Source organism: Eurytemora carolleeae, unplaced genomic scaffold, assembly GCF_000591075.1.
Source record: "Eurytemora carolleeae unplaced genomic scaffold, Eaff_2.0 scaffold181, whole genome shotgun sequence".
Taxonomy (NCBI): domain Eukaryota; kingdom Metazoa; phylum Arthropoda; class Copepoda; order Calanoida; family Temoridae; genus Eurytemora; species Eurytemora carolleeae.
The window spans coordinates 196,669-268,757 of NW_019396084.1; the positions used below are offsets into that span (position 1 = coordinate 196,669).

A 72,089-nucleotide genomic window follows, 5' to 3' on the forward strand; every position below is an offset into this window, starting at 1 on the left:
GTATGAATATTCCCACAGTTGAAGAGAACCCCGCTCAAAAACAATAATTTGTTGATTTAAACTGTTCCCAGCATCCCCCCCTTCTTCTTGTATATAATACCCCCCCCCGCACTAGTCTTCCCCAAATCCCTCACTCCCCTTTACCCCCCCTCCCTCCATACAGGTTTGGGTTCAACACATTGTTCAAAAATCAAAATCTGAATGAAGGACAGAAAATATTTTGGGGAAAATGGCGCGCTTGATATTGGATCTGTTTTCATTACAAAACTATTCTTCTTTAATATCTCAACAAGGTTACAGGAAATAGAAGAAAGGGAGAAATGGAGGTTACAGGAAACAGAAGAAAGGGAGAAATGGAGGTTACAGGAAACAGAAGAAAGGGAGAAATGGAGGTTGCAGGAAACAGAAGAAAGGGAGAAATGGAGGTTACAGGAAACAGAAGAAAAGGAGAAATGAAAATACACGAGGAAGAGTAGAGAAAAGAGAACCAAATAAAAATGAACCAAAAAAGCCCCAAAACTGAAAAAAGATCAGATACAGTGTTAACCAGAAAACTCTGAAATAGGAAGACGACTATATAGCAATACTCACGTGAAGTTGTTGCATAGCAAATAGTGTTACTATAGACACATGTTAAATCACTAATTAAGTGAAATGGGTCTGTGAACACTGCACAATTGCTGTGTCCCTTGCTTATTTGACTATTTAAAGTCATAACATAAAGTCTAAAAGTAGTATTCCTATTTCAGAGTTTTGTGATTATCACTGATTGTAGAATATTTATATATAAAGTTGTAATCTCTGTTCGTCTGTCTGTCTGTCTGTTTGTTTGTCCGATCATAACTCAGGAAACTCGCACCGATTTGTCTCAAATTTTTATTGGGGAGCTTAGGAAACCTACGGGAATGTTCTGAACTCGGTTTTGAGATTCTAAGTTGAGTGGGTCTACTTTAAAAGCGAAAATTTAGTTTCCAGGTAAAATCGTTCAAGTGCGGGTAAACGGCGGGAGTAACATTTAGTAGCCTTGGCTAGTATTTTATAAAGTTTTAAAGAGCTAAATGTTGTTTTATTAAAAAAAGAAAGGATTATAATAAGATCGTGAGAGAAAGATAAAATCTAACCAAAGAAAAAAGAGCAAGAGATAAATGACTAAGGACAAATATTCACACATATGTTAAATGTTCTTGATAAATATTACATTGTGGATATAAACAGTTGGACACATAAAACTGCGTGGTAGGAAGACAACTTTTAGTCTCTAGTTGTAATTTTAAATAGTGCAATGAACATGAAACGGAGCAATTATGCAGTGTGAATGAAGCTTGATTTTCAAGCTATACTGGTAAAAGCTAATTTTTTTTAACAACATCTAATGTACAAATAAGATTGTAAGAGTAATCTTTGATAAAACGGAACGCCCGAATTTCTAAACGTAAAAGAAAGAACTGAAAAACACTATCGAAAAAAATTTAGTTGAGAAGTAGTGAAAAATACGAAGGATCTAGCTAGCTTTGATTAGAGAATGGGAGGGTTTTAGAATTCTACATCAGTACATGAGCACCTGGAGAGAGGTTGCGTGATTATTCGCTGCACATTTACACTCTCAATCCTATTCCTTACAATTCTTCATAACTTTCTTGTTCATTAATATGATTTGATTATCAAAAGTCCTAAAAACTCAAAACCTCTCTCGAAAGCTCTCCAAGAAGATCTACTGTTCCTGAAAATGTCCTCTAAAGCTATCCATTAAACCCATAAAACATTCTCAGCGAATTGATTCTAAAACGGACCTTAAAACTGCACCTCTAAGGATCTTAAACTATCCTCTCCAGACCTTAAAACTGTACTTTGAGATTCTAAAACTTTCCTCTAAAGACCCTAAAACAGCCCTCTGAAGACACTAAAGCTGTTGTCTTAGATACTATAGTTAAATTCTTTGACATCAAATAATTTTCCTATAAAAAGTGAGACCCTAAAACAGTTCTAAAGATCCTAAAACTATCCTCTAAGATCCTAAAACTGTCCTCTAAGATCCTAAAACTGTCCTCTAAGATCCTAAAACTGTCCTCCAAGATCCTGAAACTGTCATCTAAGATCCTGAAAATGTCCTCCAAAGATCCTTTGAGTGCCTTCTAATGACCTCAAAAGGCACTGAAGCGTTCCTGTAATGACCCTAAAATTGTCCTCTAAGATTCTAAAACTGCCCTTTATTGACCCTAAAACTGTCCTCTAAAGATCGTAAAACTTTCATTCTCTAAGTTCCTAAAATTGCCCTCTATAGAACCCTCTTCTAAACCCCAAAAATGCTCCTCTAAAGACCCTAACATTCTCCTCTAAAACCTCTAAAACTCTCCTCTAAAGACCCTAAAACTAAAAGCTTAACCTGTTGACTGTTGATTAAAGAAGCGTGGTGTGCGCCTAAAACTGCTTCCTCAACCTGAACCCTAAACAGTTTTTACTCTACGGTATTGATTCACATAATTGTATCGTTTCGACCAGTTTTATTAAAAAACTGACACATTTCACCTTTTTAACGGACAGACACAGGAAACTGGAACTTCTCAAAATTATAAAACTTAGAAAATTAGGGATTTTTTAGGACAAAATTTAACTTTAAGGGGAGGCTCAGCAAATACAAAAGATAATTATTTTATTCTTCTAAATCTCTAAAATTAACGCTTTTTTCAATCCTCTTACCTTTAGACCCAAAATACACACTTTTATATTTTTTTCTAACGAAAATAAAAAAGAGACATAAATCAAAATTGAAATATTATTTCAAACAAACAAAGCTACAGCAGTTCTTTTACAATTTCTGTATATATTCCTATTCCTGTATGTTTCCTTATTAACTGAGACATGAAGAAAGTAAGGTGTTGAAATAAAAGTAATGGAGTTGAGTGTAGAAAGAAGGTGAGGCACTGTGACTGTCAACTAAAAGACTCCTTCTCTTCCTACAAGACAATGATGTTCTTATTTGGTGAGGTAGAGAGAAGAAAGAATGGAAAGATAAAATGTAATGCATTAAAGAGACAGGAGAGGAAAGTAGACAAGACAGGAAAGTAGACAAAACAGGAAAGTAGACAAGACAGGAAAGTAGACAAGAAAGGAAAGACAAGACAGGAAAGTAGACAAGATAGGAAAGTAGACAAGACAGGAAAATAGACAAGACAGGAAAGTAGACAAGACAGGAAAGTAAACAAGACAGGAAAGTAAACAAGACAGGAAAGTAAAATAAATTGTGTTGAATAAAGAAGAGAGGAGAAGGGAGGAAAAAAGAAGAAAAAGGTGTTGGATAAAGAAGAGAGGAGAAGGGAGGACAGAAGAAGAAAAAGGTATGAAATAAAGTGGAGAGTAGAAGGAAGGAAAGAAGAATAAAAGGTGTTGGATAAAAAGAAGAGAGAAGAAGGGAAAAAAGAAGAAAAAGATGGATGATAAAGTAGAGAGTAGAAGGAAGGAACGAAGAACAAAAGATGTTGGATAAAGAAGAGAGGAGAAGGGAGGAAAGAAGAATAAAAGGTGTTGGATAAAGTAGAGAGGAGAAGGAAGGAGAAGAATAAAAGGTATTAGATAAAGTAGAGAGTAGAAAGAAGGAAAGAAGAAAAAAAGGTGTTGGATAAAGAAGAGAGGAGAAGGAAGGAAAGAAGAATAAAAGGTGTTGGATAAAGTAGAGAGGAGAAGGAAGGAGAAGAATAAAAGGTATTAGATAAAGTAGAGAGTAGAAGGAAGGAAAGAAGAAGAAAAGGTGTTGGGTAAAGTAGAGAGTAGAAGGAAGGAAAGAAGAATAAAAGGTGTTGGATAAAGTTGAAAGGAGAAGGAAGGAAAGAAGAATAAAAGGTATTAGATAAAGTAGAGAGGAGAAGGAAGGAAAGAAGAATAAAAGGTGTTGGATAAAGTAGAGAGGAGAAGGGAGGAGAAGAATAAAAGGTGTTGGATAAAGTAGAGAGTAGAAGGAAGGAAAGAAGAAGAAAAGGTGTTGGATAAAGTAGAGAGGAGAAGGAAGGAGAAGAATAAAAGGTGTTGGATAAAGTAGAGAGGAGAAGGAAGGAAAGAAGAATAAAAGGTGTTGGATAAAGTAGAAAGGAGAAGGAAGGAAAAAAGAATAAAAGGTATTAGATAAAGTAAAGAGTAGAAGAAAGGAAAGAAGAATAAAAAGTGTTGGATAAAGAAGAGAGGAGAAAGTAGAAAAAAAGAATAAAATGTTTTGGATAAAGTAGAAGGGATAAGGACGGAAGGAAAGAAGAATAATAAAGAGTTTGAATAAAGTAGGGAATAGAAGGTGTTGGACAAAATAGAACGGTTTGAAATATTTCTATTGTGAATAGTTTGATTGAAGGAGAACCCGTGCCCCCATGGTGCTCCAGGCTATTGAGAACCAGCAGGACTGTTGAGAGGACACGCCCCCTCCATCCTTTTCCACACGCCTACTTTGCCCTCTTTACCACACCGATATTAGTATTGTTCCGCGCCCCGATAGTCTGAAGTGTGGGCCCACACTCCTGGCTCTCCCAAACTCTTTGCACCACCACACTCATTGCACCCCACACTCTTTGCACCCCCACATTCCTTCCCCCACCAAAATTCTTGCACCACCATACTCCTTGCACCACAACACGCCTTGTCCCACCACACTCCTTGCACCATAAAACTTCTTGCCACACCACAATCCTTGCTCCACCTTGCCACACTCCTTGCCCGACCACAATCCTGGCTCCACCAGACTCCTTGCCCCTCCACACTCCTTGCCCCCCACACCAAACTCTAATCTTTCAGCTTGCTTCATGCTACATTCCTTCGTCATTTTTTCACTTATTCATCCGTGCAGCCTGCCCAGTAGGCTAGTAGTGAGTTAGTACTCATTTCTTTATTAATTTTTTATCATTTTGTGTCATCAAGGGTTATCTAGAGATGAAAGTAAACGCTGATATACCTGAAATTTCTTTTAATTCTCTTTAAAACTTGGACTGAGAACTGAGATATTTGAAATTAGATGAGAGTTCTGTCTTTTCCTCTCCTTTGATCCTATTATGTCCCTCCTGGTTCGAACTAGAACACAAACTAACTCCTGGTGTATTTTGTTTTCCTGTCCAGTTCAGAATTGGACATTGAGCTGAAGGTTTTACAGATGTTAAGTATGGAAGAACATCTACGTTCTTAAAACATGTAAAGTATCAAAGGCCAGGGACCTGATTTAATGAATTTAAGCTTGGTCTACAGACAGTTCAACCACGTCTCTTGAATCGCTGATTTAGGATTAGTCTATGCTAACTCAACAGCTACAGTAGGTAGTTTAGCGACCTAGCTCAAATTCATTAACTTCGCTTCCAGATATCCGACTGAACTCGATACAAAATATTCTTATTTGTTGGATAATTTGTAATTAAAATTCTAGGACGGAGAGACAAAGACGAATTGATCCATGAGACAGGTGTTGAACCTCTCGTGCATGAAGGAGGGTCAGACCACGCACTTGATACAGTTTAACCTGGATTGTTAAGGGAAGGAGGGGCAGGAGAGGGAAAGTGGGAGAAAGGGTATGGGGAGAAGGGGAAAGGGGATAAGGGGGAAAGGAGAGAATGGGAAGGGGGACCTTCTCCATCCCAACCCGGAGTAATCTAATTATGAAACTCGATAGTTTCAAGGTCTAGGTTGACAAAAAGACATTCCAACTCCAGGTTTTTCTGCTCAGCTTAATTGAGTTTAGACTGTTGGGTGGTGCTAATCTCTGAACCTGGATAAGGTTTAAAATCATCCATTACTGACTCTCAGTCTCTTACAGCGAGTCTCTCTATAAAAGAGGAAAGTTTCTCAATATTTCATTTTATTTGTTTCTTTATTCTAGAAAAATTTGTCGATTGATAACAAATTAAGAAATGCAAAGTTGGCAGTGGTTGTAGCAACCGTTTTATGAGAGTATTAAACTGAAATTTATTTCTAGAATGACATACAGGGTGTCCTAATATAAACGGGAATTAAGTGACGACTTCGAAATCGTCTTTTAAGAATTAGCATTGTAATAAATAATTCTAAAAAATCATAATAAAGTAATACAGTATATTTCGTGTATATGGTCAAGAACTGTTTTCTCAATTGCAAACAATCAAAGGATTACAGATTTCCGAGCTAGTAGTCATTAACATACTAAATCAAAAATAGTTTACTAGGACGATCTCGAAATCGACAATCAATTTCTATGTTTATTGGGCCACACTGTATCTGCTACTTTAGATTGAATGATAGTGATACTCCTACCTAAAACATATTTCAGCTAAATAAAGGCAAAGCAACTAGGTACTAGTTACTAGTTATTCTCTTAATGTTACCAGTTTTAACTTTTGTAATTGCTTGCAATCTCTTTCAGCCTGTACTTGTTACTGCTCCCCATACACTCAAATAACTCACTACTGATCTACAGCTATTATTTACATACTAGCTGCTCCCTACACTCATTTACTGCTTTCTACATTTATCTACTGTTCCTACACCCATCCAATGCTCCCTACACCCATTTACTGCTTCCTACACTTATCTTCTGATCCCTACTCCCATATACTGCTCACTACACCCATCTACTGCTCCCTACACCCTTTTACTGCTCCCTACACCCATATACTGCTTCCCACACTCATCTACTGCTCCCTACACCCATTTACTGCTTCCTACACTTATCTACTGTTCCCTACACCCATCTACTGCTCACTACACCCATCTACTGCTCCCTACACCCTTTTACTGCTCCCTACACCCATCTACTGCTTCCCACACTCATCTACTGTTCCCATAAACCCATTTACTGCTTCTTACACTTATCTACTGCTTCCTACACGCATCTTCTTCTCCCTACACCCATCTACTACTCCCTACACTCATCTACGGCTCCCTACACATTTTACTGCTTCCTACACCCTTTATTCTCCCTACACTAATCTACTGCTCCCTATACATTTTACTGCTTCCTACACCCTTTTTTGCTCTCTACACTAATCTACTGCTCCCTACACGAATTTACTTCTCCTTACACTGCTCTTCTGCTCCCTACACCCATCTACTGCTTCCTACGCTAATCTATTGCTTCTCCCAATACTAATCTACTTCTCCCTACGCCCATCTAATGCTCCCTACCTAATTTACTGCTCCTTACACTCCTCTACTGCTCTCTACACTCATCTACTGCTCCCTATATCCATCTACTGCTCCCTACACTAAGGTACTGTTGTTCTCTTCTACGTACCTAAATACTACTCCTGAACTAATGAAACTGCTCCCCCTCTAATATCCTGCCCCCCCTCCCCCTGCTACTAGCTGGGCTAGTTGGGTAGGTCAGCTCGCCTGGGTCAGGATACAGGGGAATACAGGACATCAAGAGGAAAGCTCAGTTTCACGGCTTCAGGCCCTGGAGCAGCACTGAGAAATCCACAAAAAGCCATTTTTAGAAAATTTAAAAAATAAAATTCCAAGAGGAAATATTTTTTGGACAAACCAGTTTTGATCAAACATTGCAGTAAAGATGGAAATTGATATCAATCAAAAATATTTGTTTAATTTGAAATGAAAAACCTTTGTTTTACTTTTCACTAAGAGAAATGTTTCTATTTTTTCTAAAACATGAAAGTGATGCAACCTAACCTTGCATACAAAATATACAATTAACGGATATAAAGAATTTAAAAGGAGCCTAACGAGCATTATTAGAATTTTTAGTATCTTTTTAGTGTAGTGAAGTTTAATCAATCGTTATTTTATATTGTAAGTATTTTCGAGGTTTCGTGAGATACTGTTTAAATATTTTCACACAGTTTTAGACTGAAAGTGACAGACAGACAACTGACAAGGCAAATTTATTAAAAAGATTTGATTCTTTCTTAATCTTTTTATATGCATATTCTATTCTATTCTATTCTATTCTATTCTATTCTATTCTATTCTATTCTATTTTATTCTATTCTATTCTATTCTATTCCATTCTATTCTATTCTATTCTATTCTATTTTATTCTACTCTATTCTATTCTATTCTATTCTATTCTATTCTATTCTATTCTATTCTATTCTATTCTATTTTATTCTATTCTATTCTATTCCATTCTATTCTATTCTATTCTATTCTATTTTATTCTACTCTATTCTATTCCATTCTATTCTATTCTATTCTATTCTATTCTATTCTATTCTATTCTATTCTATTCTATGCTATTCTATTCTATTATTCTATTCTATTCTATTCTATTCTATTCTATTCTATTCTATTCTATTCTATTCTATTCTATTCTATTCTATTCTATTCTATTCTATTCTATGAGTATATAATTACTATTGTCTGTATGTGGATTATAACCTGTTTTGTTATTGTTTCTTCATCTCTCTAGTCTGTTTAGAAAAACAACAAAGCTCTACATGAACTCAACAACATAAAAGGCCAATAGGCCGCAGGGGGAAAACATTTAACAGTGATATATCCCCCAAGGTGTGAAGTGGATGGGGGGGGATAAAGAAAATAGTCTAAATGAGGGAATATTTTGATTGATTGATTTATTGCTCTGATAAGGATGTTTGAAGTTAAAACAGATCCAAAAAAATGAAAACAGATTCTCTGCAGAGTTAGATAAAATATACTTTTTTGTTTTTTTTCCAGAGACAAATTAAAAATCATAAACATAAATTATCATTTTTCAGATTTGAAATATTGAAATAGTGAAAATATAACGAATAATTCACAGAAATGTGACAAAAAGTGAAAGATCGAAAGAAAAGACAAAATGACAGTAAACCAGAAGTTTCCTAGTTTTTTACAAATTGCATTTTTAATCTTACTCTCATCTAAATTGACAAGTTCTGCTCTACCTCCTGTCATAAAAATAGGTGATTCTTTATTCAAACCCTGCAGATATAATTGCTAGAAACATGATAACTACAAAAGCAGGGACTAAAAACAAAAGATGTATGAGGAGGGAAATCGTATTGTTTAGATCCATTCCACATTTTGTTAAGTGATTTCTTTTCTAATATTATTGTTTCGTGCAAAAATATGAGAAGTATTAAACCGATTTACAATACCGCTTTTTTACCATTTATCTGAGAAACAATTGCTTGAAAATAATATCTTGTTATGGAAACCCATCTCCTAGTTGCCTCTTTTCTTTTCTAATTTTTATACTAACAAAGAGTAAATCAAATAGATCACAAGTACAATAGGTGGCAACAGAGAAATTTACCTATTATACACGACGTCACAAGTGTCAAATATAACAAGGAAATTTTCTCAAATTAGTTGACATATTTTCCAAGATTAAATAAAAAAGTGTAAAAACAGAAACTAAAGAACACATAAAATTGCACTTATTTTACTGTAAGAAAAGCACTTTATTCTAAAATTATCAGTATTATTGATGATTTTGTCGGACACAAAAACTGAATTGACACTTGTGACGTCAGAATACAGCTGTACTGAGAGTGTACAAATTCTACGTTGCCATCTATTGTACTAGAATCTATTTGGAGTAAATTTATGTAAGAATTTAAAACAATGAAATCTCTTTCAAATTTTCTTTGATTCATTTTTAAGAACTTATTTTTTCTGTAGAGAATTCAGCAGCTAAAGGAACTGAGTTCTTGCCATAAACTCAAATCTACTAATCCCTACACTTTGCAACCTGATGGTGTGAACCTTTCATAGTACAGAATTCTATAGTTTGAAATATCAAAGGTCTACGACATCAGGTTGCATAGGGATTAAAAAATCAGAGTTTGTGTTAATAACTTATCAGGTCTCTTATTGATCTAACCCACTCCAAACTAAACAGAACGCTTTGTGACCTCGTAGCTCTATAGTTTTGAGTTTACGTGCATGTATGAGAAAGACAGATTTATCCTGTTCCATGTTAAAAAATTAAAAATTATTATTTTTTTCTTCAATAGCTCTTCAATGATAGGAATTATGATTGAAAACATAAAAGATTTCAGCCTTCTTACGTGAAATTTCCTCCAGCTAGTTTGACACATGTATCGCATAACCTAATCATTCTTTCATTTTTTCTACATTTAGCTGCACTGTTTGATGAGACTCATGGTAAATCTCAAGAGCTGGCGTTCCATCGAGCGGTCAAAATGGTCAACGACGACCGAACAATCCTCACCAGGTATACACCATTCACGTTTACGTTGAAAAATATTCAATGGTGAATGCTACTAATCCTACTTCTATCTGTTGTTGTTAAAAATGACTCGTACCGAATACAAATTCAGAAAGTTGCAATATTCAACTCGGATCGTAAAAATCAATTTAATTTCAAACAAATCATTTAGATATTACAACCTATAATCATCGATAAACGGTTCACTTTTAACTTTTGACTATTATCCACGTCAAAGAACCACGTATTGTTATCCCTAAAATTGTTTTAAAATGCCAAAAAATTGAAGTGTACACCAATGTGTAATGTGAAATCAACGCATCTGACTTTACCTTTATCTTTCGAAAACCCCAAATATTTAATTTTCAACGCGGTTTTCGTAAGTTTAAATGAAAATATTTCTGCTACTTCTGGAAAGTAAATATTAAAACAGCTTGCAAACTAAGTCATCAAAATTACAAGCGTTTCTTTAGTATGATTAAGGATAAGTCCGTAATCCTTGATGAGTCACAGATTTCAAGGGTACTGTTGTGAATCGGACATGCTACTCTACACATGTAGGGTCACTTGAAACTTTACAGTCCCTCCCCTTTAAATATTCAAATATAACTAAATCTTTTAGCTTAATTTTAACAATTCGGTTTAAAGATTATGAAAGGAATTGAGTCTCTGCCACAAACTCTGATTTTCTAATCCCTGTATCTTTGCGACCTGATGTCGTAGACCTTCGATATTTCAAACTATGAATTCTGTTACGAAATCAAATAATCAAAGTTTGAAATATTAAAGGTTTACACAATCAAGTTGTAAATATATAGAGATTATAAATTTTGAGTTTGTGGCAAAGACTAAATTCCTTTATAGAGCTCTGAATAAATCCGGTTTTCTATACTTTAAACGTCACAGATTTTTTACTTTGAACATGCATTAAACATTTATTAATGCGTATTTCTGAATATAAACTCTCCGTCTCTTCTTGAATTAGAAACGAAGAATTTCATATTTGCTGATTTACTCTGCTAGCTTTGCAGCAAAAACTGTAAATTGGCTTCAACGTCAACAGCTTACTAAACATTGAGGGGGGGATGGGGTCTAGGAAGGGGGGGGTGTCCTGAAAACAAGGGTAATATCCTACAGGTAAAACATGAGAAAGTCCGAAGTGAGAAGACAAGTTTAAAATATGTCTCGTTCAACTTTCTTCTCTGAAATAGTATTATCTTTCTTCGTAATATTTGAAGAGAATTCACTTAAAGGGATCGTTCAGAAAATTATAATTTACTCTTTAATACACAAACAAACGAGAGTCAATATAAACGACGCACACAACCTTTTCTTTATAAATCTACAAATATACACTTTTGATAAAACATATAATCAGGACTACCTGAAAACTAAATTTCTTATCTAAGAAAGTTAGTTAACAGTTGAAAACTTGAATATTCCACATATTATTCCCCTAGAAATGTTTTCAATCTCCATCTTGAAGATGATTCCTGGAAATATGTCTGATGTAAATGCTAGATGAGTCAACTCACAGAAATACGCAAATTCAAACCCTTAAAAAATATTTTAGAATTCAAATAATTTCTTCAAATTTTTATGAATTAAAATTTTTTGGGGGGTGGGGGATGGGGGAGGAAGGATCAAAACGCCTTTCAAATTATTAAAAAAGGTTAGTTTTATGCTCCGACTGAATTTAAATTTTACATTTTCATCTTGTGCCATGATTTTATGCATTTTTTTATAAAGTTGAGGACGGAGAGATTTTAAAATTTGAAATAATTTGAATGAACTTAATCAAATACTTGTAGATCCCTGGTATCCCCGGATATAGGTAACTATCCCTGGGATGATAGTTTTAAAGCCAGCAAGAAGCTGTGTGAGCTAATTATGCCAGGAGTAGCAGCAATATTTGGTCCTACTTCTCCCACAGCATCTAATCATGTTCAGGTACACTTTAAAGTCATGTTGAGGTATACTTTCTTGTCATGTCCGGGTACACTTTCTAATCATGTACAGGTACACTTTCTAGTTATATTTACGTACACTTTTTATTCATGTTCAGATACAATTTCTAGTCGTGCTTATGTACACTTTCTAGTCATGTTCAGTTACACTTTCTAGTTATGTTCAGGTACAGTTTCTAGTCTTGTTCAGGTACACTTTCTAGTCATGTTCAGGTACACTTTCTAGTCATGTTCGGGTACGCTTTCTAGTCAGGTTTAGGTAAACTTTCTAGCCATATACAGAGCTGAAAACTTTAGAATGGTGGATATCGGGATTAGGGCTTAATCCACTCTTTTTCTTAATATCCAGATTAAATATTGCTTGTTCTCCTCTCATTCTTAATCTCCAGATTAGTTATCCGATCAGGATTAAGGATATCCCATTCTAAAGTTTTTAGCTCAGGTACACTTTCTAGTTATGCTCAGGAATAGTTTCTAATTATGTTCAGGTATAGTTTCTAGTTATGTTCAGGTACAGTTTCTAGTTATGTTCAGGTACATTTTCTAGTTATGTTCAGGTTTATTTACTAATTATGTTCAGGCCGGTTACTTTTCTTGTCTTGTTATTTACTAAGTAAATTAAGTTGTCTATTTAAGGTTTGGTACAGTTTTTTTTTTCATGTAGGCCATTGGATAATGTTTTGATTATTTATTTCTATATTTGTTTTCAATATATTTTAGTCTGTATCTGATGCTTTACACCTACCCTTCCTGGAGACAAGATGGGATTATGATTTTCAAAGATCTCCTTTTAGGAACATTACTTTATTTATTTTTATTTTTAATAATCTGTTGCGTTTTTAAGAAAATGTAAATATCAACATTCTCACTATAGGACAGTGACAAAGTAATAACCATTTAGTTAGATTTATATGAAAATATTCAAGTGAAATTCGATGTTTTAAGAAACTGTCTTCACAGTTTTAAGCGACCCTCCAATTAAATGTCCGATTTACAACGGTACCGTTGGAACCTTCATGTGATCAATATTGTGGAAGATAATATCGTTTTTTCTGAAAAGTGTTTAGTTCTGTTAATTTTTCAATCCTTTCTAAATCAAGAAATCACGCATGTTCAGAAACCACAAATGAGTAAAAAAAAACAGTTTTCAAAACCAAAACCTCAGATATACATAATTCAAAGTTGCTCAGACACAGCTTTTAATGGTACCATTGTAAATCTAACTTGCTTCTCTGACAATGGAGGACACTTGTAATTAATTTGACAGTCCCTTCTACAAGGTCGAAATATATCTTTTGTCCATTTTCGATATTTCGAATATACAATCATAACAATTTGCTACTGAGAAGAAAAAACCCAGAAACAAACAATGTTTTTTTCATATGAAATAAACCTGGACGAGACAGAGGTTGTAAAGTCAGACTGTTAACTCCATTTGGAAATAAATAAATGAATGAATGAAACCTACATCTCCAAAAATTTTGTATTGAAATGACGATTAAATAAATAATGTTCAGCATAAATGTGCATCCTCATCCTTCTATGCTGGGAAAAGCATACGCTGATTTTGTACACATTGTAAGTTATCATTATTATTATAATGTTATCCTCATTGTTATTATAATTATTATTATTGTAAATATTTCAATTATTAGGTTGATTGGAAATCATTTGTAATCCTATATGAATCTGAGGAAGGACTGGTTCGGCTCCAGGAGCTGATTAAACTACCCAAAACCTTCTCCGATATCAGGGTTAGTAAGTTCTTCGTCAAATTGAATATCTATATGAAAAAATTGAATTCAATCAAAATTTTGCTCTAAAAAACAAACTTAAGAACATTCTTTGTAAAATTGTTTTCAACACTTCCTTGATGAGCAAAAAAAAATATAATTTAATATTTTGTCCAGGTTACTCTCCGACAGCTTCCCCATGGAACTACGGACTACAGACCCCTGCTCAAGGAGATAAAGAAGTCCGAGGAAACTAAAATAGTTCTAGACTGTTCCTTTGACAATCTAGAGAGAATACTTAGGAATGTCGTCTTCTCATTAATAAGAAAAAATGTTTAGCTTTTTATTGATCCGCAAAATTATAATTAAACATTACCTCTTGTCTTGCAACAGGAATACCTATTGTTTTCAGTTTCTTTGATAATTCTTTTAGATAAAACTATGATTTTCTAATTCCTATACATTTTCAACCCAACGTCGATCGTAGACCTTCGATATTTTAAACTATAAAGTCTTTTAGATAAATTAATCTATGCTTGCAACATTAAATCTTTACACCATCAGGTTGCAAAGATACAGGGATTAAAAAGTTTGGGTTTGTGTCACAGATTCAATTCCTGTATTATATATATAATGAGGAATGTTCGGAGTGCAGTCAAGCTAACGAGCTCCACCTGTTGACAGATTACCACAGCTACCTTGTCACCAGTCTTGACGTAGACAAGATAAACCTCTCTCCATATACAAACCAGAACGTTAATATTTCAGGTCAGGACTCATTCCCTTTGGATATCCAATGGTCGCATTCAATGGCAATAGGTAGGGTTAGCTAAAATTGAGAGATCAAACACGTAATTCTGAAACTTAATAGCTGACACAGTGTATGTATATATCAACCATTGTAGATTAGCGGTTTGACCTCAGGTTACATAGAATGTGTGTACCGGATTTCGATCAGGCTTAAGTCGGGTCCAAATATTAGTCATGTACGGAACGGTAAAACCTGGGCAGGTGGTTGTACAATGTCCATGCAAGAATAGGTTCGATATGTATTTATCAACATCAAATAACGATATTCTGTGCACCGCATGCGTGCTTTTGCGTAACGTAAGCTATAAAAAAATCAATAAAATCCATAGCTTTCCAGCCTATTAACACATCCTTTTATACAAATGCTCAACCTTCAGCCTCAAAGTTGCCAGACCTTTTCTTGTATCTGCAATCTACATATTTCTTTCTCAAATTTTACATTTTCTTGATCTTACACCTTTAATTTAATCAAAACTGAAGAAGACAAAAATGCATTCTATTTACATTAAGTTACATAAGTATTTAATGAAGATTGTATTTCAATTATTTTGTTCAAACCGAACTAACAGATGTCTTTGGTAGCTTCACTTCTTAGATTTTTTTGAAATATGGTCTCAAATGCATGAACATTCTCTTTAATTATTTTTTTTTGCGAATAAGAAAATTACTTTACTTTTTTTTGTTATTTTTTATAAAACTGCATTATTTTTAAAACGTCTTGAATAGGTTGTAAAAAATCTGTCTTTTAGATAATATTTAAATACTAGCTTTAGAGGGCGCTTCGTGCTCATCTTCTAAATTATAATTGTGAACATGTTCTCTTTGTGTACATCGTAAAACAAAACAAAAATAATTCGCGGATTTTCACAAAAAATTTCGTGGATTTTCAAAATTTTCAAAAATTTAATGAAGATTGAATTTTAATGGAGACAAATATTTGAAATTTTGATCATTCATAAACCTCCCCTGGGGTCCCTAGATGTCACACAAAAAATTTGGGCCCGATCGGTTCAGCCGTTTTGACGTTTATTGGATACAAACAAACAGACAAACAAACACCCAGACAATTTATATATATATATAGAAGAAGCTTTTAAAATTTATGTTCAGGGTTTAGTTTGACTGCGTCTGGAACGCGCGCAATAGAGAGTTACCTGAAGGAGTTCCCCAACACAGGACGCGGCAAAGAACACATGCTCTTCTCGGAGAACGCGCTTGTTTACGACGCCGTGTGGACCTTCGCTAAGGCGCTGAACGACCTAGACTCCCTGCAGTCTATCCAGCTGGAGCCCTTGTCCTGCGAGCAGCCTGGTCCCTGGGCAGACGGAGAGAAGGTTCTCAGCTATCTGAAGGAGGTGGATCATCTCGGACTAACAGGGGAAATCAAGTTTGACGCGGACGGATACAGAACTGATTTTCAGCTGGAACTTATGGAGAAAATGAGGTAAGGTTCTTATACATAATAACATTGTAAAAATCAAATTTAATTTCCAAATGGAGTTTAGTGATAAACCAGAAATACAAATTGACCGGAACTGTTTTCATTTCTATTATTTTGCAACGACGAAAATCTGATAATCTGATACTGATCCCAAAATGCAGTAGAAAATCTGATAATCTGATACTGCCCCCAGAATGCAGTAGAAAATCTGATACTGACCCCAGAATGCAGTAGAAAATCTGATAATCTGATACTGCCCCCAGAATGCAGTAGAAAATCTGATACTGACCCCAGAATGCAGTAGAAAATCTGATAATCTGATACTGCCCCCAGAATGCAATAGAAAATCAGTGTCAACTTTAGAATAAAATAGTACCAACTACCAACGGGTACATAATTTAATAAAATTTCCTAATATGTCAAACCATTTTGTTTTTGTAAACAATCCCGGCCTTTAGACATCATAAAGGAGGGATTCTTCGGTCGTTGTTCCAGTTGCTCAGTTGTTAGCGCCCTGTTAAATGTTAATTTAATCTAAATAAATCAACAGAAGTTCAAAGAATTTAAAAAACTTTTTTCTAAAATAATTGGTATTTTAATTATTGTTTCATCTGAATATTTTAAGATCTCGGACAAAGAAGACCGGTATCTGGACTGCTCAGGGTGGTGTAAACTACACGCTGACCGCTACAGAGATAGAAGGACAAATGGTTGAAAAGCTTCAGAACAAAACCCTTAAGATCACAACTGCACTGGTGAGTAAATATTTGGCAAATATACAAACATCTTGAAATCAAAAATAGAAAAAGTGTTGATTTTTTTCTCATACCCCATTTAATAAACGCTGGCATATACACTCGAGTTTACCGAGACTCAATTTTCAGCTTTAAAAAATCGGATATCCCCGTCATTCTTTAGAGGACAAGTGTTTGTTGGGTACCGTTGTGACCCACTACATTGTAGGAACCCTTGAAACAATGTATACTGATCCTATTAGCTTTGTTCATTTATCACAATTTATATTTAAGACCGAGCCATTTGTAATCGAGCGAATATTCGACTACCCAGTCTCTCCGGAGGCCAAGGAGAGAATGTCCTTCGAGGAGAGGTTCGAGGGATTCTGTGTAGACCTCATAAAGGTACAAACACATAATGGTGGCCTTGGAGAGGCTTTTTGACAAACTTTGAATAGTAAAGAGACAAAACTGTAAAATAGATTCTTTAGAAAAATAGAACTTGTTTAATGAGATTGTTTGAGCCACAGTATAGTAACTGATTACGTACACAGTCTCTATTTTTTTTTTATTTGCAACCTGATGTTGTAAACCTCTTATATTTCAAACAATTAATTCTGTTAGATCAACTTATTAAAGTTTTAAATATCATGGGTAAACACCATCAGGATGCAGATAAATACGGATTAGAAAATAAAGATCTCAATTCCTTGAAGTACACAAATGTAGATATTAAGGATATTTTTGCAGTTAAATTTTCAACGGGATTTCCAGTGTTTTCTTGTTTAGGAATTATCCAAAGAAGTGAAGTTTAAATATAAGTTTCAACTTGAACCCTCCGGATCCTACGGTTCATTCAAGAACGGTAAATGGACTGGTATGATTGCTGAGCTCAGGTCCCAGCAGGCCGATATGGCAGCTATAGATATGTCAATTACATCAATACGACAGAGAGCTGTAGACTTTACCATGCCCTTCATGAATACAGGTTAATAATTTTAGCCTTTAAAAATACAGTAAGCGTAATTTCAAGTGACCCCCCATGCAAAGATGACAATGCCCGATTAACAACTTTACACTGCTTTGTCTGATCAAGTATAAATTAAATATTTATGTTTTTTTTTCTTTAAATTGTTTATTTTTATTCACGTATTCTCTGCGAAAATTGCCTTGACATGAGCATTTCTTGCTTATAAGAAGCATTTGATAAATTATAAAAATGAAATACTTTTCGAGTAAAAAAACGACGATATCTTCCACATTTTTGATCAGATTTCGCCTTCAAGGGAATTGCCATCTTTGCATGGAGAATCACTTGAAATTACGCGTACAGTCCCTTTAAGGAAGATAATTTTCTGATAATTTTTGTTATTTTTTCAACAAGACCTCAACTATAAATTAGTAATGGTTCAGTATAATTTGATTAAATCTAAGTTTATTTTCCTAAATCTATTAAAAGTTTAATATATTTGATTTTATTATTTACAAAATAAATTGTTTTTATGCTAAGCTATTTGATTCTGTTTTTATGTACATTGTTCAATTGTAAATCTACATAATAAAAAAGACATTCGTATATATATATATATATATATCGGCCGGCCAAACGGCTGGACCGATTAGGCTGAAATTTTTGCGGACACTCATATTATAGGCTAAAAAAAATTTAAATATTTTTTCTTATTTTTTTCCACGGGCAATGCCGGGCCCTCCAGCTATAAATGTTCAGTTAGCAAGCTTTAATCATCACTAGTTTACAAACTTTATCCTCTACAGGCTGGGACAATATTGTTTTCACGGGTTTACAAACCCTGGTGCTTAAAACCTGACAGTTTTCTTCGACATTAGTTTTACATTGGTTCGGAACAAGTTGACAAACTTTCTTCTGTGTCTCTGAGCAGCTAAGTTGAGGAGCTGAGCAAACCTGAACCTCAACTGGAGAACAGGATAAATCTTCAACTTGGTGTGGAACCTTGATTTCAACCTTTTTACAGACCTTTCTCTGGGTACATTGTTTACATGGTGGACTTGTAATATTTTTACATTTTTCAATAGTCTTTTCCTTACACACCATCATGGATATATCATTTCTGCAAGTTTTGATTGGAACAATGTGACAAGTCTCAATTGGTTTAAGAGTAGCTCTAGGTATAGGTTTACATACTTGTTTTAGTTTACAACTATTCTCCTTTATGTCCCGACATTGAACTTCAGTATTTACTGGAGTAGGTAGTGTAGAAGGTTCCGTTGTTGATTGGGTAGTTTTTCTAGTTGTAGGTGATATAGTTGTTAGAGTAGTCGAAGAACTTGAGGTTGATGTAGTTGAAGATGTGCTGGAGGTGGACTGAGTAGTTGTAGTGCTTGGAGATGTTGGACCCTCACAAACCATCTCATTTTTGCACGATTTTACAGGTCTTGTTAAACAATAAACCTTTCGTTCAACACAATCCTGAGCTGGGACGGATCTACAGGATGAACCTCCTCCCCACCGTCCTCGTGGAGATGTACATACTGTTCTAGGAGCCTGGGCACAGGTTCGAACAATATCTGGAGTAGTCTTACAGCTCTTCGTCAGTTTAGTTCTGCAGATCAGTTCAGTTCTGCAGTTTGTATACGCGGATCTTTTTATTCTAAGACCTGGATCAGGTTCACAAACCGTCCTGAATACATCGGTACAAACCTTCTCCTTGTAGCAAGTTTCAGAGGGTTCTGGTTCATCCGTAACTTTTTCACTACAAACTTTTTTCAATTTAATTTGACAAATTGTAGTTTTTTCCTCGTCACAAACTTGCTCTGTTGAGTTATGACAAACCTTATCCATCTTGCAGTCTAGATTATCAATACACTCCGGTATTAGGTTGCACTCCTCTCTTGTTTCTGATTTTTCCTCTATTTTTGTTACAATTTGGCATTTATCCGTCATCTCCGTCCTGCAAACTGGTTTCAGTTCTCCAGGTTCACAGGTTTTAACAGGGATAAAAGAACACTGCTCCGTGTACCCCACTGTACAGTTCTCCAGGGATGTTTCTGCACACACCTCCTGGGGTACATTCTCGCAAACTTCTTCAATCTTCTCTCCGTAAGGTTGAGATTTCGTTACGAACTCACACTGCATACTCGGAACCTCAGGGCAGACATCAGGGACAGAGTAGGATAGAGCAGGAATCAAGATTAGAATCTGAATAGATTAATTTCGTATTTATTTGGCAAATCTCCATATACTAAACATCAAGACATTAAAAACAAGATATTAGACTGAGAAAAAATGATTCGTAAGAATATTTAAGAAAAGTGTTCCTCAAAGAAAATAAAAGTCTTACCAAGGATAAAAAAGAATGGCTCAGGAAAATTTTCATTACAATAGACTTAGAAACCTTACTTTGAACAGATTTATCCTCTCTATAATGTTTACAAAAAAGGCGATTAAAACAAACTTAGAATTTCTCAGATTTTAATGAAAAATAAAAACATTAAAATGTTAAAAATCAGATACTGAAGATTTAGAATAATTCAAACCTGATAGGTCATCCACGGGATGTAAGTTAGTCCCATGATTAGAAATAATATTAGATTGTCCCTTATGCCTTATGAGATCGTATTCGGGTTAAGCTAAACTGATTTGATCTTAACACCCGGTTGTAGGTGTTATACCGATCCTTCGTTATGTGCACTTACAGGTATTGTACCGACACGCCAAGTCTGTGGCGGTGCGGTGCTAGTCTAGCGGTCAAATCTCCAGTGAAAACGCAATATGTTGTAGAAAGATTACCCCCCCCACCCCCCTAGATTTATAACGAATCCATATATAATCTCTAGGTGTTGGTATCCTGTATATACAGTGGTAGACGATTATATGAATATAATGAAGACGATTTTTTTATTTCAGTTTTAATTGTTAATAAGCTTTTTTCGAATTACAAGTTTACAAGTAATTAAAGAGAACCTTTTTAAATTGACAGATTCTCTTTGTTTTAATGTTTCTGTGTATCCATGCTGCTTAAAGCTTAATGTAAATCAAAATTGAAATAGAAAGTCGTCTTCATTATAGTGATATAATTGCCTACCACCGCATAAAGTAGTAATCTCTGTTTGTTTGGATGTCCGATCATGACTCTGGAACCCCTGGACCGATTTGCCTAAAATTTCGATAGGGAAACTCGGGTGAATCACGGGAATGTGCTTAGCTTGGTTTTCAGATTCTATATTGAGTGTGTCTGTAGCAAAAATTGTAATGTAAGACCAAGTGTGGGTAAACGGTGGGAGTAACAATTTAGTCCTATATTATCTCTAGGTGTTGGCATCCTATATAAGAAGAAGAAACCTCCTGCTCCGAACCTATTCTCCTTCTTATCTCCTCTATCCCTGGATGTATGGATCTACATGACTACAGCCTATCTAGGGGTCTCAATACTCATGTTCTTACTGGCCAGGTAGATAATCTTACATTCATTTACATACATTCATTTTTATCTATTTATCCATTCATTTACTCATCCTTCCACTTGGAATTAATTTATCGATGTTTTGTTTAGTCTTTTTGAATTGCAAGAAAAATAAAGTTTATCAAAAACCCCACATTTAAAAGAAGATTTTTTTTAATGAAATCGATATAAATGCTAGAGGTTTAACGAAAAAAGATGAGACTTTAATACTAAAAACTCTTTGAATTGACGATTTAAAAGTGAAATTTGTAAAATTTTAAATGTAAAAAGACTGGGAAAAAACTACACCTCATCTTTTGTGGGGTAACCCTGATGATTAAATAAAATTAAGTCTTAATTTTAAAGATTTTATAATTATCACATTATTATATTATATTTTATAATGATCACATTATTAAATTATATTTCATAATGATCACATTATTAAATTATATTTTTTAATGATCACATTATTAAATTATATTTTTTAATGATCACATTATTAAATTACATTTTTTAATGATCACATTATTAAATTATATTTTGGATTTACAGTGAACTTAGGTGGATTGCAAGTTGCAGTTTGGAATGCACCTAAAGCAGTTTTTAACTGTTAAACCTGACCTTTAATTATTCGGCTTGGATTTAAATTAGATTTTACATTATAAGGAAATAAGTAAATCGTGGATGATGTTACTTCCGATAGACTTTACTAAGAATTTTACATATTCAAGGTTTCTGTTAATATCTAATATTTGTATCTTTACAACGCAATGTTGTGGACCTTGGATATTTCAAACTGAATTCAACTAACCTAAGTTTTAAATACAAAAGATTTACACCATCATGTTTCAAAGATATGGGGATTAGAAAATTTAAGTTTGTGGCAAACACTCAATTAATCACTGTATGTCAATATGATTAGATATTTTTTTTTGATAATTTGATAAATTGAAAAACACGCAGTAGAATCAAGAAAGTTTGAATAGAAAAAATGCAAAGACATGTCTTTGCAGATTCTTGTTTTATCCTTATTCTGATTTTTTAGTATCCCTTGAATATGAAAAATCTCAAAAGTAGTCTTTCGGAGTTTACTTCCTTTCAAAAGAGTGATTATTTTTTACCAAGATTTCTTTCTTTAACTTTTGCCCTTATTTGGATTGTTTAGCAACCATAAAGGAACTATTACTCAACTCAAACTCTAATTTTCGAATTCTTTTATCTTTACGCACTGATATCATGATGTAGATCCTTGATATTTTAAACTATGAATTCTGCTAGTTCAAATAGACAAATTTTGAAGCATCAAGATGCAAACACTATCAGGATGCCAACAAATAAGAAATAGAAAATTAGAGTTGGTGGCAAGTAATCAGTTCCTTTGTATTTACATCTAATATTTCAGCACCAACTTATTAAAATGGTTTCGAAATAAATAAATTCAAATTAAATTTTGTTTAAAAATTATTCTGAAAGAACCCTTGATTAAACATATGTTAAACCTCATTGAAAAAAAACAAACTAAATCTTTTCTCTTTGCAATGTTATTTGAGTTAGAAGCTTTTTCAAGTTTTTTTTTAACTTAAACACTTCATTTTTCCCTTAGAAAAATTAAATATTTTTGAATGGGTCTACTGACAGATGGTCAAATTGAATGGGTTAGAAAATCAAAGGGAGACATATTTTCTTTTGATATATTCGGCTCTTGGGGATCAAGTAAGGATCCGAAGAACCTTTGAATTTCAGAATCAGTCCGTATGAATGGAACGAGAGTGGGGAACGTGAACTATCAAACAACTTTAATATATCTAATGCCCTTTGGTTCGGTATTGGCTCCTTTCTATGCCAGGGTTGTGATATTCTGCCCAAGTGAGTCAGGAACCAAGATGCCTCCCCTTCCACCCCTTTATATATTGCAAACAACTGGCTTTTAGTTACCCTAAGCTTTTCCCAGTATACATTCACATTCTCACCCTTCATCCAACTCTGTAGCAAATGTATTGAATGTGGATGGATGTTTGGGAAGAGCTATGGATGAAAACACCAAACCTTGCTGAGTCAACTAATCCGCCCTTGTGAGCCCAGGTTTCCAGGTTTGGTTCTTGTTTCAGACTGACTCCTTATGAGTGGGAGAACCCTCATCCATGTGTGGATGAACCTGACGAACTAGAGAACGTGCTCACCCTGCATAACTGTTTCTGGCATAATTGGGGCAGTCTCATGCAGCAAGGGTCGGATATAGCTCCTAAGTACGTAATATTTCCCGGCACAGTGGGGCAGGGGCAGGGGTTAGAAGAGGACCACTGCTTGTACCGTCACGCCATGTTAAAAATTATGTACACTGTACCGTGCATACTGTACAGTTTTCAAAATATTTTTCAGAACAGATTGAATGTGATACATTTACATATATTTTAATTTTGGGTTCTTGAGTGGAATTCCTGCATGAAATACTTTATAACATGGCGAGGAGGTTGGAAAGCGCCAACAATTTTCTAGGTCTGCCATACCAAGTGATTTGCCAATTTTCAATTGCACAAAGGAATTGAGTCTTTGGAACAAAATCAAATATTTAAACTTCAATATCTTTAGAACTCGATGTTGTAAACCTTTAATATTTCAAACTCAGATTATTTGATCTAACAAAATTCATAGTTTGAAATATCTAAGGTCTGCAACATTTGGTTCCAAAGATATAGTGATTAGAAAATTTGAGTTTGAGGCAAAGACCCAATTCATTAGAAGGCTAATTTGAAAGGCGTTCTTTAAAATGTTAGTTATAGATTTTTTCACCATCATGTCTAATATCGTGTGCTTTTAAATCTATCAGAAATAAGGCGACATTTATATTTCCTGTTTGACAATGTGTTACTCGTCTGCAAAGAAGTCACATGATATGGTAGACCATCACACTCTTCTCTCTGTACGGCAGGACTACTAGCAGTGGTCTGTTTGCTTCTAGTTCTAACCCTTGTGTTTGGGGCACTATTCAGGGTTCTTATCCTTTAGTTTATCCATCTCTGCCTCTCTGTCTAAACCTACAGGGCATTAGAATGTTGTTGTGTGTAACTAAACCTTAAATATTGACCCAGATGTGTTCCACTAAGTTGCCAAACCTTCAATACCTTCAATACAGCACTATTGGTGCAGAAATCAAGTCCATAAAACCATTCTAATGCTCTGGGCTATCTCTGAGTTATCTATTGGATAACCAGAGTTCCCATGGGAACTCGGTTCTGAAAACACTTTTTTGAACACATCTCCTTGTCCCAATGTAGAATTTGAAACACTCTCCACAAGTAGTTCGGTTGCACCTTTATAGTCATATATCCGCATACAGCATTTGCTAAATCTTTCTCTATTTCTGAATTTTTATATTTGAATGGCCTGTCCTGTATTTGTAAAGTCAGTAAATTAGAAAGTTCAACTAGCTAGTCTGCTCTCTGTAGTGCAGGTAAAAATTCTAGCATTTCAATTTGCCTTTTCATCCAAGTGTCTAAGTTACCCTCTACAGCTGTTATCTCTTTTAATCTTCCAACTGTAATGAAAAATTAAGTTTTTCTCAGCATCCATCTATACACTTAGCTTTAAAGCTGTATAGCTTCTCAAATGTTTAAATGTCTCACTGTTTAGTTATTTAGCTATCTTAAACTCACCTATAAAGCTGTACGGCTTCTCAAATGTTTAAATGGCTCACTGTTTAGTTATTTAGCTATCTTAAACTCTAGCCGTCTTGCTGTTTAGTTATTTAGCTATCTTACACTCTAGCCGTCTTGCTGTTTAGTTATTTAGCTATCTTACACTCTAGCCGTCTTGCTGTTTAGTTATTTAGCTATCTTACACTCTAGCTGTCTTACTGTTTAGTTATTTAGCTATCTGACACTCTAGCCGTCTTGCTGTCTAGATATTTAGCTATCTTACACTCTAGCAACCTTTCTGTCTAGATATTTAGCTATTTTACTGTCTTGATATTTAGCTATTTTACACTCTCGCTATCTTGCTGTCTAGATATTAGCCGGATTGCACTGTAGCTAAGTTGCTGTCAAAATATTTAGCTATTTTACTGTTTAGATATAACCTATCATGCACTCTTTATAACTTGATCTCTATCTTGCACTTTAGCTTTCTTTCTGTCTAGATATTAGCTTTCATTGCACTCTTACTATCGTGCTGTCTGGATAGTTTGCTTTTTACTGTTTATCTTGCAATCTAGCTTTCTTGCTGTCAAGATATTAGCTATCTTTCACTTTTGCTATCTTGCTGTCTATATATTTAGCTATTTTGCTCTAAGTAAAGTTAACAATGTACAACTACTAATTTGTAACTGTCTATTTTTACTGCTTTCTTGGGGAATAGGATACAAACTGAATAACTGATTTTTTGTTTATGTCTACCAATCAATCAATAGATATCTGTCTAACAATAATAGATCCAAAAGTTCACAAGTCTATAGCTGTCTATCAATCTAGCTGTTCAGCAATCTAGTTGTCTGCCGATCAAATCAACCTGTACTACGGTATCTTGTTGTTATCTTCTCTAAATGTTCAACTTGTTTTTACTTGTATTTCTATGTATCTGTCTGTAAATGTTAAACTGACTGTCTATCTAACTATTTGTGTGCGTAGCAGTCTTTTTTCATTTTCCGGTCATCCCAAATATTTGAGGGGAAATAGGTCAAAATAATTCTTCTTATCAAGGGATCCGTATCATTTAAATTCAGGTGTATAATTTGATTTTTATCAACAAAATGCTTGTGGCATGGTGCAGGGTGTCTCAAATATATTTTTGATTACAAGGTTTTAAGGGTCACCCTGTACACGTACAGTAGCTTGGATGTAAAGCAGGGAATGGAAATTTTGGCTCATTTAACGCGCAGCTAATCTTTAACATACAGCTTTGCATGCTCATATCGTAAACAATCTTGGAATCTTGGAATGGAAAAATCTTCAAAAATTCGCTTGCAAGGATTGGTGTGGAGTAGACGCCGACTTTATAATTTTAGAAATCTCGCAATTTTTGAAGGATAAAGCTTTCCGTCCCACACAGCTGGAACATTCCTTAACGCTTAATTTGTTTAAAGTATTCGCATTTACTACAATACTCATGCATCATGCTTACACACATACTAACATTCTTAGCTTTAATTTCTTCTAGAAAATAAAGAATGAGATACGGGGAAGAAAAAGCCGCAAAAACTTTCTGAAAAATTGTTAATTTGACAACTTTAAATTCTCTGGCTTTCTCTTTTGGTTTTCTGGAAGTTTTACTAACTCTCCTGTGTGCTAAGAAATTTTTACTGCAAGAATTTAAAAAATATTGTTAATATTGAACAATTAATTATAAAAATATTATTTTTGGCAGAAATTGTATAAATTCTTGTATTTTAGTACATAACACCATTTGGATTTTTAGACTAATATTTTTTTTCCTGTTGTCTTGTTTTTTCTTCTTTCATTTAAGGTGTTAACTTTTAAAGGATTATTTCAATGTGCTTTCTTCATTTTGCTTATTATGCAAAAAAATGTCCTATCCTTCTCATTTTGTCCATTAAAGCATGTAATAATTGCGCAAAATTATTATCGGACAAACTTTAAAAATTCATGACTGTAAAAATTAAAAAAAAATTTATTTTATTTTTCAAAAATGAGTCTTGTCTTTGAACTTTGAAACTCCTAAAATATTGGCAAACTTTCCTTTTCTGAATAGTGAAGCACAATATTTTAACAAAATCTTTAAAGTTTGTCCGATGATCATTTTGCGTAATGATTAATTACATGCTTAAATGACAAAAAGCATAAATAATCCTATTAACCTTGAGATAAATATGAAAATATGAAAACCAATAATTTTTTAATTTTCGCACATTTTACATTTCTCTCGGAGTAAAATGTTTCTAAACTAATTATCGCTCCGGTCCGATGGAGATCTGGCCGAAAATCAGTCTTAAAAGTACAGTAATAACCATAAAACAATGGAATAGTAAGACGACATTATAACAATAAGTAAGTGCATTTATTGCTGTTGCACAGTAAACACTTTTACTAGACACTTATGAATCACTAATTTAGTGAAATGGGTCTGTTTAGACTGAAAAATTCTGTGTTTCATGCTAATTAGACTTTTTAAATTTATAACTGGATCATAAAAGTCGTCTTACTATTTCAGAGTTTTCTGGTTATTACTGTAAATACACAAATTCGCTGCTGCAGAGCACTAGCTTTATTCTCTGTCAAGTATTTATAGTACAAGGGGCATATACGGGAATTTAATTTTTTTTTGACATTCCAGGGGAGGAGGACTGAATCCCCTGACAATTAAAGTTTTAAGTTTTTTTCAGGAAGGGGTAGGGGCTTAGCTTCCATAGCCCGTATAAGTAATATGTTAATCAGGACTAAATTAAATCCTGTGATCCTTGTGTTTAAATTTTATTACCTTTGGATAGAGTGGGTAAGACGACATTTCTCTAACTGAAAAGTCTAGAATTCAAAACTGTTTAATGTCGAGAAACTGGTAAATTTCAAAAATTGACATTTAGATATTTGTTTAATGGAAACTCCTCAGAACTACAGGTCTTGGTAATTTAACTAAAAGTAATTTTAAGTTTATCTTTAAGAGTTTTCAAATTAAAATTAGTGTTCAGGAAAAGAACACAAATTCATTGGACTTTATAAATTTTAAAAGAACAGAGAATTTTAAAGATATGCAAAGTTACACCTTACCAACAGTACATGCAATCTAGTATTTGTATAACATCTCACACATTACATAAACCCGTGGACCTCTGGATCGATAATTAGTTGTAACATTTTTATTAAAATATTATTGTCTTTTTTTCTTACTTGCTTTCAAGTTCAACATTAATTTTTAACTCTTACAATTTCTTTGGATTACTTTACGTTTTTTCTGCTGCTACAAACAATTAAAATTTTTCTTATTGTTTTTGTAATTTTTAGTATTCTAACTTTGTGATTTTTTTCATTTTATAAACTTTAGTAGATTTTTTATGCAGGTTTTAATATCTGAAAATTAAATAGATTTTGCCAGTAACTTTAGCAACCCTATAAATAGAATTTAAGCCATAATAGTTTTTATTTTTATAATTTGAAGACGACATTTGAAATGATCTGTATGAATGTTCAGGGCAATATCAACGAGAATGGTTGCTGGTATGTGGTGGTTCTTCACACTTATCATGATATCCTCCTATACTGCTAATCTGGCAGGTAGACGGTCATTTATCATATCCAGGGGCGTATTCGGTAATTTGTCCAAGGGGGTGGGGTTTCTTACCCGTTTTGGGGGCCCCAAAAACCTGGAAACCATAGATTTCACGTATCCGGGTGGGGGAGGGGATCAGCCCCCATAACCCCCCTGAATACGCCTCTAATCTTATCTAACTTCGTTTCCCAATTTCCCCATTCTAATTCTATAGTTTCCAAACATGTAAAAAGGGGGCTAAATCCAATCCAACCAATTTTCCCAATTAACTTAGTTTGTAGATCAAACAGGATTTTGTCTAAAAGAGGCAACCCCCCCCCCCCCCCTCCACATACTGGAAGTGCTATGGGATCGAGGGTGAAACATATTAAAAGTCTTGGGTTAAACTTGACCCCAAAATAAAAATATAGCTTATCAAATGAGCAAGCAAGTGAAAAGCTGTAGGGAGCTCTGAATGTAAAAATAAAGACTCGATTAAATTCTTCATAGTCGTCTTTGAAGTCTCATTAGTTTTACGCGTGTTATCTGTACGTGGAGCCCAAAGTTGTCGGAATAATGAAGACGACTTTTAAATACTTAGAATAATATGAAATATAATTCATCACATAAATATTTTTCCTTTTTAAGAAATACACTCCCCGGCCTTACGGCGGTAATTTAGATTTAAAAAAACAAAATGTTTTTTAATTAAAATTCTTTAAGAACTCAACTTGCTCTTGACATTATCTAACTATTTTATAAGTTATCAAAGCAAATGTTTTTTTTATTTCTAGCTTTCTTGACAGCTGCGAAGATGGATTCTCCGATTAACTCTGCAGAAGACCTTGCTAAACAAACCAAAATCAAGTACGGAACATATTGCTGCGGATCCACCAACGCATTTTTCCAGGGCTCCACCATCCCTACTTACCAGAAGATTAATGCGTACATGGAGTCAACCAAACCCAGTGTATACACTACAGTAAGAAAATATAACATTAAAAAAATACTATTTTTTATGACTTAACATTTTTCAATTTTTCAGGGAAACTCTCAAGGACTGGACAGGTAAATGTTCAATTTACAGTTATTTGTAAAAAAATCTTTCACCAGATAAAAGACAAAATTTTGGAAAACTTGTAAAATTGCAGACATTATTTTACAAGCTTATAAATGAGAAAGAAATCATGTTTTTCTAAAAAAAAATATTGATTATTATCAAAACATGTTAGCTAATATCAAATATAAAGATTTGTATTAACCGTAAGCTGGTAATAGAGTTAAATTAGTAAAGTTTAAATAAATACATAAATATATTAGAACAGCATTTTATAGTAATTATTTTAAGTCTTGAGAAAATATTTATTGAAATTCAGTTTGTCAAAAATATTAAATTCCCAAGTAACTTTTTTTAATTTTATCATATAAAAATTAAAAAGAAATGTTTACGATATATTTTTAGTCTAAACATGAAATTATCAAAGATTTAATGCAATATGTGTATTTCTATTTTTTACAAGAGAAAAAAATCTTTATTGCATAATCTCTCAGAGTATTGAAAGAGGACGGTATGTATGCTTTCTTTATGGAGGCAGCCGCCATAGAATACCACGTGGAGCGGAAATGTGATCTGAAACAGCTTGGCGGATTACTAGACAGCAAAGGATATGGAATTGCTTTGCCAAAAGGTATCTAACTTCTTTATTTCATTATTTGTGTTCCAAGTTCCTGCTTTTAAGACGCAGTAAATTGAGAATGTTAAGAATTTAGAGTTTCAATTATAATTTTTAATATGTCTAGATTCCCCGTACACTGCTGCAATGTCTGCGGGGGTGCTGCGGCTTCAAGAATCTGGAAAACTTCAAGAATTGAAAATAAAATGGTGGAAAAATGAACGCGGCGGAGGTTCATGCTCGGTATGTCGTCTTCATTATATTTTATTTTTTCAGTATTTAACACTTTTGTTATGATTTTAGGGTGACGCGGCCGGTAATTCGGCACAGTTGGATCTTGCCAGTCTTGGTGGTGTTTTCATTGTATTAATAGGTAACACAGGCGAACAACATATTAATTTTTTTTGGTTTTGTTTTGCGATTTATAAAAATATTGAAGGTTTTAATTCTATATCATTTTGCTTTCTTTTATCATAAATGCACGCAGACATTTTTCTGGTTTTCTCTTTAATAATTTTTTGTTGGTGGATGGTAATAAAACAACTCTGTAGTTTTAAAGTTGGTTGAACAGGAACTACAGGGTGTATCGTTCAAAGGAACTACAGGGTTTATCGTTCAAAGGAACTACAGGGTGTATCGTTCAAAGAGCTAAGTTTAGATTTAAAGGGACTAATTGGAAAATTTGAAAAGAATAAATCATCAAAAAAATGTATAATGGTAATATCAAAATTTTCCTGCACAAAATACCAGGTTTTTCGAGGATTATGTGCATAATTAGGCGTTACAACTTGGAGTATGATATGGGACGCTCTGTAGGAGCCAAAACGTGATTGATTTCAAATAAATAATGAGTCAATGTGTGTCACAAATTGTCATTTACAAATAGCTGTAGTGAAATGCTATAATTTTAATAGCTGTAACTAATGTTTAAATTGTATATTTTAGGTGGTATGGTTGTATCTATAATTATAGCAATATTTGAGTTCACATGGAAGCAGAGAAAACTGGCAGTGGATGAAAACGTAAGTAAAAAACACAATAAAATTAGAAAATAAATAAAAGAAATTGAGTCCCTGTCACAAACTCTGATTTTGTAATCTCTAAATCGATGCAACCCAAACCCAATTTCTTAGACCATATATATTTCAAACTATGACATTTGTTAGAACAAATAGTCTGAGTTTGAAATACCTCAGGTTTTCACCATCAGGTTGGAATTATAGGCTTTAGAAAATTAAAGTTCGTGGCAAAAACTCAGTTCCTTTATGAATTTAACTCTTTTATGAGAAAATTATTGATACATATTGGATCAAAAATGTTTTTTTTGTTCCTTTATTGTAATGCACTTGACCATCAATAGGGACAGCACAGCAAATGTTGAAAAAACCGGGATATTTTGCATACTCCAGTACTCATATCTTGATGAAGTAAAGTTCTCGTACTTCTCTTTTATAAAACTGTTCAAATACTACTTCATCGTTCTAGGAATCTGTATGGGCTGAAATGTGGGAGGAGCTAAAGTTTGCGGTCAACTTCAGAGCCGGGGACACTAAACCAATCAAACGAGAATCCAGCAGAGCAGCGTCGAAGTCTCTTCTTTCTAAATCCAAAGCGGAGTCACTCAACAAATACGGAGTTATAGGAGACGAGGTAATGTAGTAGCTTGAGGAGGGTTGCTTTTCTCAACGGATAAGAGGAGAGGGGGGGGGGGGTAAAAACAAGGTGTGAAGAATCACGATTGGAAAGGGTTTGTACCGAAGGAGAAGAACTAAGTGGCTTATAGTTTGCAATAAACTTATTTTCATGGAGAATAAAAGGTTCAAACTATCATAATAAGCTGCAGGGTTACACACTACGAATAAGATTTTAATGATAATCTAAAGCCCTTTGCGATTAAGTACACAGATTCATCAATTAAAGGGACTGTAAGCAAAATATTTAGTGATTAATTAAACAGATTAATCAATTAAAGGGACTGTAAGCAAAATATTTAGTGATTAATTAAACAGATTAATCAATTAAAGGGACTGTAAGCAAAATATTTAGTGATTAATTAAACAGATTAATCAATTAAAGGGACTGTAAGCAAAATATTTAGTGATTAATTAAACAGATTAATCAATTAAAGGGACTGTAAGCAAAATATTTAGTGATTAATTAAACAGATTAATCAATTAAAGGGACTGTAAGCAAAATATTTATTGATTAATTAAACATATTCATCAATTAAAGCAAAATATTTAGTGACCCTCCACGCGATGACTTTTGAATTATATTTAAAACTTTTTAGATTTTTGAGAAAAAACTTAAATGTGTAAAAATGAATTAAATGCGACGGTCTACACTGTCTATTTTATATCCTGCATTTTTAACATAATTTAATATATTTTTTTTCAGGCGAAAAGTATAAAGAGTCGAGGGAGCAGGAAGGATTCTAATTATGCATGCTTCAACGATAATTATTGAGAGAAAGAATAAACTATATTTGTTTTCTTCAGATTTTTAAATTTGTAAAATTCTCTCGTTCTTATTTTAAATCTGGTTCCTTGCATTCATCTCATCTTTTACATAATTCCAGTATCTTAATTTTCTTCTTCTGAATTTATGTATTCTACTTGCTCCTTTTCAATTTGTAAGTGCCTAATTTTCCTTAATTTTTTGCGTAAATTGTAAAGTAATGGACTTGTTTTTAATGTGTCCAAGGAGTCCAAGAGAGAAATTGTTATACCTAGTTAAATAGTTACCAAACCCTTTTACGATCAAATAAATATTTGAAAATAATTTTCATTTATTTTGTGAAATATTTTTCATTCGTGTTTGCAAATCAATGTTAAAAAAAATATATATTATATATTTGCCTGAGGAAAGATTTTGGACTTATCTCTATCTTTTCATCTAAAACGTTGATTATTTTAACTGCGGTTTTTTACAAAAGTGATTTAGGAAACAGAGGAAAAGAAAGATAATCAGAGAATTAATTTATTTTTATGACAGAAAAAAACGAATCGTTGTGATTTGGAAATGAAACCCTTTAAAATTGAAGGACACTTAAATTAACGTGGAAAGTCCCTTTCAGTGAAAGTATTATTGAAATACTCTTTAACTTTCTCTTAATGAAGTTAATGACATGGATGAATATTGATTAATCATTAAGTATAATTTACAATAGAGTGAATTAACCTATTTTTCCCGAGCTACAATTACCTATTATTTGACAAGACGGAGATATATTGTTGACGGTGTTAGGCATTTTTCCAAGTGGAAACTTCCCAAGTTACAATTTTTTAAGTGGCAACTTCCCAAATGTGCAATTTCCCAAATGGCGACATTCCATTGGTTAGCTTAGGCATTCTGAGGCGCCGCAGGCTGCAATAAGAGCCAAGCGCTGCGGTTATGATGGGCAAGAGGGCCGAGCGCTGCGGCTAGGACAAACTTTGAAAGTTACCGTTTGGGAAATTGCACTTTTGAGAAGTTCACAAGTAAAAATGCCTTTGGGAAAGTACCTAACGTCTATTTGACTGGAGCTCTTAACACCTAAACATGAGAAAAAACAGGTTTAGGTTCTGATCTGGGGATGATAAAAGCTTCTGTGTATTTTTTAGATTTCAGTATTTAGTGACTATTGAGAATCCAGATTAGATTAAGGTTTAGGTTGGGTTAAGATTCGGGTTAGGTTTAGTATGGTTTGAGTTTAGTTTCTGCTTTAGTATCAGGATCAAACCAGGAGTTTAAGATCAGATTCAGTATCAGGACCAAACCAGGAGTTTAAGATCTGGTTCAGTATCAGGATCAAACCAGGAGTTTAAGATCAGGTTCAGTATCAGGATCAAACCAGGAGTTTAAGATCAGGTTCAGTATCAGGATCAAACCAGGAGTTTAAGATCAGATTCAGTATCAGGATCAATCCAGGAGTTTAGGTTCACGTTCAGTATCAGGATTAATCCAGGAGTTTAAGTTCAGGTTCAGTATCAGGATCAACCCAGGAGTTTAGGTTCACGTTCAGTATCAGGATTAATCCAGGAGTTTAAGTTCAGGTTCAGTATCAGTATCAACCCAGGAGTTAAGGTTTAGGTTCAGTATCAGGATCAAACTATGAGTTAAGGTTCAGGTCAGGATCAGAATCGAACAAGAAGTTCTATTTCAAGTTTAAGTTGCTTTGAGTTTAGCTTTGCTTTCTTCATTCAAACTGTATATACTTTATACATATATTATATACCAGCTAAAAGACCCAGCGTTGACCATGGAAAAATAAAATTTTAAAAATAAATTCGATTTTTAGCCTATGTCACGGCTACCCATGAGTGTCCACAAAAAATATCAGCCCATTCGGTCCAGTCGTTTGGTCGGCCAGAGGAAGCATAGTTACGAATGTCTTGTTTTATTATATAGATTATATATATACATATATGTATATACATATACTCAACTAACTCAACTATTAATTGGTAATAGTGGAGGTTCAGGACCAGATACAGGTTAGTCCCCAGTTCAACCCTGGTGTCACAGTTACCCGGAGTGCGGAAACAAAACAAAACCCGGAGCTAGTTTCGTCCTCAGCCACAGGGTACACTCGGAGAAATAATAATAATTTTGTCCGACTCACAGTTTTACACTTTAAAATTAGGAGAATTCAAAAACTATTTTTACCCAAACTACAAAGTTCGTTTCAAATCATGAAATACAAAAGTAGTTCTGTTTTAAAAATAATATAAGTTAAAAATGGGTGGCTTCAACAGTAAGAAAAACAAAGAACCAGAGGTAAATTTTTTCAAATGTGATTTAACCTTGAATGTACATATTTGTTTTTACGTATTGCATGTTGTATATTATGCAATGTATAACTCCAAAATCTATTAACTTCTTAAGAGGAATTGCATTTATTCCAATTAACATTTAAAATGCATTTGGAGAAAGTAAAATCTAGAAAGTACAGATTCAATTTGAGTTAAACCACCCTTTTCGTTTCTCAAACATTTTTCAAAATTATTTTTAAAACTATCTTTCTTAAATTTTTCATAATTATCCCCATTTAATCTAATCAACAAGGAACAAATTGTGCAAAATCAGTGCTGCTGTTTATAAGCCACTCTTTTCGCTAAATTTTACGCACAGTCCCTTAAAGGGTAAATTTACACCATCTGGCCATTAAATCTTTTCTATCGTAATTGGTCTGATTTTAAGTAAAAGATTTCTTCTGGGTTTCATGACCTTTAAAGGGACGTCAGTGTAATGTCATGTGACCTCCTTTTTGAACAGGATTATGATCGATTCACAATAATGCCTTTCTAGCTTGAAAAGCATTTAATTCTTACATTTCCTCTATTGTTTCTGGAGCAGTAATGCGCAAGCCACTTTTGTGGAGACACAACAATTGAAAATAATCATTCCTTCATAAAAAGCTGGTTTTTTGGTATGCAACAATTTTCATTTAATCCCGCCGGGATATTTTCATTGAAAGATACTTTGAAAATCTACAAAGGCAAAAAAATCAGCAAAATCCGCAAGCCCTCGGGTTTATCATTGAATCCCCTCTTTAAAAAGGAATGTCATTTACTCTCAGAGTCTGAGAGTAAATGATACAATTAATACGTGATTAGACAATGTTATGAAGGGTACCGTTGTGGATGGGACATGCTACTTTATAAACGGAGTGCCAAGATATTTGGCTTTTAATTTAATTACCTTTACTTTGATATAGAAACCATCACAAAATAATCGTTTATATTTCACTTAAAACTTATAAATTTATATTTTGTTTTAAAAATCTTGAAATTCATGAACTGATGAGGAATCCGTTAAAGTGTAAAGTTTCACCAGTCTCGGTGACATTGCGTGCTAACCTTGCATTTTTATAACTTTGTTTTTTACTTCCAATGCTGGTTTCTTTTTTGACGGTCAAGCACAATTAGAAGAGGGGGGGGGGGTTCATCTATAATAAAATATTTTGACCTATTTATAATAATCCTTTTCCGTGTTTTACGTGTTAAAATCACTAGTTATATTTTTATAAGTAAGAAAAAACTTACATTTTGTCAAACGTCTTTTACAAGTCTAAAATTGAAATAAAACTATAGTATGTAATTTCCTATCTAAACTTTTTTATGAAATAACATTTTTGTTTTTTTCTTTCTATGAAATATATTTGAGTTGGGTATGTAATGTACTTTCTCTGTAATATCCTATCTCTGTAATGTCCTATTTCTGTAATGTCCTATCTCTGTAATGTCCTATCTTTGTAATGTCCTATCTCTGTAATGTCCTATCTCTGTAATGTCTTATCTCTGTAATGTCCTATCTCTGTAATGTCCTATCTCTGTAATTTTCTATCTCTGTAATGTCCTATCTCTGTAATGCCTTAATCTGTAATATCCTATCTCTGTAATGTCCTCTCTCTGTAATGTTCTATCTTTGTAATATCCTATCTTTGTAATGTCCTATCTCTGTAATGTCCTATCTCTGTAACATCCTATCTTTGTAACATCCTATCTTTGTAATATCCTATCTCTGTATTATCCTATCTCTCTGTAATGTCCTATCTCTGTAATGTCCTATCTCTGTAATGTCCTATCTCTGTAATGTCCTATCTCTGTAATGTCCTTTCTCTGTAATGCTAATGTCCTTTCTCTGTAATATCCTATCTTTGTAATATCCTATCTCTGTAATGTCCTATCTCTGTAATGTCCTATCTCTGTAATGCCCTTATCTGTAATGTCCTATCTCTGTAATGTCTCTCTCTTATGTACTTTCATTGTCCTATAATGTACTATCTAATCAATGTACTGTCCATTTATTAACCACTTTAATTCTTTTCTCCATTGTTAAATGTATAATATGGCTCTAATATAAAAGTTTTAAAACTATTTAGCTCAAGGCCAATATCTACTAACAGGGTAGGGTTCACGGGTAAACCATTTAACTATTTACAACTAATATTAACTTTTTTTAAAACTTATTTTTAAAACAAACAACACTTTTCGTTTGTCAGCATTAAATGTAATAACTATAATCAAATGTATTCAATTAATATTATCGTTGTGGGGATTTTTTCTTTTATCATTCTTAACAATAATAGTTTATATACAATTTATAATATACAGACTAAATTTATAAACATCAGACTTATTATCAATATTATCTTATTTACTTTTATCTGTACTAGGCTTATTTGGTGCATTACGTCCATTAATTTTTTGTCATGATTTTAGTTTTTAATGCTGCTTTATGTGCAACCATTTTTTCTTCGAACACCTGAAAAAACTTTGCAAACTATTTTTTTTCCAAAACTGTTATCATTGTTATTATTAATGTTATTGTTATCATTATTATTACGTTTTATTTAAAATTCGGTGATGGTGATGGACCAAACCTCTGTAGAGTAAAAAAAGTAGATGTTAGTTCCACATCGCCAGTTTTTGAGAATATTTCTGTCATGAAGATTAAAAACAAACTTTAATTTGTTATTTTTTGTCGTTATTATTGTTATCAATAATGATTATTTCTTATTAATACCAGGTGGATCTATGGGATAGTAGGTTTAAGAAGGTGGATAGAGAGAGGGAACGAAGAGATAATGACTGGGCAAATAATTCAACAACATCATATAATCTTTTTGATCTCGAGGAGCAGGTTAGGAGCTCAGCATTTACTTCTGTAAACATGGATTTAGTAATAAAGATATTTACTTCAACTACTTTTCCTTAACCTGAACCGGTGTCCTGTATCTCCTCTGCGGCAGTTCATCTTACCCTAAAGCTTAACCATTTCTACACAATGCTAGACATAAAAAGCTTAATGTTAAAACATTTAAAATTATTCTTCTCCATAAATAAATGGTTATCAAGTTCTAAAATGTATTATTAGAGGGGGATAACGCAAAAAAGTAATTTCCTCCCAAATGTCGCCTTTCTCTCAAACTTTCAAACAATCAATATTTTATTATTAGATAAATCTTAGTATGCTTTTCCAATCTAAATATATTAATAAATATCGGCAAGCGTCATAAGATTGATTTTGATGTTTAAAATTACGTTGAAATGGTTAAATCATTAAGAGAAGGTAAACTACACGACACCGTGTGTCTACGTAGATCAACCATGCTTCTCACAATTCTTCTACAATGTGGGCTTTAAGAAAAAGTAAAAGATTTAAGTTATACATGATTGTTGACTTACTTTTATGTGATTAAATAGTTTCAACATTTTAAGGAAAAATACTAAGCAAGATCAGCCCGCTTAAAGAGACTGTAAGGAAAAATGAGAGGGGATATAGGATAAAACCTGAGAATCTCGTAAGTTGAACAATACCAATAAGACATCTATCTGATGTTAGCTGTATCGAAAAATTGATATAAAACTCCTGAGATTCTCAGGTTTAAAATAATGTTCACACGGGCACACCCAGATGTAAAGTTTTTAATGATAAGACAACGGCGCAATACAAAACGTTGGATATACATCTTTTAATCATTCTTGAATAAAATGAAAGATAGAAAGTCTTCAAAAACAAACTGGAAACAGGTTTACTGATATATAGTTTTTTGTTTCGTATCGTGAGCTTTTGCCCGCAACCCTTAATTGAAATAGATTATTTGTTTTAAGTTAAAAAAGTTTTAACATTATGATTTATATAACCCATTATATTTCAAATTTTATTTTTATATTTTAACTAAATAAATCATGCTAAGCCAACAAGAGCTGGAATAGAACAAACTTAGTTAACAGTTTTAATAGATTGTAGACATAATTTCTGTGAACCTTCTTTTCCGATTCACAACTATACCTTTTAATGAAGACCTAGTTTTCCGATCTTAAAACGTGTTAAATTCTGACAATTTTCTTAATGTTCTCCAATGCACAGATCCGTAATTCAGGTCAGTTTCAAAAAGAAACCAAAATCTTTAATAATCAATTTTAGCTAGAAAATCCACGGATATATCATTAATCCTTGATCAGAATAATGTTTAAAGGGTATTAGACACACAATAAAGAAAGAGTTCGTTTAAATTACGTATACAGTCTTTTTCTAAAGAACATTATTTCTCAGGGTTTCCGAGCAAGTCCTGATCCGTCTCCTCTTGACTCCCACAGGTCCTCAGACCAGGAGCTCTTTGAATCCGTCCCTGTCATACCGGCATATAAACTGCAGCAGGCCAACCCGGAGGAGATTCCAGAAGATTTTATACCACAGAAGGTAATTAAGTCGTTGCCACAAACTCTGATTTTCTAATACCTATATCTTTGCAACCTGATGCTGTAAATCTTTGATATTTCAAACTTTGATCTTACAGAAATCATAGTTTGAAATATCTAGGGTCTACAATATCGGGTTGCAACCATGAGAAAATCAGAGTTTGAAATATCTAGGGTCTACAATATCGGGTTGCAACCATAAGAAAATCATAGTTTGAAATATCTCGGGTCTACAATATCGGGTTGCAACGATGAGACAATCAGAGTTTGTGGCACAGACTAAAATTCCTTTCTTTATAAATAATATATTTATAGATTTAGATTTATCTAAAACAAAAATGGTCTAAAAAGAATTGATTGATACCTTTAGATTTACAGAATTTTCTGGTTGCAAAAATTGACAAAGTAACTTCTAACTTTTAACCTGACTGGTTAAGAAGTTTCTAAACAGTTTAGAAACATAATTGTAAAATGTACCACTAAAAATAAGACAGAAGGAGACATCACTGGAGTAACTTTATGATATTGTAGCGCCTTTAGTTTTGATTTTACGCAAACAAGTACAAAGTATAAGAAAAGCGAACTTATTTGATTACATTTAAGAAGTTCAAATAACTTTTTTCAATTTCAACAAAAAAAGTTTTGAGACAACATATAAGATTTCCATCTCACGTACAATTTACTTTATATTGATGTTGTACATTACAGATTTCTACATGATCTTAAAATGCAAAACTTTTATTGTTTAGACCTGGAGGAGGGGGGGGGGACTTTTAAACGCTTAAGTTAATCATTTTATGCTACTTTAAATTTACGCATTGATTATTGAATATGTTCACACTCACACAATATCAATTGTTATTATTCATGAACAATACACAGTAGTAACCTTGTTTAACATCATACATAATTAAAAACAATCAATAACTCTAGTCTCTACCATTATTATATAGAATAAATATCATTAAAAACTAGAGGAATATCATTAGAAACTAGAAGAATATCATTAAGAAATCTTAAAAGGAATATAATGAAAAACTAGAAGAATATCATTAAAAACTAGAAGAATATCACTAAAAACTAGAAGAATATCATTAAAAACTAGAAGAATATCATTAAAACTAGAAGAATATCATTAAAAACTAGAAGAATATCATTAAAAACTAGAAGAATATCATTAAAAACTAGAAGAATATCATTAAAAACTAGAAGAATATCACTAAAAACTAGAAGAATATCACTAAAAATTAGAAGAATATCATTAAAAACAAGAAGAATATCATTAAAAACTAGAAGAAAATCATTAAAAACGAGAAGAATATTATTAAACATTAGAAGAACATCATTAAAAACTAGAAGAATATCACTAAAAATTAGAAGAATATCATTAAAAACTAGAAGAATATCATTAAAAACGAGAAGAATATTATTAAACATTAGAAGAACATCATTAAAAACTAGAAGTATATCATTAAAAATTAGAAGAATATCATTAAAAACTTGCTTGTACAGTAATTGTAAATAATTAAATAATTCTCAGGATAAGTGTTACTAACGTCATCCATCCAGACCGAATACAGAAAAGAAGCCATATTTAAGAATAAATTAATGCATTTACAAAATTGTAAACTTATTTTTGCTAGATGTCTGTACTTTATACACAGGGTTACCAACAAAGGATGAGACTTCAATGATGACCAAGAAAACTTTTAAATATGACGATCTGAAGATTGAGTTTATATTTTTCCTCAAATTAATTCCTCCGATGGTATTTTAATTATTTGACATTATGTTCGTACAATCATCTCTGAAGTCTAACCTTTTGAGGGTTACCCTGTATATGCCTGCATTTTTATTCATTATGATATTTAGTAAATAAATTTTCTAGTTTCATTTTTACTCTTAAAATCTAAAAATCACAATCTTTCTTTAAGAAAAGTTAAAAAATTTATTCTTTCTTTTGACATGAAATCTTCAAAATCAGTGCTCGCATTTTGAAATAAGATGGGGCTTTAAATTGAGAATGCACTTACGTGTTTTATTAAAAATAAAGACTAGTTCTTGCCTCTTGGATCCGATGAATTAAGCTAGCAAAGTAAAAGCAATAAAAAGTTTCAATATAGCTAAGCTAATGTACAGTGAGAACCAGAAAACTGTGGAATAGAAAGTCGATATTAAAGTAATATTTAATTGTATTTCATCTTGTTACAAAGCCAATATGTTCACTTTAGGTTTAAAACGTGAAAAAGTCTAATGTTCAAAAATAGTTTTTAATGATAGCTTGAGTCTAAAAGTTGTATTTTTTCAGTTTTCCGGTTCTCACTGTATATAGTTTCTGTACAGCATAAAAGCTTAAACGCATTTTACTCATTGGTGAATTCGGTGAATATGGCAAAAATCACTTTACTTTTTTAACATTACAAATAAATCTATAATTTTTATCTCTAAAAGTTGTTAGTTCATCGTCGAAAAATACTAACAATCCACCACCAATTTATGTTAAATATAGTATAAACAATAAATATTAAACTTTCCTTATCCTTTCCTTTCCTTTTATTTCTATTTTTATATTTTTTAGAATTTTGGGCAAAGATTCCCACGACCTCTTTTTTTAGAGGTTTTTTCTCCTGAAACACTTAATATTGTATGTTTTTGTTATATTTCATAAATAAATAATTCTTTACTCTTTTTACTTTACAAAAAAAATGTTGGCAAAAATTTTTAAACGGGATGAAAATTTATTCGTTTCTAACTAATGAAAAGTAACTATTCGTTCTTCTCTGTAAATATCAGATTAAGATTTTATTTTAGCACCATTGGGTGAAAAGCTTCTTTAATTGCGAATAAAAATAGAAATAGAAATTAATTCACTGTTGATTGGTATATCATTCATTATTGATTGGTATATCATAAATACACTGACGATTTTAGACAATTTTATCACAGAGTAAAACTATTTAGAATTAATGTCTCTTTAACATCATTTTGGAAACAAAAAAAGTCACAAAAAAGAGAAAAGTTGTCACGGAGATAAAAAATATACTGATTGGTGACAAATGAACTCTATGTTTAGGAATACAAAAGGTGTCGGTCCATAAAATTTGCGACCTTTTCCGTTCAGAGTTTTACAGTCTTTAGAAAAGTAACTTTAGTTTATCAATGATTTTATTACATTCAGTAACTTATACTGTTACGCAACTGCCCTTATTGCCCTAAAGGTAAATATGTGAATACCGTGTGGTGTTCCTACGGATCTGACCGGAAGCTGCTCTGCCCTTAGATCACGTCCATAATAAAACCAGGATAAGTCTTCAAGCTTTATTGTACTGCAGTTCAATCAACAAAATTATCAGTAAATAGATTGAAAGAAATACACGGAATATATATGGGCTACAGAAAAAAAGCATGAAGTACTAATATAAACACATTTTAGCTACTTAGGCCTTAAAAAACTGCAGGAAAGACTATAATATTTGGAATATAATATCGAGATCAAACAATAATAAATATAAGATCTTACCAAATGATCCTCGTAACACGTCAGGTAAGTAATCAACGTAGCAATTATATATAGGTTTATTTACTACCACGAATCCAACGATACTAAACATGTTTCGGGCCGGTAACGTACAGTACAAAACCGGTTACATGATACAAAATTAGAAAATCACAAATATTCTGGAAAGTTCTTTGTCTTGAAGTACGCTCCGCATTTAGGGATAAATACAACACGTACAGGAATGCTGAACTGGTTCTTTACACAATCTAGGTTGCGTAAAATATATCAAAATTGTTTTTTAGGCTGCACGATTGCCTGTTCAGAAGAACTACTACGTTAGCCCTAAACGTGGAAAGAAGGTGAATCTAAATAAACTGATGTTTTTACGTACTTGGTTCAGAATATTGGCTCGTTAACGTCATTATAATCGGGTTTCTTTCTAGCGAAAACAAATTTACTTTAAAAAGGTAAATTATATAATTTAATTTTATTATCTAATTATACAAGCTAAATAGAAAAAAAGAAAGTTCTCTCCACAAAATCACAGTTGAGGGATTATGAGATAAAACCTTTGTTAATCGCAATTTTTCTGGAAAAAATCAAACTAAATACTAAAACCTTCTTTAATCCTTACATTCTGCAAATATAATCAAGCGATGTAAAAACTATATTCAAAGGGCTAACAAGACAGAATTAAAATTGAAAGACATAGCTAAAACCTGGTCATTATCGCATTAGAAGATTGTTTAACCCCCCCCCCGTCCGAGTTTTTTTTTTGAAAATAATAATTATGTTTGATCAAATATTCTAAGTTTAAAATATCAAAGGTTGCATCATCTGGTTGTAAAGATGATTGGAAAAAGACAAAGACAAAGACTCAAACCTTTTCTTTCACAGATGAAAAGTGGGGAAAATTCTTATAAAATTATTACACTGTGCATATTTGTATGTTTGCGTTGGATGAATGTAAACATTGCAGTACAATTTAGAGGTTTCTTGAAAAAATATAATTTGATCTTCCCACAGACTAGTCAAGGTTAACCCTATCTCCTGTTTAGACACGGAGCAAGAAACCCCGTCCTCCTTGGGACGGAGAACTAGCGGAGCAGGAAAACAGGAAACCGGAAACAGTAAACAGTGCACCGAACAGAAATCCGGAAGCATCGAGTAGGAAATTTTCGACCAGCAGTGATATTAGGAATATTTCTCGAGTAATTAAATATATTAAATGATTTAATAACTAGTCATTAATCATCTTATAACAAGTTCGGTTATTTTTTATTATCTTTTATTTTAAGGCAACTTAGAAATTTAGAAAGTATTCTTTTCGCGTTTTAAGTAAAAAGGTTTTATTTCTCATTCTTTCAGTTTTGGATTTGTACCTTTCAGATAAAATATTAAGGGTTTTCACCCCGAACTAACCAGAGAGAGAAGCATTCGGTTTCTTTTATTTGAAATCAAACGTGTTTTCGTCTATATTTCTACAATCTTTAAACTTACGGATTTGTTTATTTTATACTTTTTCATTCAAAATGTATATGCCAACAAAAAAATTGTTAAGAGAAAAGCCTATAAAATTATGTTAAAGGGGTCAAATTGTGATCGAAAGTCACAGTTTTCTGAAATATTGACAGAACCGTTAAATCCACGTGTGTCAGGCTAAATTATTTAAAAAAAAACACATCAGATTTATGCAAAACTATCCAATTAAGATTTGATATTTGTTACCTGTTCCCCCTCTCCTTCAAAAATGTCATTTGCTATGGGCTTGTTTTATTGTCAACTTGTAGATTATCCAAAATATCCTTCCTTACTTTCCTATCCTTGGCTTGACTGCAATGAGGCCTGAATCTAGGCCTTGTTTTGTTTAAGCTGTGACTCCTGGGGTTCCAATGCAATGCAAATATTGAAAACTGTCTGATTTAACCCCGGTCCTAGTCTTAATTAAATCATACATTTCATGCGTTATATTAATATATGAATCTTTATAAATTACTTATATCGGCAACAAATCACGAAATGCACTTGAGCCTTAACAATTTATTCAAAATCAATTATGTTCCAATTCGCATTAATCATAAACGTATACATACAGGGTGAGTAAAAAAGTGTGATTAGCGGCGTCTGGTGCATTATTGTACTTTTTTTGTATAACTCTCCTGTACGGTATTTTTTCAATATTTTTTGGAATTTTTAATTTTTTGGTACTCTAATGCCCCCCCCCCCCAATAATCTGCGAAATTTTTTTTCTCCCAAAATCTAAAGCAAAAATGTGTATGTATATAAATTCTATCAAATTCTTCGACTTTGTAAATATTGAATCAAAGGATCACAGAAAATTCGTTATTTTCAGTCCTGGTCTTATTTTTATGGAAAAGTTGTTTTTTAATGGCTCCTCAATTTTCAACTGAACAGCATATAACTTAAAAAGTAGAAAGAAACTAGAGAATTTAAAAACTTTTCCATGAAAATTAGACCAGAACTAAAAATTGCAAATTTTCTTATTGCAATTTTGCACATTTTCTGAAATTATGTGATTCAATCTTTGTAAAATTTTAGAATTTTATAGAAATAATATAAATACACATGTTTGCTTTTATGAACTTTTGATCAAAAAAAAAGGTTCGAATAATCTTTTTGGGCCACTTGAGTACAAAATAATGTCAAAAAAATATAGAAAAAAATACCATACAGGAGAGTACGCACAAAAAAAGATAAAATTTTGCAGCAGACGCCGCTAATCACATCATTTTTTTACTCACCCTGTACATATATTAAAAATCAATGAAAGTATGCATGTTTCCAGGCCTAGAAACTAGGAACTCAAGAGTGCTTTGAAAGTTGTTAGTTTGCACAACTGTCAATAAATACATGGTTTAGGATGAACCATCTCAGAGACCCCTTTACGGAGTTTTCACACTGTCTGTTGCAACTGCAACATATTTATTTCTTAAGTAAACCATTTAAAGATCACATTCAAGGAAGACGACCTTGAGATTGCCCAATTTTATGATTTCAGGTCATCTTTACAGTCTCATGCAATTCATCCATTGGGTTGCAACGATATAGGATTAGAAAACTTGAGTTTGTAGCAAAGACTCAATTCATTTTAACAATTAACAATCTTTATTATGGGACACATTTTATAAGTAATTTTTTACATATTAGATGGTTTAGATTCAAATACTGAATTCATGAAAAAAGATTTTCAGACATCAAATAATTATTTAATAAAATCAATTAGAAAAAGTTATAAATGCGAATTGTTAAGTTGTTAACTGTATTAAAAAAGTATAATGACATGAATTAAAAAAGAAAAGAAAAGACAAGTTTTTAATTTTATAAATGTCTTGAAATAATTGTCTGTTCAGTACTGTTGTATTACCTACTGGACGAAAATCTCCTCCCACGTTTACAACTGTGAGTAAACCTCTCGTCTCTCCGACCAAATCTCCACGTAAACGAGTGCCATATAAATCTAAAAGTGATCCGTCCCTAAAGAACTCTATCAAGAAAAACTCTTCCTACCCTCCGAAGAGACAGCCAAAACCCTCTCGAACAGCCTCATTGGACAAAGATTCTCTAACCAAGCCTAGTTTAAACAATAACAATGAAGAAAAGAAGAATTTTAGTGTTTACAACGGGGGTCGAGCTGGTACCCGGAGTAAAACGCAAGCTCCGTCCTTTACAATAACTAAACCAGCCAACCCACCTGTGATAGAATCTAAACCAAGTACCGGTCCCTCTGTGTATGTTGAGTCACCTAGAGAAGAGATAAAGCGTCCCTCCAGTGAACCAATAAAGGAGACAAAACGAGAAGGTTCCAAAATAAGACAAGCATCAAGAGAACCTTCAAGAGAACCTTCTAGAGAACGGAGATCTCAACCATCAAATAAAGGTGAGTTTTTGAAATCTTTACTCTCGTCCCCCCATGTTTACAATATATGATCGCTACCCCGATGAATTAACATTTTGTGCAATATTCTCAAGATATAAAGAGAAGGGGGCCGGGTGGGAGAGTAAAATGCCCTAAAGCTAGGATCATTATAGGCTTGTAGAAAACCAGTTAACAAACGATTTTATGGAGAGTATAGACTCAGACAGAGCGTTTCATATAATTTTGGAGTATTTCCAAGCTTTAAACTGACCAAAACACTAACACTATACTGAAAGGGATTCAATCTTGTTAAAATTTTTCATCATTAGGCTTTTAGGGCGCTACGCGACCACTTTCTATTTCAATTGAGAACATTTTCTCTTTGCAAGCAAACAGAAGTTGCGGATTTTATAAAAAAAATCGTAGATTTTCAAAATTTCAAAAATCAAACTTTGTTGTAGGCAGATTTTTGAAATTTTTATCATCTATAAACCTTCCCTGGGGTAACGCAAGGTCCCAAAAAAATTGGTCCGATTGGTTATTATATATAAATATAGATAATCAAGTCCAGAACTTACACTTACATTTCTTCATCTAACAGGGATCCATGCTCTCTCACAACGGCAAGAACTTTGCCGATTATTTTTTAAAGACTAAAATTAGAAACAATTGTTTTCTTGGTTTAAAATGTTAAAAAATAGGGTTATAAAAAGTATAAGTGAGCTAGTGTCGTAAAATTAAAGGCCAAGGCTTTGCGACACTTTAAAGTCGACCCATTCTTGAAAACTTAATGCTAACAAGATATTAAGACATTAATATTACAAGATATTAATGTTTACAATACATACAAAACATTAACTGAAGGTCAGAACATTATTGTGTATGATAATGATAACTATATACAGGTGTAGTCTGCATGCAATAATAAAGGGTAAATATTTTCATAAGATATTCTTCTTATAAAAATGATTTTGCCTATATCATACAGGGTGTCCCACATCATATTAGATCGTCAATCGGTCTAAATTACGATTTTCGGAACTAATTAGAAAATTAAGAAGCATGAATCATTTTGAAAAATTGGATAAGGCTAATACAAGAATTTTCTTTTGGAAAATACTAGTTTTTTCGAGTATTCTGGTTGTATTGTGGCGTTAAAACTTGGAGATAATCTATTATGATATGAGACGCTCTGTAGATTAATTCAAATAACAGCTACTAGATGTCGTCTTTTCAAGATTCCGTTGGCTTAACCCTGCTGCAGCAACCCAAAGGAGTTGTGTGTAGCTGACGTAGAACAAAGAATGAGTGAGAGTCACAGGAATCTTGAAAATACGACATCTAGTGTCCTATCTGTTATTTTAATTAATCTATGGCCTATATATTTGGAATATATATGTATAGTACATAAAGAAATGATAGAAATATCACTAAAAGCTAAACAGAAGAAGGTCAAATAAATGATCTGAGATTATAAAAGGACTAAAACAAACACACATTAGATTTTATTAGTATGCTTTAATGCATAGGGTACTTCAATATTTGAAGGTCGTAGGACGGTTTGGAATAATCTGAAATTTTGTAATTCGAGCGCATTTGATTTGTATTTATTTCCCACGGTTAGAATAGATTAAATGCAGACCACATAATAATTTATTCCTTTATCGATTCGTGTTATTGAGCAGTTTTGTAAGAATCGATCAGATGATTTCAGCAGATATTTGAGATTTCTTACAGTGAAACCCTTAATAACGAATCCATCGAAAGAATTTATCAAATGTCGTCTTGACAATTTTTCAATGAGTTTTATGCTATATTACGTAAATTTCAGTATTCGCGAAAATAAATAAATAGCCATTAATATGTGGGAACAGTTTTAAAGAGTTCCATATAATCATTTAATTAAAAACTAAATATCTGCAACATTATTATCAGAAAGTGAAGAATACGACATTTGATTAATTCTTTCGATGTATTCGTTATTAAGGGTTTCACTGTACAATATTTATCTCGACTGTTCAAGTCGAATGATTATGATTCCAAAGCCTGGGTAGCCATAAAAGAACGGTTTACTTGCCTCAAACTAATTTTCTAATCCTTATATCTTTGCAAGTTGAAGGCAAACAACTTGGCATTAAGAGCGGCTTTTTAATTTAGCAGAAATTAATTAATTGCAAAAAGAAGGGATTATTTTTTTGTGGTAATTTTATTGTCAAAATATATTTAATCTTCATTTATCTAATAACTATTTGATTTGATTTTAGAGTTTGAGGCATGTAATAAGCGTAGAGAATAGAATATACAGACAGGAATTTACTAGAAAAAAGTGTAAAACGGCCATTTTGTTGTACTGTTTCCATACTGCAGGTGTGCTTCACATATTTATGCTACAGGGTGTCCCAAAAAACATGGGAATTCAGTGACGAATTCGATATCGTCTTTTCAAATAATTCTTCGATTTAGTATAGTGATACCTACTGAGAAAGCTGTAATCTGTAAGAGTTTCGTCTGCTATGTTTACATTTTGTTTGTTTATGTTTTGACTGCAACCGGTTGTACTTATTAAAACAAGAAAATTACAGTATACAAACAGAGTAAACTTGTCCGTATTCACTGTTCATCTTGCGGAGACATTATAGACACATCTTTACAGTCATTTACCCTTTTCATAAAATAAACTCTAGCAGACATAATAAAATTATGGCTTTTGAAATTAGGTATTACAATGCTAATTTATAACAAAGACGATATCGAATTCGTCACTGAATTCCCATGTTTTTTGGGACACCCTGTATATAACCTGTTGGGCCCTGGAATATCATTTTATAGAAAATCTAAAATTATTTTTAAAAGAAAACCAAATTATGAAATAGGCTGGTTTCATAATTGACCAATGATCATTTCACATAGACTCTATGCCTTCCACTTTACAAACGATGATTTTCCGTTATAACTATAAATGAAATGATGTTTTTATTCACCTAATTCATTATAAAGTTTATTTAACAGCTTTCAAAATTTCGAAATTTAAATGAATAGTCTAGGGAACATACTGTATTAATGTACTTTACTGCTTATAATTTGTGAACATTTACATGATTTGTACACTTTGAACTCCCTTTCAGACTGAAAGGGACTGAAAAAATTCATACCGAGAGATTTTTTTAAATTCCTCTCTATATATTCTATTCTCTATGGTAATAAGTTAATTTTATAAAACATAACTTAATGCAATTAAACCTGTATTTTAAAATCAATAAAATCATTTTTAACTTCCTTACGTTCATTTTTAAAGTTAGCTTACAAGAATCAATTTTTTCCGATGTGTTCGGTTTTTTTCTTTTTTCTCGCGTTTTGGTGTTTTATTCAAAAAAATTTTAAAAAAGAAAATCAAACTAACCTGTTAAAGTGGTCAAATTGATCACAGCTTTCAGGGACAATTAGCAAGGACCAAACTCTTAAATCAAATAAATCAGTGGGTACTGTTTATCAAACACTCTCTTAAAATAAATTTTTGGAAATGTTTTTCTTAATCTTTTTGGCCGAAACTGAACCACTTACAAAGCAAATAACTTTTGAAACGTTCAATTTGTATTTAGATTTATCTTTAACTATTCGTATTATCTAGGCTACCCCTATTTTGGATCATAAATGATTAAAGAAATTATAAATGTTTTGTGTTAATAAACAGTTTTATGATTAGGGTATAAATATTCAATTAGGATTAATGAGCATCCATTAGAAAGTAGCTGACTGACTTAAAGATGGATAGTTCGACAGACGATTGCCGGCCAGGGGTTAAACATACATAAAGGTCTCCTCCACAAAATCCTCTAAAAAGCTTAGTTGTGAACAAAAGAACTGTGTAAAATTTTTGCCCCCTAAAGAGCTGCACGAGTTTATTATTTTTTTTCCTTCAATAAATACTGCCTACATAGTGCTTGTTTTATTTTATTTTTCTGTATAAAAGGTTGAATTTAAAAAAAGCTTTATTTTTTACCCCTCCTGTATTTTTTAATGACGTCAAGAAGTATCGTTTATTAAACCAGTCAATCAAATGTATACCACCACACAACACAGCATTCTTCATCATATCATATAGTCAGAATTTAAGAAGTATGTGAAAAAAATTTAATTTTTGACAAAAAAATTACAGCAAATTAATATTACGTACACTGTACAGCAAACTAATATTACGCACACTGTACAGCAAACTAATAATACGTACACTGTACAGCAAATATGTACCGCTGACAAAAAGTACAGCAAACTAATGACATGTACACTGTACATCATGTTTTATATCTGATTTCTTTCTTGCATGTCCAAAAGATCAGATTGTTTCGCCTAAGTGATATTGAGATCTTGTCCATATTGTTTATATTGTTTCCTAGAAGAGGCGAGTAATCAGTTCTTTCATCAACATTTTCTTTTCTTTTTTAAATAATTTGAAGAGAACTCTAGTCCGTTTAGATTGGATGTAGTGTTTACAGGGACTGTAGTCGTATATTCAAGTGACCCTCCATTTAAAGAAGGGTATGTTATTTACAACGATTCCTTTTAAACGTTTATTTAATCAATAATTTGGAAGATATCATCATTTTTCTAGTTTAAAAATTCTGATAATTTCTTACCAACGTTTCAGCAGAAGGAATGCACAAGCCACAAAAGTTACAATTGAATGGATCTCTCATTGTTGATCTGTCAAAGCTTTTAAGGGTACAGTTGTAAATCGGACATGCCACTCTGTTTTTAATGGAGGGTCTCTTTAATGGTGAATTATAAAACTCTACTAATTAAAAAGACGACTTTGAAAGATAATCATTTAAAAATGGAGTAGAGTTTGATTCTAACATTATATCATGTTTCTAATGAAACTCAATTAGTTTAGTGAAAGTTCAACCTTTGAGCAAACTCATTTTCAACCAATCACAGGTTTCCATATTTCATATTAAATCCTAAATAAACAGTTTAATTTGAAAGTTATATCCAAGGAGATTTAGTACACATACATACGCTAGGGTTGGGTTACAGCTACACTTATTAGTTAATCTTAGTATCTTGCTGCAGCACTGTATATATGTATATATACTAGGCTTCCAGACGTTTCGCGCCCCTCTTTTTTGTAACAATCTTAGCTCTTAAATGTTACTTTAACTGAATGGCAACAATTATTTCTTTAAAATTTCTTACTTTTGACCAATAATAAACTTTCCTCGGGGCCTGACCAGTTTGGCCGTTTTCGCGTTTATCGGATAAAAACTAACTACAAACCTGCTTTCATAGTTACATTGACAGAATTACAAATCTATAGGTAACTACAAACCTGCTTTCATAGTTACATTGACAGAATTAAAAATCTATAGGTAACTACATCATAGTTACATTGACAGAATTGCAAATCTATAGGTAACTATCTGTCCTTGGTATTTTGAAAATATAATAGGCGTTCAGATAACGACCTCACATAGATCCAGACTGCTGTTAAACACTGTATACATTTTCAAGACTGAGTCGGTTTAAAGTGTCAAAACGTTTGGCCGTTGATTATATCTCACTAACTTTCATATACTTTTTGTAAACATTTAAAACTATAAAATACTTGTTTTTAGCTTTATGTTTTTAAGAAGTATTTGGAAAAATTCTCAACGATTTTACATAAGAGCTGCACTGTGACCTTATTTGATAAGATGAAGAATAAGCCACATTTTAATGTTCTCCAGGGGGCGAAATAATTTTTCAATTTCACCTCTATCTCTTTAATTGTCCGGTGTTTGTTAACATTAATAGACAATACATTATACAATAAACATATATATCACTTTATATAAAAATTATCTGAGTTTAAACAAAGAAAACCATTTCCATGAGTTCTCAATGTCAATAGGGATTGGCTAATTTTTAAAAGAACCAATCTATCTATCTATCTATCTATCTATCTATCTATCGATCTATCTATCTATCTATCTATCTATCTATCGATCTATCTATCTATCTATCTATCTATCTATCTATCTATCTATCTATCTATCTATCTATCTATCTATCTATCTATCTATCTATCTATCTATCTATCTATATTTTCATATCAGAGCCACAATTACGAACCGATCTGAACAGAAAATTGAGATGAAAATAGTTTTTAAAATTGGATCTAATCCTCTCCATCAAGCCTTTCCGTGGAAGAATGATATTTAATGCATTGATTTAATGCATTTTGTGACTTTTCTTTTTTCCCCCAAATCTACAGTTTTCGGTTGAACACGATAATGACAGTTAATAACGTGGCGTCTTTTTGAGATTTATTTGAACGAACCTTTGGTTAATATTGTTATTCATCACGCGCTTGGTACCATATCATGATATTAGCTAAAGTGCCCGGTCGACGTTTCTAGGGGAATTTTTAAAAAAATCCAGCCTACATGTAACCCCAGGTGTTTGGCCAGCCATAAGGAACATATAAATATGTATGACCCAACGAGGTTATAGTATGACCGAAGAGCTATATATCTATATAATAAAGCTCTTCGCTCATATATTTTTATGTTGACTATAGCTGGCCAAACGGCTGGACCAAATGGGCTAACATGGTTGAGGAAATACATGGGTACCCGGTGGGTAATAAAAGCATAAAAAAATTCTAATTTATTTTTTCAAAATTCTAATCTTTTTTAATTCTAACAGGCATTTCAGCCAGTAGATGTATAAATATCTAATATTTTTGTTAAATGATGATGAAATCAATTTTTAAAGGCATTTTGGTCATGTAATCCTTTTTCCAAGAGCGTATACAGAAATAAATCTGGGGGGGGGGGCAAAAAAAGTTTTTGTCCATCCCTCCTAGAAGCTCTTAAAGGGGGGGGGCAAAATTTGAACTGTATATTCAAAACATTTGGCTTCTTTGATATCAAGCATAAGTATAAGATACTTTAAAGGTACACCATAAAGTCCAATTACCATAGAGAATAGAATAAATATTAGAGGGGAATTTACTAGAAAAAAATGTAAAACGGCCATTTTGTTGTACTGTTTCCATACTGCAGGTGCACTTCACATATTTATGCTATATAACCTTTTGGGCCCTGGAATATCATTTTATAAAAAATCTAAAATTATTGTTAAAAGAAAACCAAATTATGAAATAGGCTGGTTTCATAATTGACCAATGATCATTTCACATAGACTCTATGCCTTCCACTTTACAAACGATGATTTTCCGTTATAACTATAAATCAAATTGTGTTTTTTCACCTAATTCATTATAAAGTTTATTTAACAGCTTTAAAAAATTCGAAATTGAAATGAATAGTCTAGGGAACCTACTGTATTATTGTACTCTACTGCATATTATTTGTGAATATTTACATGATTTGTACACTTTGAACTCCCTTTCAGGCTGAAAGGGACTGAAAAAATTCATACCGAGAGATTCTTTAAATTCCCCTCTAATATATATTCTATTCTCTATGCCAATTACCTTGCAAGTACTACTTTATCTCTCCTTCAAACAAAACTAGCAGAATAAACATGTTTCTAAAAATCGACATTTTATTATATTGTTATGCTACTATTTAAACTAGAGATAGTAATTTTTTGAAAATGAAAAACTCAATTTAAACTTAAATTTATGAGATGAAAAAAAGGATCGACAAAGGTACTGAAAATAATTATGACTTGTAAAAGTTTCTGTTGTGCAAAAAGATTAGGAGTACAATTGTAATCTAGATTATAAAGCTCTTCGTTCATTTATATATGTGATAGCTCTAATTTCAAGGGGGGGGGGGCTACGCCCCGCCCCTTTACAGGTCTAGAGGGGACTCTGCCCTTCTTGCTCCCCCCCCCCCAACAATGAACCAAAATAAAAAAATTTTACATTCAGGTGATTACGTTTAATGATAAAAAATGTACTCTTGGATCAATTGGTATGGCTCAGATAACGAAACTAGAAAATCAGGTAATATAAATAAATAAGATAGAAAACCAAATTTCATTTTGTTCTCTCCTTTATTTAGGATTTTTTCTTACTTTTGTGTCAGACTCAGAAACAAGTGTTGAAAACTTAGGCGTATAACTAGGGTTTCCAGTGCAAGTGGATTTTACTTGCGCACAATTGCGAGCCCTGTAAACTCCTAACAATTGCGCGCAACGGAATTGCGATTGGAAACCCTATTTATAACATATTCCTAAAGCAATATTTACTTACTAATACTTATATATGTAATGTTTATGATTCTATATATATTATTTAATTATGTATATAAAATTTAATAATACAGGGTCTAGGTTTAATAATACAGGGTCTAGTTTTGATAATACAGGGTTTAGGCTTAATAATACAGGGTCTAGTTTTGATAATACAGGGTTTAGGTTTAATAATATAAGGTTTAGGTTTAATAATACAGGGTCTAGTTTTGATAATACAGGGTTTAGTTTTGATAATGCATGGTCTAGTTTTGATAAGACAGGGTCTAGTTTTGATGAGAGAGGATTTAGTTTTGATAAGACAGGGTTTAGTTTTGATAAGACAGGGTTCAGGTTTGATAATACAGGGTTTAGGTTTGATAATACAGGGTTAAGGTTTGATAATACAGGGTCTAGTTTTGATAATACAGGGTTTAGGTTTGATAATACAGGGTTAAGGTTTGATAATACAGGGTCTAGTTTTGATAATACAGGGTTTAGGTTTGATAATACAGGGTTAAGGTTTGATAATACAGGGTCTAGTTTTGATAATACAGGGTATAGGTTTGATAATGCAGGGTCTAGTTTTGATAAGACAGGGTTTAGTTTTGATAAGACAGGATTTAGTTTTGATAAGACAGGGTTTAGTTTTGATAATACAGTGTCTAGGTTTGATAATACAGGGTCTAGTTTTGATAATACGGGGTTTAGTTTTGATAATACAGGGTTTATGTTTGATAATACAGGTTTAAGGTTTGATAATACAAGGTTTAGGTTTGATAATAAAGGGTCTACGTTTGATAATACAGAGTCTAGGTTTGATAATACAGGGTTTAGGTTTAATAATACAGGGTTTAGGTTTGATAATACAGGGTCTGCGTTTGGTAATACAGGGTTTAGGTTTAATAATACAAGGTAAAGGTTTGATAATACAGGGTTTAATTTTGATAATGAAGGTTCTACGTTTTATAATACAGGGTCTATAGATTTGATAATACAGGATTTAGGTTTAATAATACAGGGTCTAGTTTTGATAATACAGGGTTTAGGTTTGATAATACAGGGTCTGCGTTTGGTAATACAGGGTTTAGTTTTGGTAAAGCTAGTTCTAGTTTTGGTCTAGTTTTCGTAAAACATGGTCTCGGTTCACTTTTTAACCCTGTGAAAAAAATTGTTAGAAAGCTGTGGAAACTATAAATAAATACGGGCAAACATATTCATTTAATATTTATTTATGTATTACTTTTAGGCTTTTATGTCTAGCTTATGTTTTATTCAGTCAGATTGAAATAGTAATTAAATATATAGTTTTTATTATTAAATCTTTTAAAATGATTAAAATTAACAAAGTTTTTATATTCTAATTGCTTGAGCTTCAAATATATGAAAGAATATTAATTTTATGTCAAAGGAGTTGAGTTTTTGTCACAAAATCATAATGAGATACATTTTTACATTATTAAATTGCGTAAATGTGTTTTTTTAATCGTAAAAAAGTTTTATCTAACAATTTAGGAATGTATTTTTTGCAGTACAGGGTTTGCCACAAAGAATGAGATTGTAAAGCCGACCTTAAACTCTAAAAAATTGAGGAGCCGGAAAATTAGTTCATTTTTTTTCCTTGAATATAGTCTTTTAATGGCTTATAAAATGATTTAGCGAAAGACGAAACCAGTATACAGTTGCAGAGAATTTTGGATTTATGGAAACAGATAAAATAAACTCCGTACAGTTGCCTCTAAAGTCTTATCCTTTATGGGTAACATAATTATGGAAACGAGTCAATTTATATTATCTAATTGTGTATACGCATGTTTAGTTCGAGCTGCGGCGTCAAGTGTGCATTTTTGTTATCTAATTGCGTACACGCATATTTAGTTCAAGCTGCGTCAGTTTCCGTCTGGGATCCCGGAGGGGTTGACCCGCTGCTTGAAGCTGTTGAAGAGCGGGGAGTGGGAGCAAGAGGTTGAAGGGTTGGAACTACTCAACTCATTAGCTCAGCAGGCTCCTCAGGTACTGTACAGTGTACAGTGTACAGTGTACACCATCTCGCCTCAAATTCAAATTTTGTAATCCCTTTATCTTATCTATAACATAACTGCCATATGTTCTAGCAAAGTTTCAAAGTTAGAAATATAAAATGGTGGGGGGGGGGTGGTTCAGTTGATTTTGAGGAGAGTAATTTATAGATCCAAATGCTTGATATGACGGTTATAGAGTATAGACGTCATGAGAAAAATACGTTGAGTTTATTTATAAGCAAAGGAATTGAAAAAAAAATTACTAAATATAAATAGCTACTTAATGGCAAATTAAACAAACCCATTGTTAATTTCAAGTTGAGGGAATCATTAAAAGTATATTATCCAACTTAACACTTTTACATATAATATCAGTGAAAATTCTTACTGTTGTATAAAGATACAAGTCAAGTACGAGTAAATATGAGTTCAATGATCATTATTTCTGTGGCTTCATGTTAAGTACTGAAGTTGGTAAAAAAAGATTAAATTCTAAAATTGATTATTTTAAATAATTGTCTAGGCCCTGAAATTCTAAAATTAATTATTTTAAATATTTCTCTAGGCCCTAATAAATGAAGAAAAGCAGGTTCGAAATCAGCTTCTTCTTCAGATAAAAAATCTTAGATCACAGGTAGACTTTGAAATATCCTTCATGTACTATAATGTACTTGTATGTACTGGTATACAAACTTTATACTCCAGATAGAGTTGAATGTGCACTCTATACTCCAGGTAGACTTTGAAATATCCTTCATGTACTATAATGTACTTGTAACTTTATACTCCAGATAGGGTTGAATGTGTACTCTACACTTCAGGTAGACTTTGAAATATCCTTCATGTACTGTAATGTACTTGTATGTACTGGTATACAAACTTTATACTCCAGATAGGGATGAACGTGTACTCCATACTCCAGGTAGGGTTGGAGGTATAATACTCTATACTGCAGGTAGGGTTGGACGTATTATACCCTATACTCCAGGTAGAGTTGGAGGTATCCTCTTTGCTCCAGGTAAAGTTGGTGGTTTAATCTATACTCCAGGTAGAGTTGGAGGTATCTTATATACTCCAAGTAGGGTTGGAGGTATTCTCTATACTCCAGGTAGAGTTGGTGGTTTACTCAATACTCCAGGTAGAGTTGGAGGTATCCTATATACTCCAAGTAGAGTTGGAGGTATCCTATATACTCCAGGTAGAGTTGGAGGTATCCTATATACTCCAAGTAGGGTTGGAGGTATTCTCTATACTCCAGGTAGGGTTGGAGGTATACTCTATACTCCAGGTAGAGTTGGAGGTATACTCTATACTCCAGGTAGGGTTGGAGGTATACTCTATACTCCAGGTAGAGTTGGAGGTATACTCTATACTCCAGGTAGAGTTGGAGGTATCCTATATACTCCAAGTAGGGTTGGAGGTATACTCTATACTCCAGGTAGGGTTGGAGGTATACTCTATAACTCCAGATAGGGTTGGAGGTGTCCTCTATACTCCAGGTAGGGTTGGAGGTTTACTCTATACTCCAGGTAGAGATGGAGGTACACTCTGAACTCCAGGTAGAGTTGGAGGTATCCTCTATACTCCAGGTAGGGTTGGAGGTTTACTCTATACTCCAGGTAGACTTGGAGATATACTCTATACTTCATGTAGGGTTGGAGGTATAATACTCTATACTCCAGGTAGGGTTGGACGTATTATACTCTATACCCCAGGTAGGGTTGGAGGTTTACTCTATACTCCAGGTAGGCTTGGAGGTATACTCTATACTCCATGTAGGGTTAGATAAAATCTTTAATACATATAATCCAGGTGTTTATAGGGTTGTATATATCCTCTAAACTCTAGCTAGATAGTGTTACGTATCGTCGTATTCTCTATGTTTCAAAATATTCCTGGTAGAGGTGATGAAACACTCTGTAATCAACGAAGGGTTGGAAATATCCTCTATCCTCGTCAATGAGGGCTATTAAACTAATTCCTAAACAATCATATCTCTATAGGTTACCAGATCAGCCTGCCAGTGTGCTGCAACCCTGTTTCTCCACCTGGGTCGGGATATGGAGCCAGACCTGGAGAAGGTTGTTCGAGAACTCCTGGTCAAATCATCAGATACTAACAAATTTATTAGGTAGGAGTACAATACCAACAAGTTTATTAGGTAAGAGTACAATACTAACAAGTTTATTAGGTAAGAGTACAATACTAACAAGTTTCTTGTTCAGATCTCCAGGCAAAGCTGGGTTTAAATAACTTTAACGCACATATATCTTATCCCCCTTCCTCCATAACAGGAGTTAACTACACCTTTTTAACCGTTGAAGAACCCTTAAAGAAAACTTCAATTCATTCAATTGCTATTTATTTATCAAAGTGCACTTCAGCACAGCTAGCAGTAAAAAACTTTATGTAGTTTTTATAGCCTATAATCAAGCACCCTAATGAATTCCCTTAAATGTATTACCATTTTCTAATTAGTAATTTAAGTTCGCAGGCCGAGTTTAAAGAATTTGAACCGCGTCGCTGAACCGCCAATAACCGGCTAAAATCTCGAAACACTTACTAAAGTTTCCAGCTGAACCAACCACGCTTGAACCGCGTCTAGACCCGGTTCAAATTCTTTAAATTCGGCCTTAAGATTACGTGCTTGACTTTTTTAATGAACTCCCTGAATCTATTTTGACTCAATTGATCCCAGAAAATCTCCCTTTACTCCCTAAATATCCCTTGACTTCAGTTAATCCATCGAATCTCCAATTACCCCTGATTCTTCCTTGACTTTATTAAACTACGTGGATTCTCTGAATCCTTTTACCCAGGAAATCTCTTTAGACTTCTATAAACCCTGAATATTCCTTAATTCTCTTTTACTCATTTTACTCAATAATTTTCTTTTGACCCCTAAACTACATGAACCTAGAACCTCCCTTGTTGAACTATTATATGTTTAGATCGGATGCTATGATTGCCCTGGAGGTGATGGCTGAGAACGTGAGCGTGAACAAGGCAGTCCTCACCATGTTCAATCTGGGCAGGGACAACAAAAGCCCCGTCATTAGAACAAATATGACAAAGATAATAGACATTGTCATAACCAGGTAGTAAAAACATTCTATCTATTCCAGTTCTTGTTAAGATTAGTAGATTTTAATGACGACCCTAAACCCTCCTTAAATATAAAGATCTAAAGGTTTTTGATCTTCTAGCTTGAATAAGGTATTCTAATGGATTGACAAAGAAAGTTAAGCTAGTTTTCACATTTAATCGTCTCTTAAAGCTCATCCTTTAAACTGGTTAACCCAAATCATTTTCGTCAAAAAATTCCAATGCAGCTTTTTAAATCCAATATTCGACAAAGTTAGCGTTTCATAACAAAGACATGACTATCGATTTAGAGCGCTCAGGAGAAATGCTTCATCAAATTAAAATTTGAAAATAGAATTTACAGTGTCCGGATTTAATAAATAAATTGCGAGAAATCGTTAAACTGCGAAGAGACGGTTCATCAAATTATATTTTGTAGCTGGTTTAACTTAAAGTTTTAAAATTTTGAACAATCCTGAGATGTAGCTTCAGACGATCCAGTTTTCTTCAGTTCGGAGTTTAAGCTGTCAACCTTCGTAATGATTTAAAACTTAATCTTATTAGGTTGAAAGTTAGTGATCTGAAATAATTTTTTTTTTATCTTTATGGACTTTTAAAAGACACACTCTCACAACACAAATACTGTGAACTTCAAGATTTCAAAACTGTATTCTGTAAACTTTGCAATATTTTTATCCTATGAGAAAGTATAAGGGAAAAACGAACCGAACGACGATAGTTTTTTTCTCTCAGGAACAAAACTTGGCATGGCAAATGATTAGAACAAACAACTGAACAATTTGTACAGCTTCTCAAAATGTTGAGAGCTGAACGATTATCAGGGAGCAGTGAGGAGCTCCAGGAGCTCCAAGAATATATGTTGTAAATGTTTAGGTTGGGAGCTGAACGATTAATGGGGAGCAGTGAGGAGCTCCAAGAAGCTATATTTAAGGAAGGAAGTAAACTGCTAACAGATGGTAGTCTTGATGTTAGGTATTACAATGATTGAATAATATTTGATTGTTATTTTTACCTACAAAACAAAAGTATAGGGAGCTACAGGATGTCCCACGAAACTGGACAGATGGTAAAAAGTTTTGAATGTCTTCTTCCATATGCTGTATTAGAAAAAAGACTTTTTGTAGTTTATTTTGTTGAAAAAATTTCTTACTCAAATATATTTTTCGTTGAAATTAATTCTTCTTTATGATGACTCACTTACAATATCTTTTATTGTTCTCTTCGGTATTAAACAACTTGACAAATTATGGAAGAGGAAATTTTAAACCATTCACCAACTGTCATGTTTCCTGGGACACCCTGTATTTTGTTCACAACTTAAACGTTTTGTCATATTCATAAAGTCCAGGAATCAGAATAAAACTCTTGTGATAAGTTTTTCTCTTTCATGGGACTCCATGAATCAGAATAATATCCTTGTGATAAGGTTTTCTCTTTCAGGGGACTCCATGAATCAGAATAATATCCTTGTGATAAGGTTTTCTCTTTCATGGGACTCCATGAATCAGAATAATATCCGTGTGATAAGTTTTTCTCTTTCATGGGACTCTATGAATCAGAATATTATCCGTGTGATAAGGTTTTCTCTTTCATGGGACTCCATGAATCAGAATAATATCCGTGTGATAAGGTTTTCTCTTTCATGGGACTCCATGAATCAGAATATAAGGTTTTCTCTTTCATGGACTCCATGAATCAGAATATAAGGTTTTCTCTTTCATGGGACTCCATGAATCAGAATAATATCCTTGTGATAAGTTTTTCTCTTTCTAGGGTCAAAGCGTAATCAATGCAAAAATGCCAATGCCCAATTATGACGGTACTCCTTAAACCCTTTTCTGATCAAGTATGAACCATGATTTTGTTTATTTTCATTTGTAGTTAATCTGTTAAAGCGACATGCGCATTTCTAGCTTAGATACATATGAAAGAAATTCACAGAAATCAACACTTTTCGAATCAGATAAACAACATGATGAAGGTTTCAGGGGTACCATTGTAAATATTGTAAATCGGGCACTATTTTGTTTTCATGGAGGTTCACTGAAAATTACAATTTTAGTCCCTTTAAACCTGGAATATTTTAGACAACACGCTAAGCATATGTGGAGTGAGATCTCTGAGCATCAGAATACTGGGAAACTACTCGAGAAGTATTTAGAACCTGGAGAACTAAGAGCTGTTAACAAGGTTCTTGATGGATTGCATTAAAACCTTGAAATATTTTATGTTCCAATATCTATCAGAATTCAATATATATTCTTTCTTTGTCCTAACAAGGATTAAGTTTTTCTCTCTATAATCTGTTAGAAAAGACAACCATTAAAGAATGATACTTAATCGCGTTCTTTAACTACATTAAACATAACTCACACAACGATATCTGAACCATTTCAGTCTCCTTTTAGACCTATTATCAGTAAAAATAAACTAGATGCACACTTGCTTGCTCCGAAGGATACTTTCCTTATATAGATCGAAATTTGATTTAGTATAAATTTTTCAATATCTAATGGGTGATGTGAGATACCACAAGACAAAATTGGGCGCCATCGAATCAGCCGTTTATTTTATTCAAAGACAACAAACGGACCCTAAGTTTTATAAATATCTTATGTTTATTGACTCGCACACTGAATGATGAAGTGAAATATGGAAAATTTATTTTGATCAATAAAGAGTATTCATGTGACATGTAACATGCTAATTTGCTAAAAGATTGGTCATATTGTAAAAATTTATATAAAAGAAATCTATCTTTTTTCATGTTAATTAGCCGGATACAATATCCAGGGAAGTTATGAATTCTAATCTTTGTTGTGGCACAAAAGACATTTCAGATAAAGATTAATCTTAAAAATATATCAAAATTGACATTTGACACATTGCACTGGTTGGATTATAAAGTTCACAAAAAGAGTTTAAAAACACGAGAAGCTGATTCAAGATATATAAGAGCAGAAAATAATGATGATTGACAAATAGCAGACACAAAATTATTTCCTAACAAATTAAAACTAAAAAAGAAATTCAAAGAGAACAGAAAGAAATAATGAAATAAAGAAAAAAAATATTTACTACTAGTTCCAATTAACCTTCAATCAATTTATATAAATAACATCTGAACATATGAATAAAATTTCAATAAAATACTATGAATTTAACTCTGAGCAAATAAAATAGAAAACAGATCTATAAAAATACAATTAATAAATCAGATCTTTTAAAAATAAAACATTTTCACAATTTTATCAAACATGCATCACTTGGGGTTATCAACAATTATCAATGATTTGTGGTCCAAATATGTAAAGAAACAAATAAAACATAATAATTTCTTAGTTTCAACTTTGTTCATTCAGTTGATTCGGTCGAGTTAGGTTAAGATAAAATGATATTTAAATCAGACCAAACATCTAAGATCTAGTTCTTGTTTTGAGGACGGATTGTATCTAAACTCCTCCTCCACTCCTCTCCATCTTCTCTCCGTAGGTTCCAGGCTAAACATAATAATGTCAAATAAAACAAGATTTGACATCATATCTCGGGGCTCTACTAGGGGAAACTAATTTATCATTGTTTTCTTACACTTCTATACTTCAGTATTGCATACGGGTTTAATAAATGCATTATTTTTTTTCCTTGGCTCACCGGCCAATTCAAGGGGTTCGGAATAAAAAATCAATTGGTTACCCCGTATTAAAGTTTAAAGAAGATAAACTCGATGAATATTCTTGAACATCTATGTCATTAAGAGAACATAAATCGAAGTATAATAATCCTAGAGATAAAAGTTAAGTTACAAATCAAATAAGAGAAATATTTTAATTTTCATTATTCATTGTTAAAGTTTGATATAATTTGGTGGAAAATAAGTTTGAGATAAATTTAAGAATATTCCCCCTGTTTATATTTTCAAGGATATTGTCCTGATTGCTGATTTTATTGAAACAAGCCAACAAAACAATCTGCAGGGTGTTAATTGATTTATATAATTGTATTTATAGATTATTATTAGTGATAAATGACACATTAAAGAATTGAAAATAAGTTAGTGAATAAATGAATTGCTACGAGATAAATGAGTCGTAACAAGTATTTAGCTAGGTTTGGTGTGAAATGTGGAATTCAAGCACACGGACAAGCACAAAATATAAAAGGATTAAATCATGATTCTCAGAGGGTCGGGAGTACAAGGGGAAAGTGTGATGGCTAAAAAACACGTAATTATAGTTTTTATTTAAGATGGGTAGATCAGTTGCAAATGAATAAAAGAGAAAATGCAACCAATAACATTATTATTTAAAGGAAGGAAGTTTACTAAGAAGTAACCCGAACAAAAAAGGTATTAAACCCATATTTTTATGCACGAATCTGACAGGTAATCAGTTTAAATAGAAGGAAAGATATTCAACCCCCCCCCCCCCTGCCTGGGAAGCAGAACAGCTTATTTGATGTTAAATATGTTAAATGTTTAGAAATGAAGATAACAGATTTTTAAAGAACATAATACTTCATAAGTGGTACAAAATGTAAATTAAACATATTTTTTACTATTTTGTTTAAACAAGTGTGCAGGTAATGTGAAAATATAAACTCTGATAAAAATAGACATGGAAAAAATAGAGTGTTAAATTGTGACATAATACTTTAAACTCGTAAATACTGTGCGATAAAATTAAAAACAGATGAATCAATTGAATAAATTTCCGGAGGACCTAAAAACCAACTGTAATTAACCATTAAAACTAGAGGGTTTAAGTGCCTACTTTGATTGAAAAAAATACATATTTGATACACACTGCACTAAACTTTTTCTTACTTCGGGATACACTGTTCGTTTCCTCTTTTCATTTTTATACTAAACAATTGGTTAAAAATAACAAGTCATTAACTTATTAGTAATAAATAAATGTTTCTTTAATTAAAAAAAAGATTTGATATTTTTTCTGAAGAATTTTAGTTAATTAAATAAGTAATCTATTACAATTTTTGTGACGTGACTTCTAAAACTTGAGTTCTAAATAAATGATTATCTTACCTTATATTCTCCTTCAGCTATCTTGGCAAACCTTGAGTGTGAGATAGTTCCAGACTTGATTGCAGACATCATCTTAATATATTACAAAGTTAAAATTCGGAAAACTAAAAAAATATTAAAAAAAATAAGTCCACTGAAAAATGTGGGGAATTGCCAACAGCATCAACTTTCAGAAAGAAGTTTTAAGTCCTTAATGAATATTGTGTTTTCAGCCTTGACATTTTCTTTTGCTAAAAAATACGAACCATTATACAAATACAAAGAAAACATGCAATGAAATGGTGTTTGCAAAAAACACACACAACAGATACAACAAGGATTAGTGGAAGATGATTTATCTAAAATATAATTTAACAGGTTCAAGTGACAATACAGAAGTTAAGGTACTGCAAACTGCAAACATTTTGCTGGTCTTCTACGAAATGAATCAGAAATACTTTCATACAACAATAAATTGAACCACAGTATCATGCAAGGTATCTAGGAGGATGCAAAGGATAAACTATCAGAGATTCCAACGGTAGTCTAGGGTTGACGCGCTGACCTGCAGATATTCCTCGACCTCAACCTGACCATTATGGTTTGTATCCAGTTCGTTGAGTAGTTCATGTATCTCCTGTCCACTCACCTCCACCATCATATTCTAAATGTATGGTTAGATTAAACACCTGAAGGAATTCTGGTAGCTCGAAGCTACCGTAGTGTTCCTGGTTGACTTCATGAGCTGCCCACTCTAGTTCTCCACTAGGTAACTTCCAACCATCAATCTAATCATAATATTTTACCAGAGCTAAAAACTTAAGATACCCTTAACCCCGATCGCTTGATCTGCGTATCCAATGGACACAATTTTGATTTTCTTCTTAGTCCTCTCTGTTGAATATTCCTGTACTGGATTACGGCGGATGAGTAGAAAAAAATCAAAAACTGGTTTTTCAAAATTAATTAAATGAGAGAACTCTCATTAAATGGCGCGCAAAATTCAAAATTTTCCGGCTTCAGATACTCAACTCTGATTGGTTTAATTTTTAACTCATTTAGAAGCCGAATTTAAATAATTTAAGCCATGGCTTAAATTTGAGAAGCGGCTCAAATATGATTGGTTCCACTTAAAATTGTATTTAATTTTTCAATATTTAACCAGGCGCTCAATTGAAACCGGTTTTTGGCGGATTTGAGACGTGGCTCAAATTCATTAAATTCGTACTCAGGATACACACACAAGATTGGACTAGCCTCGAGATTAAGAAAAAGAGAGAATCAAGCATTGATCACAATATCCACAATTCTAAAGTTTTCAGCTCTGCCTCCATACCTCCGTTTATCTAAACTTTGCCAGTGATTAAAAAAAACATCAAGAAAATAAGATTAAGGTCTGAGCTGCTGTTAGGCCTTATTTACGGCTCGGGCGTTCGGATTTCAGTTGCATCTTATTTTCCACAGAGTTCAGTTCATAAAACCGATTAAATGTTGTAGTGGGCGGATTTTCTTGGTTGGTATTGGCGTATTCCAGGTTTCGATGAGAATAAGACCCAACAGTGATTCTTATTCTCAACACAAACCAACCAAAGTCGGTTTTGTTTTCATAGGGCCTAACTCCTTAAAAGTCGAGCCTAAGATCTCGCAGCTGTCAATCACGTGACACAATATGTCGTCAGAGTTGGGTCTTAAAGCTGGGTTTCAAACCGAAGTTTTTAAATCGCAGGCTCTGTACTAATACCAATATAAAATGTATTTTCTATCCCTGATAATTTCCCTGAGCATATTTAACCCCTATTCAATATTTCCCTTTAAAGTTGTATGTTTTCCCCAGTATTTAAGTATTTAAGTTTATAAAAATGACCTTGAATGATCTTCTGATATCGTTGATAGAAACATATCCCTTCTTTCCCTCGTCCAATGCGTTAAAACGTTTAACATACTCAGCAATCTCCGCCTATGCAATAATAAAACCTTGAAAACATAATAAGGCTAAAAACCAGCAAACAATTATACTAGGCAGTGCCTAGAATCCATTTAATTTAGATATGGATTCGGATTCGGATCCTGGATCCGCACTGGAAAAAATGGATCCGGATCCAAGTTCTTTCTTAAAGATTTACTGAATTTTTTTAACAAAGCAGAATTTTCAAATTTTTTATTTTTCGCTTATTATACTTGATGAATCATTCAAAAATCAGGAAATTTTTATTTAGTTGCTGTTTTTGGTTGACTTTTTGCCAATGGGATCTGCATATTTTTGCCAATGGGATCTGCATATTTTTGCGGATCCGGATCCGGGAAGCCAAAAACTTGCGGATCCGGATCCTAAGCACTGATTCTAGAGGGAAACCAATGTGAACTTCTCAAGATAATCCACAATGGACAATAATGACAACAACATTCTAGTAATCAAGTAAGTTTTGTGAACTCTAATCAGTCCTGCTTCACACATAAAATATTATAATTTTGATAATAAAGGTTTATCATTTTCCTTGGTTAGATTAATCGGTATTTCGTCCCGGCTTGCCTTGTTCAGATCTTTACCCATCTCAGTTCTAAACAGGAACAGGATTAATCTTAATCAAGAGGTGTTTAATGCTTACTATTGAATAGTGGTTACATAAACATTAAACATATACATCAAATAAAAAGAAACGAAAACAAGACATTTATATATATGTTCCCTCTGGCCGACCAAACGGCTGGACCGAATGGGCTGATTTTTTTTAATAACACTCATGGATAGTGTGGTGGTGACATTGGCTAAAAAAATCAAAATTGTTTTTTTTCTTAAATTTTTTTAATTCCACGGGCAACGCCAGGCTCTTCAGCTAGTCTTTAATAAATCTTGAATATATTTATTTAGTAAAATAATAGCGGTGTAACCTGAAGACCAAAATGAAGGATTAAATCTGAGATAGCTTACTTGAGAAAATTGACCGCCATCTCGGTCTGTCTAACCTTCTCCTTGTCATCCCAACCCAGCTCCTCTGCCATTATACTCACAATATGAGGGAGTGCTTCCTCTGCTGCCTAAACAGTAAACATTTACTTAAATCAAATCAGACTTCAAGGGATGTCCTGCTAACCACCCTCCAAACTTGTGGTGAATCTACTAATAAAATAAAGGGAGGTTAGTTTGTAGATGTTTACATTACGTGTTTCCGAGTCAAATTTTCAACTTTGGATAGACCTTGATTATATATTTATATCATAAGACACTATTACTGACATCCGCCCTATTTTCATGGTTTAATTGATTGATTGATTGATTTAACAAATAATTATTTCTCTTAAAACCTTGAGTTCTTTATTTTTGAAAATATTTCTAATTTTCTAGAATATGTTATAGTGTTAAGCCATTATTTCATTTTAATCTATTCATGACTAGTCTCAAAACTCGTCTATTTTTCTTCAGTTTAATATTGAATGTGTTTAGCTTATTCTGGTTATATTACAGTTGCCTTTCTGGCCGGGTGTATTACTTATCTTACGTTGGCGGCTTGGGTTTCTCAAGATGGGGAAACCTTCAGATCAATACTCGTATGTCCTCGTATATGATCTGTAATTACCCCCCCCCCTCCCCCCACTTTGGAAATTCAACTTTTATGACTTATGTTATTTTGGTCTTGTTTTTTTAATCCATTAATCAGAACAACTTTTAAAAATTTTTTTGTTGCTTTTGTTTTTTTTAATGAGCGCGCGAATCCGTATCTAAAGGATGTCAAAAAACCAAACACTTTACACTTTTACTCCCACAGGCTTAAGTATTATCCGATCATAATAAAATTAATATCACAAAGTCTCCAGGATGTAAGGTCTATGTGGTAAAAAATATTGGATTTGGTCAACGCTGATCTGAATAAATGCTCTTTATCTCTAGGGGATGAAACTGATCAGCCTACCTACAAAAAAAAAATAAAATAACAACGCTGAAGGAGGTCCATAACTTGCTTTAAGTGACAAAAATCTATTTACAGGTGTACAATGTACGCTTATAACTTTTAACAGCTTTGTAGTTTACAGATTACAAGTTGAGGGTGGATCTGATATATGACCCAACACCAATTTGGAGGACACTGTAAACCACCATTTCTAGGCAAATACAGATCCAGTTCCTTCACTTCTCCTTCAACAAGCAGAACACCTGCCGGGGACCAATACGTCAAGCTTATGGGACAATATTTTTTTGCAAGAAGGAATATATATTATACTATCCTAAAGCTTTTCCTTGTGTATATAAACTCCAATATGGTCCATGAGGGCTCAGCTTGCGAGCATAACGAAACTAATATAAAGCCAACACAACCAGCCTCTTATGCTGTCAGCAATTGTTTCAATCAAAGTTTGGGTTACATTGGACAATATCCAAAAAGTTAAATAATGTCCGGCCTATAATTGAAAATATTTGGGTCATGGAAAAAAAAGGTTGCAAGGAAAAATGTGAAAATCTCTATCTGAAGCAGTGTGGCGAGAATTGGTTATCCCAGGCGTTAGGCTGTTCAGTGATCAAATCCTTCCCCAAGAGATAAAGAGCATTTATTCAGAGCCGTGTAGACAAAATTCAATAATTTTTTAATCATGGAATACTAACGTCCAAGAGACACTGTGATAATTTCATAATGATCGGTTAATAATTAAGCTAGTAAGAGAAAAAAGTTTGAAGTGTTTTTTTTGACACCCTTTACTTAACAGATTCACAAATTTGTTTTGTTTTTGTTCTTGTATATTTTATCATCTTATTTAAAACAAGTTTGTATAACATGTTCTCATTTTTGTTCTTCTGAAAAGAAATTACAAATAAAAAGTTGAATAGTTAATGGCCTTGAATTGACTAATCCAGAATCCTGTTATAAATTAAAATAATATCTGACCTGAACATTAAGAAAGGAGAGTCTAAGTCTACGAGCAAGAATATCTATAGCAGTACAAGCATACTCCTTTACTGCATAGCGAACCTAGAGAACAGAAATAACGATAATAATAAAAACACGAAGCTCCAACAATTTACAGGCATAATTTTGCCTATTGCCTAGGCCTATTCATTCCAAAAAAATAGAAATCAAGTTGAGAAAAAATCTTTAACTGTGCCTCAGCCCTTGACTTTAATAACTTATTCTGAATTAGGACAAAGAAAATATCCCTAAATTTCTAAAAATATTAATAAAGTAAATGTTCAAGGATATTTCTACCTCTGCATCAATGTAAGGGAACTCCATATGTATTCTCTTTCCAACTATAGGCCACCGTTTCCCTGTTAAAGATGCCATCTTTCCAACAGAGAATGCTCTGTCTCCGTAGGTTGCTGCTAGATGCTGCGCTACTTGAGTATCCACTCCCAGATCCTGACAATTATTGATTTACATATGGGAAGGGGGGGGGGGGCTGGGGTGAGAGTTATATATCAGAATATTGCTTTCTAGTGAAGTTTTATTTCAGGCAAAAATAAAATAAAAAAGGCAATTTTAATTCTACATATAGCTATTTAAGCAAAATTAAACAAAAGCATCATAACATTTTAAAAACTTGAAAAATATTAGATTTTTTGCTTCAATAATCATCCTATAAGAATTATAGTTTTAATGTTAGTTTTACAGCATGATTACCTGGACAAGACGGATAAACATGGTTGGAGTCCAGTTGTGTGCTCCTTCCAGTAACATTCCATCCGTTACACTTGGTCCTACATCCAACCCAGTAATCTTAAGAAATTAATAGTTAAATTCGACGTAATCTTAGTTCTAGGAATTGTTCTTATTTGTTGATACTTTGTTCTTCAGTTAATACAAAATCAAATATAAACCTTGCAGGCCTCGTCCACCGTCTCCGAAGCCATTGCTCTGTAAGTTGTCCATTTTCCTCCGGCAATCGTTATCATATTACTCTCAGATACATGAACAACATGGTTCCGAACTAACCAAAATATATTTATTAGATTTGAATTTTTTCAAAATTAAGTTTTAAAATATAATCTATGTTCTTCATGTTATTTCTCCAGAAGATATATTTTATTGTATTAAATGAGACCCTCAGTATAGAATACAAACCTAAACTCTGAGTATCCTCTGCATTAGGATCCTTGACTAGAGGACGGATCCCAGCCCAGGCTGAGAGAACATCCCCCCGCCTAACATCTATATCTGGAGTTAGATAATTCTTCACTTCCTTCAATATAAACTGTATATCCGCCTCACTTGGTCCAGGAGAATGAGTTACCTAAATATAAATCAATTAATAAAAAAACAATTTTTGAATCCATCAATCCATCTATCCATCCATCAATCCGCAATCATTCAATCATTCATTCAATCAATCAATCAATCAATCAGTAAGGTCAACCAAACCAACCATATTTACCTTACAGGGAGTATCTGTAGTACCAGCTATGGTATGGTTCTGCCAAGGAAGAAAGAAGATTACCCTACCATCACTAGTAGCTGGATCTAATAAACCCATGTTAGATGGAGAATAGTAGTCTGGGAGAACAATATGAACCCCGGCACTAGCGCACACTATCTCACGAGCCTTACCATCATCCATCTTCCTGAAATATAATAAAAGCGTATTTTCAAGTGACCCTCCAATTCCATTAAAAAATGACAATGCCCGATTCACAACGGTACCATTGAAACCTTTAACTTATCATTTATGTGGAAGATATTGTTGTCTTTCTAGGTTTAAATATATAATTAATTCTGATAATTCCTGTATGTTTTCCGGCAGAAAAAAATGCGCAAGTCACTTTTGTGAAAAACTACCAATTAAAAATAATTCGTTTTCAAAATTAGGAAAATTGATATCTCAAGGATACCGTTGTGAATATCTTTTTTAAAATTCGGTGATGGTGATGGAGCAAACCTCTTTGGAGTAAAAAAAGTAGATGTTATTTTTTGAATGGAATGTCACTTGAAATAACGATTAAAGTCCCATTAACTTATTATCGCTAAAAAAGGAAATTGGTTTAATATTTATTTTTGAAAATCAATAATATTGTGGAACCTTAAAATGTTCAAGTTTACATAGTATAGTATTGAGACTAACCTGATTGAGTCCGTGAAGGGTCCCGTAGCATTTATCACACATTTTGCTT

General features: G+C 32.9%; 5 protein-coding genes across 10 annotated transcripts in view; 3 read left to right on the forward strand and 2 right to left on the reverse strand.

The window, feature by feature from the left end:
- The first annotated feature begins 8,676 nt into the window (after positions 1-8,676).
- On the forward strand, positions 8,677-32,886 carry LOC111717851 (glutamate receptor ionotropic, kainate 2). Of its 2 annotated transcripts, none has more exons than XM_023493318.1 (23): positions 8,677-8,858; positions 10,042-10,135; positions 11,941-12,079; positions 12,817-12,890; positions 13,614-13,674; positions 13,752-13,850; positions 14,007-14,131; positions 14,485-14,597; positions 15,750-16,083; positions 16,706-16,835; positions 17,109-17,219; positions 17,604-17,802; positions 21,106-21,244; positions 22,982-23,104; positions 28,376-28,458; positions 29,227-29,414; positions 29,478-29,500; positions 29,984-30,120; positions 30,233-30,348; positions 30,409-30,478; positions 31,051-31,127; positions 31,591-31,755; positions 32,503-32,886. In XM_023493318.1, the coding sequence occupies exons 1-23, from the start codon at positions 8,756-8,758 to the stop codon at positions 32,569-32,571; spliced, it is 2,772 nt and encodes a 923-aa protein (XP_023349086.1). In that variant the 5' UTR covers positions 8,677-8,755; the 3' UTR covers positions 32,572-32,886. The 2 variants fall into 2 exon arrangements, with proteins under 2 accessions (XP_023349086.1, XP_023349077.1); XM_023493309.1 differs by lacking the exon at positions 22,982-23,104 and adding an exon at positions 23,347-23,484.
- On the reverse strand, positions 18,249-20,480 carry LOC111717867 (integumentary mucin C.1). The gene is made up of 2 exons (XM_023493326.1): positions 20,331-20,480; positions 18,249-19,992 (listed from the first exon to the last, which is right to left on the reverse strand). Exons 1-2 carry the CDS (start codon positions 20,364-20,366, stop codon positions 18,544-18,546), a joined length of 1,485 nt encoding a protein of 494 aa, XP_023349094.1. The 5' UTR covers positions 20,367-20,480; the 3' UTR covers positions 18,249-18,543.
- Positions 32,887-34,612: 1,726 nt separating the features above from the next.
- On the forward strand, positions 34,613-46,740 carry LOC111717793 (serine/arginine repetitive matrix protein 1). Its single transcript, XM_023493242.1, has 6 exons — positions 34,613-34,863; positions 37,618-37,731; positions 39,148-39,294; positions 43,095-43,151; positions 43,851-43,990; positions 46,164-46,740. Exons 1-6 carry the CDS (start codon positions 34,825-34,827, stop codon positions 46,738-46,740), a joined length of 1,074 nt encoding a protein of 357 aa, XP_023349010.1. The 5' UTR covers positions 34,613-34,824.
- A 7,812-nt stretch (positions 46,741-54,552) lies between these two features.
- LOC111717843 (TOG array regulator of axonemal microtubules protein 1) lies at positions 54,553-62,252 on the forward strand. Its single transcript, XM_023493303.1, has 7 exons — positions 54,553-54,623; positions 56,729-56,863; positions 57,437-57,505; positions 58,875-59,002; positions 59,823-59,969; positions 60,850-60,948; positions 62,064-62,252. Exons 1-7 carry the CDS (start codon positions 54,594-54,596, stop codon positions 62,185-62,187), a joined length of 732 nt encoding a protein of 243 aa, XP_023349071.1. The 5' UTR covers positions 54,553-54,593; the 3' UTR covers positions 62,188-62,252.
- A 370-nt stretch (positions 62,253-62,622) lies between these two features.
- LOC111717803 (glycerol-3-phosphate dehydrogenase, mitochondrial) overlaps positions 62,623-72,089 on the reverse strand; it is a 13,799-nt gene continuing 4,332 nt past the window's right edge. For 2 of the 5 annotated variants that reach the window (XM_023493253.1, XM_023493281.1), the window contains 14 exons: positions 72,041-72,089; positions 71,357-71,543; positions 71,047-71,215; positions 70,803-70,912; positions 70,606-70,701; positions 70,192-70,344; positions 69,874-69,957; positions 67,926-68,032; positions 67,491-67,554; positions 66,861-66,953; positions 65,562-65,660; positions 65,018-65,089; positions 64,799-64,837; positions 62,623-63,476 (listed from right to left, as the gene is read on the reverse strand). The exon at positions 72,041-72,089 is cut by the window's right edge and continues 64 nt beyond it. In XM_023493253.1, the coding sequence (XP_023349021.1) occupies positions 63,429-63,476; positions 64,799-64,837; positions 65,018-65,089; positions 65,562-65,660; positions 66,861-66,953; positions 67,491-67,554; positions 67,926-68,032; positions 69,874-69,957; positions 70,192-70,344; positions 70,606-70,701; positions 70,803-70,912; positions 71,047-71,215; positions 71,357-71,543; positions 72,041-72,089 (1,370 nt within the window). In that variant the 3' untranslated portion in view covers positions 62,623-63,428. Of the gene's footprint in view, positions 63,477-64,798; positions 64,838-65,017; positions 65,090-65,561; positions 65,661-65,685; positions 65,785-66,860; positions 66,954-67,490; positions 67,555-67,925; positions 68,033-69,873; positions 69,958-70,191; positions 70,345-70,605; positions 70,702-70,802; positions 70,913-71,046; positions 71,216-71,356; positions 71,544-72,040 lie in introns of all 5 variants that reach the window. The other 3 variants (XM_023493259.1, XM_023493265.1, XM_023493272.1) reach the window with 3 other exon arrangements.

Bases quoted from the DNA above. Each gene is read 5' to 3' on its own strand.
- LOC111717851 (XM_023493309.1), top strand. From the start codon at position 8,756: ATGACAGTAAACCAGAAGTTTCCTAGTTTTTTACAAATTGCATTTTTA. The intron at 13,675-13,751 runs GTAAGTTATCAT...TTCAATTATTAG, and splicing joins ACGCTGATTTTGTACACATT to GTTGATTGGAAATCATTTGT. The intron at 31,756-32,502 runs GTAATGTAGTAG...ATTTTTTTTCAG, and splicing joins ACGGAGTTATAGGAGACGAG to GCGAAAAGTATAAAGAGTCG.
- LOC111717867 (XM_023493326.1), bottom strand. From the start codon at position 20,366: ATGGGACTAACTTACATCCCGTGGATGACCTATCAG. The intron at 19,993-20,330 runs GTTTGAATTATT...TAATCTATTCAG, and splicing joins TCCCGTGGATGACCTATCAG to ATTCTAATCTTGATTCCTGC.
- LOC111717793 (XM_023493242.1), top strand. From the start codon at position 34,825: ATGGGTGGCTTCAACAGTAAGAAAAACAAAGAACCAGAG. The intron at 34,864-37,617 runs GTAAATTTTTTC...TATTAATACCAG, and splicing joins AGAAAAACAAAGAACCAGAG to GTGGATCTATGGGATAGTAG. The intron at 43,152-43,850 runs GTGAATCTAAAT...TCTCCTGTTTAG, and splicing joins GCCCTAAACGTGGAAAGAAG to ACACGGAGCAAGAAACCCCG.
- LOC111717843 (XM_023493303.1), top strand. From the start codon at position 54,594: ATGGCTCAGATAACGAAACTAGAAAATCAG. The intron at 56,864-57,436 runs GTACTGTACAGT...ATATTTCTCTAG, and splicing joins TAGCTCAGCAGGCTCCTCAG to GCCCTAATAAATGAAGAAAA. The intron at 59,970-60,849 runs GTAGTAAAAACA...GTAAATGTTTAG, and splicing joins ATAGACATTGTCATAACCAG to GTTGGGAGCTGAACGATTAA.